The sequence below is a fragment of the Entelurus aequoreus genome, linkage group LG25 (assembly GCF_033978785.1).
Source record: "Entelurus aequoreus isolate RoL-2023_Sb linkage group LG25, RoL_Eaeq_v1.1, whole genome shotgun sequence".
NCBI classification, from domain to species: Eukaryota; Metazoa; Chordata; class Actinopteri; order Syngnathiformes; family Syngnathidae; genus Entelurus; species Entelurus aequoreus.
Genome location: NC_084755.1, coordinates 38,538,970 through 38,596,469, shown reverse-complemented (window position 1 = coordinate 38,596,469; position 57,500 = coordinate 38,538,970). Strand labels below are relative to the sequence as shown.

The following is a 57,500-nucleotide window of genomic DNA, read 5'->3' as shown; positions in this document are numbered from 1 at the left end:
TGGGTCTCGCGTGAGAGGAAGGCGGTGTCGTTCATTTTGCAATGCAGTCTGCTGAAAATAATGGGAAGCGCCGTGGCCAAAGTTGGAATTGCCACAAAAAACATTTTAGGATATTTGAAACTCTACTGCTGTCTGGCAGCTAAAGTGGATAGTGTATGTGTTAGGTTTCATGTGTCAGGTAAACGTGACGAATGGGCACATATCAATCCCCTTCCTACTGTAAATTTCCTCCAATAAGCACACGAGGTTGGTCTTTTCTCGTATTTTAGTCAAGTCAGTTACAAAATGTAAACATGCGAGGAAATAGACTATCTGAAGCCAGCAGCTACACAACAGCTAAGCACACAAGCTAGGCGTACATGTCCTTAATTGAACAATATCGCAGCACATGTGTCAATATAAACAAGTATCAAATAACTATATTTGCATATTACTTACATATTGGAGTCTCCAACACAGAAGCGTATTAGAAAGTACACAGTAACAAACGTGTCCGCATCATTCAACTTACTGCATCATAAGAAAGTACCGAAAAGTAAACGAGTCAACTTACTTTAGGCCTTCCTAAGGCCTGCAGATGATCGCAGGATGCAACAACGCCCTGTGGACCACGGGACTTGTGGAATGGTCCCTGTTTTCCAGACGGGGGTCACGTGTCACGGCACAGGTGTGTCAAACTCAAAACACGGAAATTTGCGTCAAGAAGGCAGGGATATTCAACTCAATTATTTTGGGGGCCGCATTTCCAAAAAGCTAAGAACTGGGGGGCTGGAACCTTGAGGAAAACACCACTTGTCTAATTAAAGAAGTTGAACAAATTATGACAAAAAGAGGACCTAAGATGGAACCTTGAGGAACACCACTAGTCTACCTATAGAAGTTGAACAATTGATGACAAAGAGAGGACCTAAGATGGAACCTCGAGGAACACCACTAGTCTAACTAAAGAAGTTGAACAAACGATGTCAAAGAGAGGACCTAAGATGGAACCTTGAGGAACACCACTAGTCTAACTAAAGAAGTTGAACAAACGATGTCAAAGAGAGGACCTAAGATGGAACCTTGAGGAGCACCACTAGTCTAACTAAAGAAGTTGAACAAACAATGACAAAGAGAGGACCTAAGATGGAACCTTGAGGAACACCACTAGTCTAACTAAAGAAGTTGAATTGATGACAAAGAGAGGACCTAAGATGGAACCTTGAGGAACACCACTAGTCTAACTAAAGAAGTTGAACAATTGATGACAAAAAGAGGACCTGAGATGGAACCTTGAGGAACGCCACTAGTCTAACTAAAAAAGTTGAACAAATGATGACAAAGAGAGGACCTAAGGTGGAAACTTGAGGAACACCACTAGTCTAACTAAAGAAGTTGAACAAATGATGACAAAGAGAGGACCTAAGATGGAACCTTGAGGAACACCACTAGTCTAACTAAAGAAGTTGAACAAATGACAAACAGAAGACCTGAGATGGAACCTTGAGGAACACCACTAGTCTATCTAAAGAAGTTGAACAAACACTGTCAAAGAGAGCACCTGAGATGGAACCTTGAGGAACACCACTAGTCTAACTAAAGAAGTTAACAATTGATGACAAAGAGAGGACCTAAGATGGAACCTTGAGGAACACCACTAGTCTAGCTAAAGAAGTTGAACAAATGACAAAAAGAGGAACTAAGATGGAACCTTGAGGAACACCACTTGTCTATCTAAAGAAGTTGAACAAACACTGTCAAAGAGAGCACCTGAGATGGAACCTTGAGGAACACCACTAGTCTAAGTAAAGAAGTTGAACAAATGATGACAAAGAGAGGACCTAAGATGGAAACTTGAGGAACACCACTAGTCTAACTAAAGAAGTTGAACAAATGACAAAAAGAGGACCTAAGATGGAACCTTGAGGAACACCACTAGTCTAACCAAAGAAGTTGAACAAATGACAAAAAGAGGACCTAAGATGGAACCTTGAGGAACACCACTAGTCTAACTAAAGAAGTTGAACAAACAATGACAAAGAGAGGACCTGAGATGGAACCTTGAGGGACACCACTAGTCTAACTAAAGAAGTTGAACAAATGACAAAAAGAGGACCTAAGGTGGAACCTTGAGGAACACCACTAGTCTAACTAAAGAAGTTGAACAATTGATGACAACGAGAGGACCTAAGGTGGAACCTTGAGGAACACCACTAGTCTAACTAAAGAAGTTGAACAATTGATGACAACGAGAGGACCTAAGATGGAACCTTGAGGAACACCACTAGTCTAACTAAAGAAGTTGAACAATTGATGACAACGAGAGGACCTAAGATGGAACCTTGAGGAACATCACTAGTCTAACTAAAGAAGTAGAACGAATGACAAAGAGAGGACCTAAGATGGAACCTTGAGGAACACCACTAGTCTAAGAAGTTGAACAATTGATGACAAAGAGAGGACCTAAGAAGGAACCTTGAGGAACACCACTAGTCTAACTAAAGAAGTAGAACAAATGACAAAAAGAGGACCTAAGATGGAACCTTGAGGAACACCACTAGTCTAACTAAAGAAGTAGAACAAATGACAAAAAGAGGACCTAAGATGGAACCTTGAGGAACACCACTAGTCTAACTAAAGAAGTAAAACAATTGATGACAAAGAGAGGACCTAAGAAGGAACCTTGAGGAACACCACTAGTCGACTAAAGTAGAACACATGACTACTGACTGAATCAAAAGAACACCTTAGTTACAGAAAGCACATTACAAAAAATAACTTCCAAAAAAGAGAGGACTTAAAAGGGTGCCTTGAGGAACGCCTCAGATCAAATCACGAGTTTGGACCCCAGTGTTCCGTGTTTGCTAGCCAGAGTAAAATGCCGATGTGTTTCTAGAGGTCCCAGTTCCTCTTTACAACAGCGGATTTGGCCGCCAGTTGAATAGCCGTGCAAGAAGGCATTTTGTCACCTTCGCTAAGTGTGTTTTAATAATAACAGTAAGAATGTTTTACCGCATGTAAGTGCAGTTCTTAAAAGCTAAACCAATCTTTTTTTTTTTGGTCTTTGAAACTTTTTTTTGAAGTGAATAGCTTAGCTTGAGTGCTTTATGATCGTAAAGCAATTTTCCCATCAGAATCAAACGAAAGAGGCAATTATGTAATCAAGAGACCATGACACAGTGATATGGTTTCACAGTCGCTGTCCTGTTAGGCCGCTGGGGCCTGCAACCCGCGGCTCTTTAGCGCCGGCCTAGTGGATCCCTGGAGCTTTTTCAAAAATGTATGAAAAACGAAAAAGATGGGTGGGGGGAAAAATATATATTTTTTGTTTTAATATGGTTTCTGTAGAAGACAAACATGACACAAACCTTCCTAATTGTTACAAATCCCACTGTTTATATTAAACATGCTTCACTGACGAGAGTACTTGGAGAGTGTCGTCATGTTCTACTAATTTTGCCGGTCCTTGAACTCACCGTAGTTTGTTTACATGTACAACTTTCTCTGACGCTGCCACTTTTGTCCACCAAACGTTTTATACTGAGCATGAATGCACACAGGGGAGCTTTGTTGATGTTATTGACTTCTGTGGAGCGCTAATCAGGCATATTTGGCTAATCGATGCAAACATGCTATTTAGGCTAGCTGTATGTACATATTGCATCATTACGCCTCGTTTGTAGGTATATTTAAGTTCATTTAATTTCCTTTACTTATGTCCTGTGTGTTTAATTTATATTTACATTATCTGTATGCATACTTGCCAACCCTCCCGTTTTTAGCGGGAGAATCCCGGTATTCAGTGCCTCTCCCGACAACCTCCCGGCAGAGATTTTCTCCCGACAAACTCCCGGTATTCAGCCGGAGCTGGAGGCCACGCCCCCTCCAGCTCAATGCGGACCTGAGACTGAGTGGGGACAGCCTGTTCTCACGTCCGCTCTCCCACAATATAAACAGCTTGCCTGCCCAATGAACGGAGAAGTTAAACAGGACAATACTGCCATCTAATGGATAGCCAACGGAACACTGAAATTCAAGTATTTTTTATTTTTTTTCTATGTAAATAAAATAAATATATATATATATATATATATATATATATATATATATATATATATATATATATATATATATATATATATTGCTAGAATTCACTGAAAGTCAAGTATTTCATACATATACATATATATATAATATATGAAATACTCGAGTTGGTGAATTCTAGCTGTAAATAACCACGCCCCCAACCCCCACCTCCCGATATTGGAGGTCTCAAGGTTGGCAAGTATGTCTGTATGTAATATTGGCTGCATTTATGATAGTTGTTTGTGTACCATGTTGTTCCAGACCACAGCAAACATTGCCCAGCTTGCAAAGATTGTAAAATCTTGATGAATAACAGCGTACTTCATATGAAATTTAACTGCAAATGTATTCTGAGTCCCTTCCTGCTCAGTCACTGATAAGAATGGCAATTTCCCCTAGTTATTCTTTCTGTCCCCTGTGACGCGCAGCATTAGTGCCGATATTTGACTGTAAAAACACGGGCTCTTACATCGAACTGGTGCAATTTGCTTGTACGGTAACTGGGTTCAATCCTTCGTTGGAGTTGTGTTCGGAAAGTTTTCAAATGTATGTTTTAATTTTAATTAAGAGAATGAAAAACAATTGGTCATTGTTGCCCAGTAAATGTAAGTAGTGAGAAAAAAACCCCAGCAAAGCATGGTTGAAGCTTTTGAAGTGTATTGATAATTCATATACATATTGACAGGTTGTGTGATACAGCATGGTTCGGGTAGTGTAACTGCCGTCTTTTAGCTCGATTTTTTTATTTTTTACAAGAATAACAATAAAAAATGGTCAAGACAACACCGTGTACGAGTCACAATAAAATTGGATGGCACGGCCTCTTTTGAATGGATTCCCCATCTCCCCGACAGTACTTGCTGGAGCTTGGTCCCTACAGGCCCCCGTCGGGCCAACCGCGTCAAGTCACCTGACGCCTGCACAGCCGAGTTTCCCGAAACGAAAAAATACGACCGTGCCCATCTGCATTTTCAGGGTTACTTGCTGTACCGTAAAAAGCTCACTGATGAAAAATAAGAACACTTTTCAAAAAGGACCAGCATGGTATAGCACTTTCTCTTTTGCGCACACACACACACACACGTGCACACACACACACGCACACACACACACACACACTCTATTGAAAGGCAACAGATGTCCATTCTCCAAGGCAATAAATGTCTTTGTGGCAAACTCAACCCTGACGTTCCAGACGTGAATCTGGCTCTCTTCCCTCCGGGAAAATAAGATTAAAAAGTCAAAAACAAAAAACCCCAAAACAAAACAAATAAGCAGCCAATTAAGGTTGAGACTGAATATAAAGTGAGATACATCCATTTCATCATTTTAGGTAAATACTGATGAGGATAGAAAAATAATAATGGAGGGCTAGGATATGAATTCTGATATCATGAGATAAAACGCTCTCAACAGGTGTCCTTAAAAGAAAATAGATTCCGGATAAACAAAATGATAAAACAGGTGATAAACGAGAGTTTAACACTTCGAGAAAATCAAAGTCAGCCCAGAAAGGAATTTATCTCCCTTTGTTCTTCATGGAAAAAAGTTATTTTGTTCCTCCGTCTGGTTTGACATCTCTTTCCATCTCAGTTAGTGTTTTCTTTCTTTGTTTTTTTTTCTTTGTTTTTTTTAAAGTCTTTCCTTCAGCTTTGCTCCTTTATGCGGCGTGGTTTTGTCTTTTTTTCTGCTTTGAAGTTAAAGCGCAATAAGAGTTCTCCGAGACAAAAAAAAGCATCTCTTTTGGGTAATGTCTTGAGTGTGAATGATGCGGATCGGTGTTGAAATTCTACATTCCCTTGTGTTGCTCTGCCTGGGTCCTGCGCAACTCTTCTTCACAACAAGTGTCATCCCTTAGTCCCTTGTCCAAACCTACCCACAAAAAGAAAACACACATTACAGACACTGTGTAGTATGGAAATACAGTATTTTTCTATTCATTCGGTTAACAGTAACAAGGTAGAAATGAAAAAGCTGTACGCTGAGCTCATTCCCTAGTAGCACCGGTGTAGTATGGAAATGCAGAATTGTAGTATTTTCTATTCATTTGGTAAACAGTAACAAGGTAGAACCCAAAAAGCTGTACGCTTAGCTCATTCCCTACTAGCACCGGTGCTACTAAATAATTTTTTTTTCTTAGTAGCAATATGAAATGTCCTATATATATCACAATTTCATTATTAATAAACAAACAAAGAAACAAGTTAAACATGTAAAAACGCCCAAAAGCAGTGAAGTTGTCACGTTGTGTAAATGGTGAATAAAAACAGAATACAATGTTTTGAGAATCCTTTTCAACTTATATTCAATTGAATAGGCTGCAAAGACAAGATATTTAACGCTTGAACTGGTAAACTTTGTTATTTTTTGCAAATAGTAGCTCATGTGGAATTTGATGCCTGCAACATGTTTCAAAAAAGCTGGCACAAGTAGCAAAAAAGTCAAAGACTTATTTGGAACAACTCACAGGTGAACAGGCGAATTGGGAACAGGTGGGTGCCCTGATTGGGTATAAAAGCAGCTTCCATGAAATGCTCAGTCATTCACAAACAAGGACGGGCGAGGCTCACCACTTTGTCAACAAATGCCTGAGCAAATTGTCCAACAGTTTATGAACAACATTTCTCAACAAGCTATTGCAAGGAATTTAGGGATTTCACCATCTACGCTCCGTGATAGCATCAAAAGGTTCAGAGAATCTGAAGAAATCACTGCATGTAAGCGATGATATTACGCACCTTTGATCCCTCAGGCGGTACTGCATCAAAAAGCGACATCAGTGTGTAAAGGATATCACCACATGGGTTTATGAACACTTCAGAAGACCATTGTCAGTAACTACAGTTCGTGGCTACATCTGTAAGTGCAAGTTAAACTCTACTATGCAAAGCGAAATACATCTATCAACAACACCCAGAAACGCTGCCGGCTTTGCTGGGCCCGAGCTCATCTAAGATGGACTGATGCAAAGTGGAAAAGTGTTCTGTAGACTGACGAGTCCACGTTTCAAATAGTTTTTGGAAACCGTTTTTATTTACGAATTACACAAAAGTGCCAACTTCACTGGTTTTGGGTTTTGTATATACATGTAAACACAAAGCCTTATTAACTATACTATATTACTGTAACGCTCAAATAAACAGAACATCCCTAAATTGTGCTAGCACTGTCGCCAACACCAGTGTAGGGCTGGGCCATATGGATCAAAACTCATATCCCATTATAGTTCAACCCATGAATTAAACCGTGAATAAAAAATATCCATTGACATAACTAAATACCTCCACCAGGCCTTGACTTAGACTTTTCGGGACTATTATAGGACATACCCACTATAAACATTATTATAGGACATACACACTATAAACATTATTATAGGACATACACACAATAAACATTATTATAAGACATACACACTATAAACATTATTATAGGACATACACACAAAAAAGGCAAATGTGAGCAAAACTTAAGAGAGTTAAGGTTTTACTAACGGCAGCGATCATAAATGAATCTTTCAGCACATACACAATGTTGACATCTATAGATATTGTGATAAACAATCATAAATTAATCTTTCAGTACATACAAAATGTTGACATCTATAGTTATATTTTGATAAACAATCATAAATGAATCTTTCAGCACATACACAATGTTGACATCTATAGTTATATTTTGATAAAGAATCATAAATGAACCTCTCAGCACATACACAATGTTGACAAATATCGTTACATTTTGTTTAACAATCATAAATGAATCTTTCAGCACATACACAATGTTGACATCTATCGTTAAATTTTGATAAACAATCATAAATGAATCTTTCAGCACATACACAATGTTGACATCTATAGTTATATTTAGATAAACAATCATAAAATAATCGTTCAGCGGATGCACAATGTTGACATCTAGTTATATTTTGATAAACAATCATAAATGAATCTTTCAGTACATACACAATGTTGACATCTATAGTTATATTTAGATAAACAATCATAAAATAATCGTTCAGCAGATGCACAATGTTGACATCTATAGTTATATTTTGATAAACAATCATAAATGAATCTTTCAGCACATACACAATGTTGACATCTATAGTTATATTTAGATAAACAATCATAAAATAATCGTTCAGCAGATGCACAATGTTGACATCTAGTTAAATTTTGATAAACAATCATAAATGAATCTTTCAGCACATACACAATGTTGACATCTATAGTTATATTTAGATAAACAATCATAAAATAATCGTTCAGCAGATGCACAATGTTGACATCTATAGTTATATTTTGATAAACAATCATAAATGAATCTTTCAGCACATACACAATGTTGACATCTATAGTTATATTTAGATAAACAATCATAAAATAATCGTTCAGCAGATGCACAATGTTGACATCTATAGTTATATTTTGATAAACAATCATAAATGAATCTTTCAGCACATACACAATGTTGACATCTATAGTTATATTTAGATAAACAATCATAAAATAATCGTTCAGCAGATGCACAATGTTGACATCTAGTTATATTTTGACAAACAATCATAAATGAATCTTTCAGTACATACACAATGTTGACATCTATAGTTATATTTAGATAAACAATCATAAAATAATCGTTCAGCAGATGCACAATGTTGACATCTAGTTAAATTTTGATAAACAATCATAAATGAATCTTTCAGCACATACACAATGTTGACATCTATAGTTATATTTAGATAAACAATCATAAAATAATCGTTCAGCAGATGCACAATGTTGACATCTATAGTTATATTTTGATAAACAATCATAAATGAATCTTTCAGCACATACACAATGTTGACATCTATAGTTATATTTAGATAAACAATCATAAAATAATCGTTCAGCAGATGCACAATGTTGACATCTAGTTATATTTTGATAAACAATCATAAATGAATCTTTCAGTACATACACAATGTTGACATCTATAGTTATAATTTGATAATCATAAATGAACCTTTCAGCACATACACAATGTTGACATCTATAGTTGTTTTGATAAACAATCATAAATGAATCTTTCAGCACGTACACAATGTTGACATCTAGAGTTATAGGCATTTGATAAAGACAGGGAAAAACATGCGTACTCGTAAACGGCGTGTGTAACAACAACAAACATGGCAGTAGACGCAAAGTTAATTCATGAAATACAACCTTACTCGAGAAAAACGATGCATTTTTATCCGGGAGAGTCTTGATACCAATATCCTTGACCCAGCCACACACAAAGAAGTTGTAGACCTCCATGCTTTTCCAAGTTTCATCTGTTTTGTCGCGTAGAATGATGTCTGGAGCAGCAGACCGACGGATAATCCTTAACATCACTCGACAAATCTTTTTTTGATAACGCATATGGATCTATGCCATTGTTATTAAAAAATGGATAGATGTTGATAGTCCGACTCATAATGACTGGTACTGATTTTTATTCATGGCTGTGATGGCCATGGAAATGATGAGTTATACTAACAGTGATTAGTTTGTTTGTGGTTTAATGTTTTTAATCATTATGTTGATATTCGTATTATTATTGATCATGTTATTAATATTATTCTTTTTTCTTACTGTATTTTTTTAACTATAAGGCGCACTTAAAAACCTTTCATTTTCTCAAAAATCGACAGTGCGCCTTATAACGCGGTGCGCCTTATGTATGGAATAATTCTGGTTGTGCTTACCGACCTTGAAGCAATTTTATTTGGTACATGGTGTAATGATATGTAGATGGCAGTCACACATAAGAGATTTGTGTAGACTGCAATATGACGCTAGTAAACAACAACAAAACTTTATATGTTCCATTGAAAATAAAGAACATTACACATGGCGCTCAAAAATCTTTCAAAATGTTTTAGTACGACTTTGAAGCCTCACCGCTTGATCTACAGAAGTACAAGTATTATTATAGCGTGTGTATAAGGACCGCAAAACGGCACCCATTAGCGGACACATAATCTGGTGTTTTGTTTTGCAGTATCATGCAAAACCAACTTTTCTTACCTTCTGGTACTTGCTGATCTGTTTTTGGGATCTGCATAAGTCCTGAAAATGTGCGCACGTCCGCTATCGTAGTTTGTGCCGACAACGTAGTCGATAAGCTTCTTCTTTTTCTCTATCTTCTTGTTATGGGGCAATTGTAACATAAAGTAGTGTAAAGTTCTAACCTATATCTGTCAGTAGACTGGCTATGAAAGCGCTAAAAACTACCGGTATAGTGGGTATATATAATTCACCCAAGGAACTTTAGTTATTAGAGAGTTCCAGTCGTATGTTTTTTCATGGGACACAATGCGTTGTTGTTGCAGTAAAGTCTGAATGAAATTTAAACAGTTAGCGCCATCTTTTGACATTCCTTCCACTCCCGTCCTTGCACGCTACACCGCTACAACAAAGATGACAAAGAGAAGACGCTGTCAAAGGTGAGTCACGTAAATAAGACCGCCCACAAAACGGCGCATCCTGAAGTGACTGTTAGAAAGCGACTTGAAGATGATCTGTAAAACAATCTATGCAACATTTTGACCAAAGAACCACCATCACATGTTATGTAGACCACAAGGAAGTCTTTTACATTTACAAAAAAATCCTAACAACATCCCTTTAATACGCCTAATAATCCGCTGCGCCTTATTTATGAAAATAGACCTGAATATACCCACTCATCAGCATTGTGCCCTGTAATCTGGTGCGCCCTATGGTCCGGAAAATACGGTACTTTTTAGTTTTTCCTTGTGTTTTTGTGTCTTCTCAATTGCTATGTGAATTGCTATTGGGAGTGTTGCGGGGCTGGGATTGGTTTGTAATCGTATTAATACGTATTACCTTTTTGGACTGACTGACATTCTGTGGGATGTTTGTAAATAAAATAGAAGAAAAAAAAATAAGTAGTATTATCACTGGAGGACGAGTACTACACGCCACTAAGCTCGAGGTCTTGAATGTAGACAATGGTGGGCGGATCAATTCAAATATTGGATAAAGATACACTGCGGTAAAGTAATACTGTTTAGATTTGTAATGACCCAAAAAACGTCATTTACTACACAGACTTTGCTACGGCGATTTCCTTCCTTACTTCGTTTCACTCGCCTTACTACTGTGGAGTCACGGCGTGCGTTTTAGAGTGCGCTTCTGTTATTAGATGGCAACAGGTGTGGACAATATTAGAGACAGACGCATTTGTCCCGCACATAACGTACACAGCAAAGGTGAAACGTATTTGGAGTTGCTTTCATTTTTTATTATTTTTTTCAACACAGCGTCCTTCACTCAGCTGCTGTGACAGAGTTACCTTGCAGCAGGCGATGTGCCGGGAACGTTGCCACAACTTGTTTATAAAGTCTTTGGTTTATTTACTGGGATGCTCACTCGTCTATTTATTTAACTGCTAACTTTGTTAGTGTTCCAACAACATCAACTCTAGCCAAAATGTTTTGTCATCTCATCGAACTGAACGCAGGCTGTGAAGTATCAACACGCTGAGTTGTAAGAGGCACAAAGATTGTGTATTTGATGTGCGAGGTATCACTCCGTTTATTTTTGTTAGCCAAACTGTTGCACTGAACCACTTGGTGTGGTTGGAGAAGAACACAACTTGATTATTAGACTTTATATTCATTAGCCAAACTGCTTTGTGTTTTATATTGATCCCAAAAAGTAAACACCATGTTTTAAAAAATATTAAGTCGTCAAGTTTTCCAGCGTCGATAAATCGATCATCGGGTTCAGCAGCTGAGCGTCTTTGTGCCCTAGCGGAATTAAAAGAAGCGGGTGAATCATCTCGTCCTTCATCAAGTGTCTTTAAATCTATGTGAGGCGAGGCGGGGCCGTGGCTCTTACGTTGATGATAAAGTTTGCGTTTTTAATGCGCGTGTTCGGCGAGCGAGACGGTCTGCAGGCATTTGTACCACAAATAAACGGTAGTAATGATAACCTCTTTAAACTCCCAACGGTTAGTATTGCTGTATTAGAATACAATTATCAAAAGCGCCGTTATTCATAACTGCATTTGGATACCAACGAACTGACTAGCGCTAACTAGCATAAATGCTAACATGTAAACAGACATTAAGGACTTTCCCCATTACGAAGCGTCATTCCCCAATCTAAACTTGTACAAACACACTACTGTCTAAACAATTGAGCTACAGTACTTTACATTATCCTTCATACCGACAGCCATCAGATTGTATACTGCATATGTTCCTTTTTGACTGTACTTAAATGTATAATGTATTTATATTATTCACATGTGAATAATGCTGTATAATAGACTGTATTTATGTTATTCACATGTGAATAATGCTGTATAATAGACTGTATTTATGTTATTCACATGTGAATAATGCTGTATAATAGACTGTATTTATATTATTCACACGTGAATAATGCTGTATAGTAGACTGTATTTATATTATTCACACGTGAATAATGCTGTATAGTAGACTGTATTTATTTTATTCACATGTAAAAAATACCCAAGTGTTTATTGTCTATTGTGAGCGAACTGTGGTGCTGAATTTCCCTATGTGTAAGACTAGATCTCATATATGAACACTATTTTTATCTATAAGGACAAAAAGTTGGGACAATTTTCACATGTATTTTTGTTATTATTTTGTTTCTGCCATATTACTTTGTTTATAATGCTTGTGTTGCTTTCATATGCACATTAAATTTCTACTTGTGGTACAAGAAACAGAGTTCTTATCTACAATAAGGTTTCATCTTCAAAAAGAAATAATTTTGAATGTGTCGCTTCTTCCGCTTCTGTTTTATTTGATCAGCCGTTTTACTGCTGTGTTACAGACACCGTTTGGAAACAATTAAGGTATGTAAATAAACATTTACAAAATATTTCTGTGTAAATAACTAATTTTGCCACATATATATACCTGCGGCTTATATCCCGTTGCGGCTAATATAGGGAACATATTTTTTCTCTCTAAAATGTCGTGGGTGCGGCTTATATATCGGCACGCTCTTTAGTACGATACAGTAGTATCACAGGTCAGTGAATTTATCGTAGTGTTTTTACCATTTACGGTTTTACGATAATTAATGACGTTAATCGTTACAGCCCTAATATTGATTTTTCTACTGCAATGGTAAATATTTATGTGTTCTACTTCTTCTTAACACAGGGGTCACCAACCTTTTTGAAACCAAGAGCTACTTCTTGGGTACTGATTAATGCGAAGGGCTACCAGTTTGATACACATTTAAATAAATAATTTATTTAAATACATTTATTTAAATTGGATATTTTATAGAAATAGCCAATTTGCTCAATTTACCTTTAACTCTATGTTATTATTAATAATTAATGATATTTACACTTAATTGAACAGTTTAAAAGAGGAGAAAACACGAAAAAAATGACAATTACATTTTAAAACATAGTTTATCTTCAATTTCGACTCTTTAAAATTCAAAATTCAACCGAAAAAAAGAAGAGAAAAACTTAAAAAAAGAATTTATGGAACATCATTAGTAATTTTTCCTGATTAAGATTAATTTTAGAATTTTGATGACATGTTTTAAATAGGTTAAAATCCAATCTACACTTTGTTAGAATATATAACAAATTGGACCAAGCTATATTTCTAACAAAGACAAATCATTATTTCTTCTAGATTTTCCAGAACAAAAAATTTAAAAGAAATTCAAAAGACCTTGAAATAAGATTTAAATTTGATTCTACAGATTTTCTAGATTTGCCAGAATAATTTTTTTGAATTTTAATCATAATAAGTTTGAAGAAATATTTCACAAATATTCTTCGTCGAAAAAACAGAAGCTAAAATGAAGAATTCAATTAAAATGTATTTATTATTCTTTACAATAAAAAAAATAAATTTACTTGAACATTGATTTAAATTGTCAGGAAAGAAGAGGAAGGAATTCAAAAGGTAAAAAGGTATATGTGTTTAAAAAATCCTAAAATAATTTTTAAGGTTTTTTTTCTCTCTAAAATTGTCTTTCTGAAAGTTATAGGAAGCAAAGTAAAAAAAATAATGAATTTATTTAAACAAGTGAAGACCAAGTCTTTAAAATATTTTCTTGGATTTTCAAATTCTATTTGAGTTTTGTCTCTCTTAGAATTAAAAATGTCGGGCAAAGCGAGACCAGCTTGCTAGTAAATAAATAAAATTTACAAAATAGAGGCAGCTCACTGGTAAGTGCTGCTATTTGAGCTATTTTTAGAACAGGCCGGCGGGCTACTCATCTGGTCCTTACGGGCTACCTGGTGCCCGCGGGCACCGCGTTGGTGACCCCTGTCTTAACATATTGTATCTACTTGAGAGACATGACATGTGGTGTTTCCAGTCAATGAGTTTAAAATAGTCAGTTTGTCAGAAACCTAAAAAAAACACCTGCTTACAGGTTTGTTACACTTAAACAGTGTTTGTTCTCTGGGTAAGTCATGCTCCAAAATTATATGTATTTTTTTGTTTGACACCAATAAATACACATCATAGGTTATAAAGATCAATATATCAATCGAGTATTGCAATATTGGTATGCCGCAGCAATAAAAGAATGCAAGATGATGAGCTAAAATAAGTCCCTGGTAGTCTGTGCAGTCAGTCCAGACATGGTTGTATTCATTAAATCAAATCAAATGGAAAATGGAAGAGGCAATAGCAGCCGGGAAAATGGAAGAGGCAATAGCAACCTTGGGGGCCAAAAAATTGAATGTGCTCGATTAAATGGCTCCTAATGAAAAGCCACACTTCGATCAGGAAATAAAAGCATGTTTCCTGCAGATACATGACAACACAGAAAGCAAATCCAGATGGGAAGAAAACAACCCATGAAGATTTCTGCTGCTATGTAATTTGTTTTTTGATCGCTAACATAACAACAAATGGTTTGTAAAAGTAGATACCAATGAGATAGACACAAAAACTACAATAACAGCTACAAGGTTCTGGCTGTAATAAGCACTGTAAAAGTTGTTTGTGTTTGTGAAATATTACGTAATTTAGTATAGTGATTCTCAACTGGTCGGTCCATTTTTTATAGAACATTTCAAAACAAAAATAACGTATGTCCGTAAATGCACCTCGCGTTCTTTAATGTGCCATTTGCGAGCTATGCCGCCACGAGGTGGGTGCTAAGTTTTGAGGCAATTTTGTCAAACTTGAATTTGACAAAATTAGCCAAAAACAAGATAAAGGTGACTTCCATTGCTCAGAAAATAGCAGGGTGCCGCTATTGGAGAGCGACATGGCTGCGGTAGAAGAAGAGTGCGCCATGAAGACAGACAGCGTCTCACCGATGCTGCTCACGTTGTGGTGCGTGGGGGAAGTCCGCCCACTATGAAGACTCCTAGCTATGGCGGGAACGTAGACCGACGGGTGTTTCATGCCTATTGGAACTATTGGCTCAGGCTGGGAGATGGTCTACAGAAAAAATGGCCCTGCTGTTATTATTAAACTCACCTACTGAGTTAATCAAAAAATAAGCTGAATGTATATATTTTTATCTTATTGAATTGCACTTGCTGTTTATCTAAATATTTGAATCAGGGCAACTCGATTCGCTTCATTTCATTGAAGAGGTTGTCCCTTTCGTCTAGCTCCAAGTCCAGTTTCTCGGATTCAACTCCCAGATATACCATGTACTAAAAAAACTTTCCAGACACTTTTTGTTAAAATCATTGTTGAGTTTGTGTGTAAAACTTCTTGTTACTCATGATCATTAAAACGACTTATTTTGCACTACCTCAAATTCAAACTGCACCATAAATGTATTTTAATAGATCCAACATCTATACTTACTGCATCCAGACTCCTGCAGTTGTCTCACCCTCTCTCTGACTGCTCCGAGTACGTTGGTTTGGCCGGCCCGACGCCCTGCGTAACCTGCTTGAGGTAGAGTTGACCAAAGAAGTTGATCAGTAATAACCTGAAACGCGGAACAAAAGTGTTAAATCTATGCTCTAAATTTGCTGCTTCTGCTTTTTACCTTGTGCTTCGGACATCGCAGTGAGAAGTTGTCTTCGTTAAGAGAACAATCTAGAAGGGAGACAGAACATTTCAGTAGATGATCAGAACATTTGCAACGTAACCTTTTTACCGTAACGGAACCAGTGTTGAAGGCGGTCGCTTACCTGCTTCAATGGCACACAGATAGTGGTATCGAAGTGTACAGCCTTTAGTGTAGCAGCCCAGGGTAGAGCCAATCATCTCACAGTATGAACAACTCTGAGAAATAAAGGCCCTTGTGTCATCATACCATTACAACCACTACTGTTCTCAGGAATAGTCTTAAAAATAACACGTACCGTTTCTCTGGCACCATCCAGTGCCTCCTGCAGGCCATATAATCTCCCATTGACAAGGTAGACTCCACTTGTCCACACGATACACCCTTCATGAACCCACAACTCCTCTGGGTCCATGGGCATCTGAGGCAACTGGGCAAGTTGTGCCAACGGTCCCAGGGAGTCCAAGGCTGGCGGTGGAGGCTGGAAGGGCAACGAGGCCTTACTGTTGGAAGGTACCATTCTAGGAGAGTTGTCACTAGATTTGTGCCTCCGTTTAAAACGAGGATGTGAGGTCAGCTTCCGGTGTTGTGGTCGTTGTTGAGGTTCATCCGCTGGATGTGGTTGCTGCTGTGTAGGAAACTGTTGCTGTTCAACCTCAAAGTCCGGCTCTCTCTTTAGCTCTGGGATAGGTCTGATATCAAGGTTCATGTCCCAGGTTAGAGATGTGTTATTACTGTAGCTGGAGGTGTAAGATAAATCAGTGGCACTGGGCTCACCAGTTATATCCTCATTACTAGCTAAGAAGTTAGCAGTTCTTACTGCAGTGGAAAGAGATTTTAGATTTGAATCTAAGCTAACCGTACAGTTACTCATCACTGTGGGTCTGGTCATCTGAGGATATTGTGTTTGTGGGGGTTGGAAAGTACTCAAAGTATTTAAGTCGATGTCTGAGTTTGGTCCAGTTTTGATTGTGCCTGTGGTTGTTTGACATTGTCTAACTTGGGGCTGATTCTTGGGAAGCTTTGCAGCATATTCGGCAGGATAGTAAGGCCCATAAAGATCTCCAAGGTGTTTGTAATTAGCCCATTTTTGACATAAACAGCAAAGCTGGCGGCCAGAGTGTTTTGTTTCTGTATGAACAGGCCCTGAAACAAGATAGCCAGATGAAGGGAGTGCTTTTCCTGACTGAAGTGTCGTTTCCACTTCGTCCGCCTCTCTCCTTTCTGATTCTCTCTTGGATACATGGGAGGAAAGAGTTGAAGCTGGTATGGAATCATTTCCACTTCCACCTGTTTTCCCTCCAACTGCATTACGCTCTCCTTTCAACTTGTCATCCTCAGCATTTACAATTGTGCAGACTGCCCCAATCTCTGGTACTTTGTTCTCTACATGTATGTGTGGTATAAACAGGCCTTTCTGATTTGGATGTAAGAATGCTCTATTTGCGCTGTTATCCCCTTTTGCCTCTACATGTGTATCTGTGTCCTCTGTAGTGGCTGATTGTGATGCTGCAGGCCCTCCTCTTCTAACCCTTTGACGCACTCTTCTTTCTGGTGATCCATTTTCATCTTTCAAACCCTTGCGCCGCCGTCTCACAGGCTTGACTTCCAGCTCTGGCTGGATCATTTCACTCTCAACATCCACTTTTACGACCTGGGTTAAAATGGGTGGGGTCAGAGGGGGAGAAGTTTTGCTTTCCAAGATAGAAGCTGTGACGGAGACTTCTGGGCTGCTTAGAATTGACATTGTTTCTGAAATTATGGGGGCTGCTGGTATGGGAGTTAGTGGAGGTTGAGAAGAATTCAGATTTGCGTTTTGAGCTTCAGGTTGGATCAAACCTTGTGTTTGGCCTTGGTTTTGAGTGCGTTTTTGTTTGTTCACACTCCCTACTGGCCTGCCCTTCTTTTTGCCGGATGGGAAATAGCCTTTAGGCACAGAATTGTCCAGAGACTTAGAGTCTTGGGCAGACAGATTGCACCGAGCCGAGGACATCGGATGTCTGCTCAGACCATGTCCTTCAGATTGGCTATGATGTGGTGAGGTAGCTCTATAGTAGTCACTGCCGGTACAATCATCAAATTCCATTCCAGATTCTTGAAGTTTTTGTCGAAGAAGGTTAGTGGCAGATTGCTCTCCTCTTCTTGTCTCAAGCTGCTGGTAAGTGTTGGTGAAATGTTGAATGTCTGACAAGGCAGATGACGATGGGGGTGGAGAACCCTGGACTGGACGAGGAAGGGGTGGCGGTGGTGGTAAAGGACCTAGCAAAGCAAAGTCTTCCTTGTCACCAGACGCTGACACCACAGAAGTTCCTAATCCAAAGTCAAAGTCTTTTTGTTTGAGGGTTTGGGTCGTTTGGTGAGGTTCACATGAGTAGATAGAGAGAGGCAATGGGGCCGTCTCATCAACTCCTCTGAAGGGCATCATGTCATTTAATGAGCGACTGTCTTCCATAAAAGCATCATCCCCTCCTGAAACTCTGGGAAATTGGGTTATGTCATTGTCTTGTGAATCACTAAAACTTGGGATAGCTGTGTGAGTAAAGCCCGGGTAATGATTGGTTCCATCATCAACATTGCTTGCAGGCCTAGTAACACTTGGTGATATTTTCTGAACAATAGCCTCTAGTTTCAAACCTCGTCCTTTCTTTGGAGGCAAGGCCTTCGTATTACCACTCGACGGGGATAGAGATTTGGGAAAGGTATTATCACTATGCAAAGGGGAACATAGCCGTGGAACGTCAGAACACGATGATTCATCTTCATTGTGATGGTTTGACTCAGAGTGCGGCCCAGGGGACTGATGCGAATTTGCGGCAGCCCTGAGCTGAGATGCATCTTGAAGTAGCCTTTTGGCAGGAATGGGAGAAATAAAAGAACGAACTCTCCTCCTCAATATAAGAGGATTTGTCTCTGCAGGTCCCCCAGACTTAGTTTGACGCAGCACCTGTGGCTGAGTAGAGGTTATGTCAGTTTGAGGTTTAGAAGAGTTGCATGGAGGAGGGCAGGGGTGTTTAGTTTCCTCAGGCTCAGCTGTATTTGGGACATGCGTCTTTTGATGAGGGAAAATGCCCTGGGAACATACAGGGACAGATGATGGAGGAGGCGGTTGCGTCCTGTAGCAAGAGTCAGTCTCAATCACTCTAGGACCTTCTTTTCCAGGGTGTGTTGACTCCCACATTTTCATGTCATAGAATCCGCTTTGCTGATGAAGCAAATTTTTGGTCCCATGTTGTTCACTGTGCACGTCTGATTGAGTAGCCACCCTTTGTCTGTGCTCTGACTGGCTGACTTTAGGTCTTACTGGGGAGGAAACAGGCATCATCATCATGTCCTTAGCAGACCTGTTCATTGCTTTCACCCAATCACTTATTTCGTGCGAATGCTGAAGGGGTCCACGAGGGTGAGGATACATTTGAATCTTATTTGCTTGGCTCTGGAGTGATAAGTTGTGGTAGGGATGATGGGAAGGAAAATGAGGGTTGCCGTGTGCCATAATACTGCTTTCTCTCGAATCTGCAAACCGATAAGCAGCAAAACTGTTGGCATCACCTGTTGATAAATCGACACCCTGAAGATATGACTGATGTCTTGATGGTGATGACAACGGATTGGAGCTTAGAGGATGGGGCATCTGCCTATACGGTTCCGAATTTAACAAAATTGACTTTGAATGATATTCCATATCAGTATCATTAGTTCGACCACTACCACGAAAATCGGTGTTGGGACCAGTATCAGTTGACGCGGCTTCAATCTTTACCACTTTTTTTCTTAAAATGTCATTTTTATTCAGATCATTGACAGATGTTGTAGAAGAAAATGGATGCTGAATTACAGAGGCGGATATCTGATTTTTCTCTCGCTCTTTGTTACTTTCCCGGTCCCTTTCAGGTGTGCTACGTCGATTTGGTGACACATCACAGATGACTGAGCGTCGCTCTGATTTTTGAGATCCTGCTTGACCAGTACAGCCTTTTAGTGGCTCAGGTTCTTGCAGAAGGAGCTCCTGCACAGCAGAGGGCAAAGTCGATGCATTTGACACTTTTCTTTGTGGAAGAGAATAGTCTGCTAAATTGATATGCTTTGGTTGGATTAGCTGTGCCTCCAATGTTTGTGGTAAATTATCTTCTGAGAAATCCCCTTCCTTTTTTGCCGTCTTTTGCAATATTTTGGAGATGGAAGGCTCTGACTTCAGAGAGGATTGAGGATGCATTGCAAAACTGGGTTTACTTTCCAGTCTGTGGTTTGGATGTTGTGGTTTTCCAACTTGTGTCATAGTGTCATTGGCTCCTCCATCTACCATTCTTAGATTTTCTACCAGTCCATATGGGTATCTTGTCTGAAATTGTTGTTGAACTTGAAGATGTGCAGGAAATGGCTGTTCTGGTCTACCGTAACGTCTGTCTAAATTATACCCTTGAAGAACTTCTTGTAAAAGGCTAGGAAACTGTTGCAATTGCGAATTGTCCTCTTGACCTTTAGTTCCTGCAGCTTGTCCTTTCCTCCCAAAAGCCTCTGCTAAAGAACTCAGATCTTTTGAATGCTCAGGGCCATAGCCAGTGTGAGATTGCTGATAGCCTCTGGAACTTGATTCCATTACACCTGCTGGGCCAGTCCTTCCTTTGTTCATCACAGACAAATCTGAGCCATACGTTGACTCTCCAAAACTATATTTATGTGGTCCATACTGGGCAAGATTTTGGGGCTGTTCGATATTGGATTTTGAGTGACGAGATGAATACCGACTCAGATCAATACCTTCCTCTCCGTTATGACTAGACTCCTTTAAATAAGACTGTGACTGCTTTTCTTTCAGCGAGAGATCCTGCGGTTGTTTGCCTTTCTCAAAATGACTTCCCTCAGAACGAACTGAAACAATCACACCAACATTTTGCTGTTCTTCAGAAGCTGTTTTTTGTTCACCGTCATTGTGTGCAGTGGATGCAGTGTGCAATCTATTTTCTTTGCCATGGCCATATTTTGTGTTGATTTCTCCAGTACATAACATTGGGTTATTTCCTTTCTCCATCTTCTCAACCTCATCTTCATTTTCAGTTTTGATGCGTTCATTCGTTATTTCTGTACTCCTATCACCTTTTGGGGTATTATTTACCAAACGAGGATGTGAGACATAGTTTGGCTGGGACAGGGGAATATTAGACGACCTGGATGAAGAAACAGTCAGTTTTGAATGTGATTTTAGCACAGTCTCTGTTAACTGACACTCAGAAGTGGGAGATGCTGATAAAGCAGTGGGAACTTCATTTGTTTTTGAAATCATTTCTTTTGCTGATGACTTGCAAGTGGACGTTTTGGCATTTGCTGATGTTTGTGCCTGGGTTTGACTTGGAGTATGATAAAAATATGGTTCAGATCCACTGCTTGCACCACTCATTTGCCTCCGTCTTGTATGTTCAGCCTCTATTAAATGATCCTCTTGCTCGGTCTTGGTCTCTGATGAGGACCCAACTGACATATAAGAAGAACCTTCAACAGCAACCGTGTCTAAACTGGCACCATCACCAACTCCCACTACATCTTTAACTGTGCTTGTGCTTGAGGCCGCGCTTGCATTTCTACTCCTTGGTTGTGATGGTGGAACACCATGTGTTGCTTGTTGCACGTGTCCGCCATCTTTCCCTTTCTTCTGTGAGAGCACATTGTCATTAAGCGTCACATGTTGAATTGTGTTTGGTAAATTGGCTACTTGGGAGCTCAAAGCATTAAGGCTATTCAGTCCTGCATCTTGCATCTTCACAACTGGAGATGAATAAACAGATGAACCTTCCTCTCTTGACACAAGTCCTGAACTTACACCTATTTTGTTGCAGTTTGTTTGTGGGATACTGTTTACTCCAACAGTGCTCATGCTGTGACCTTTGTGACTGCCACAACTACTGACGCTACTATTTGAATTGGGTGTAGGACTTAACTGTGACACAGCCTGCATCAGTCTATGACTGTGACTGCTATGGACTTTAGATGTGGGAGGGTGGGAAGGACCAGAGGGGTTTACATAGGTCTCTGAAACACCCATTAATGGGGAAGGTGTGGAGCTACAACTCGGGGAATGTACTGCAGAGGCAGTCGGGGAAGGGTTGGATATTGGGCTGAGGTTTTGGTTCAACTGGTTTTGTTGGGAATTAGCATGCATTGGGGATTTGGCTAGTTCTTCAGATGCTGCAATGGGTATATTAGGGTTGGACCCTTGGTGATGTTTACCATATACAGAACCTGGAGATGGACCCTGGTGCTGCATTTTAAGAGGGTTGTCATAACCCACACCTAAATTGTGCTGCGAGTTGCGGTGCTGTAGTGTGACTTGTTTGTGAAGGGGGTGTGTATGTGGAGAATATCCAGCATAATTTGAGGCATGGTAACGCTGTTGAACATTCTCTACTGGCCCCATATTGTTACCAGCAACTGAACCAGAGGCAGAGTTTGCATTCGAGTTGACACTGTGAGAACTGTTTACTTTGGAATCAAAACTGGTGTTCGCAGTTCCATCAAGATATCTCTGTGGAGGGGGGCTGTACATTCCTGATGACCCCGTGGATGCTCCAGCCTGCGGAGAGTACTGTGGGTACTGAGGGGTCATTCTGTGCCCAGATGTTGGATACGTCCTATGCTGTTGCCCATGGTGCACTGAAGAAAAGGTTTGTCCATGTTGGCGACTCTGAGAAGCCGGTATAGTCTGCAATGCAGGATTCTGACTGATATTAAACTGACGAGGAGAGAATGCTCCAGATCCTCCACCTGACCCAGTGCTGGGTCCGTAGTCCACTGAATATTGTGACATTATTCCAGGAGACAATACAGATGCAGAGCCAGAATGTCTGTACTGGGGCGGTATGTGTCCATCGATGTTAGGATATCCAAATCCTGCCCCGTAGACCAGACCTCCTCTCCTGTTCCGGTCCTTCCCACCCACTGAAAAATAATAATCCATTGTGTCCTTCCTGTAAAGGTTGTTGCCGTTGCCACTATGAAGGTTACCCTGTGTTGGCAGTGGCTCTACAGTCCCTCTGTTCAGAGCATTGTAAGCAAGCATCGGGCTGACTTGACTGGAGTGTGGAAGGCCTCTGTGCAGGCTCTGCTGTTGCATCCCTGCATAATCATCCGTCATCCTTGGGGAGATCTGGGGGTCCGCTGGTTGAGTAGAATATGGAGGTCCTCCTCCACCCCTCCCGCTAGAGCCGAAGGGGAGACAATGGGGGGCAGGGCTATTAGAAAAATTCTGCATGTTTTTTTGTACTTACAAAATCACAACAGTGAGTAATATCAGTAACGGGTACCACCATTGATATGTTAATGACAGGCTGATGGCAGTCACCATGGATGCAGAAGAGAACAAAACGTATTTACAAAATAAATGCTTCATGAAATCTACAAGGGTGTTGAAGGGGAATATGCATGTGGAATTTTATCATTAACATTGGTTAATAATATTAAATGTGAAAATGAGATATGGTGGTTTACACTTCAAAAAAGATTCACTTAACGGTTTGTTCAAAATGTGAGGTCATTCCTCTGCAGCCGAAGTATTTTGGCATTAGGAATGAAATATCATGGATGAAGCCGTTTTCAACTTCAAATGTCTCACATGTAGATGTTCTAGTACAACAGCCCCAGTAAACATAGCCTTCCTGGGACAACAATTATGTCACGATCCAAAAGCAATTATGCAAAAAACGTAGAATCCCTTGAGACAGAATTCTGTCAAGACAATTTTCAAATTGTCCATTAATACGTGCAATCTTGACAGGATAGGACATGCACTTATATGGGATGATGACTTCAATCAAAATGTCCGAAAATGCCATTGACTCTCATCCACTCCTAAATGCAGTGTAATACTCTTGCTCTTGTTGTCTTTCTTAGTGAATGCATTTTATATTAGTCTTTGTTAGTATTTTTTTGGTCCCTACGTGTATTTTTCTGTTGTTAAAAGCTCTTATTGGTTTGATTCTGCAAATATTTTCCTCTTCATGCACTCTGGTAACTTCAGCATTGAAGCCATCTTACCTGGGCTATTGTCTGTCAACCATCATTTAATTCCTCCTAGTTCCATCGCAACAATTTGCTAAAAGGGGGGTAAATCCATGTATGCGACTTCAGGCTCAGTCCATTCAAACTCCAGTTGTTTGTTTGTCTTCAGTAATTCCATGCAGAAGAAATCATTTTTCAGCAGCTGCTGACCAGAAGCCTTAGAAACACTGTAGAGACAAGAGATAAACAAAGTTAGCATGTAAAAGTCAACACTAATGTACCATATTTAGTACAATATTTAGGTCATGTTAAAATGATTACTGTGGTAACAAATGTTTTCATACCTAATTAATCAAATACATCAGTAAAATATACATGAGTATTTTTTTGTTTTCTATTTTTATTTGCAGTTTCCAAAAATAAAACACCTTTCGAAGCTCAACTATTTTCACAAGTTATTTTAGTAAATATAAAACTATTTAGATTTAAATACCTATTGTATTAAGTAGGGTAAGTAAAATACTTGATTTGATAGACATCTTTTAAATATTGATTCACAAAGCATAATATCAGTTATCTTCTCATGCCCGCCCACTGGTAGCTGCAACAGCAGTGTCACTCTGACTGTGCTAACGCTATCTGCAAACGACAAGACGTCTGGGGCAAAAGAAAATAGAGTGAGAGATTTACTAGCATTATTTTTCCACCCGAGTCACCGCGGCTCATAAAGATATACAGTAATATAAGCCATTGCAATTATTGTTAGCAAAGATTTATAGCAAAACCCGCGACCCCCACTATCTTATGATCATGCTACGTAAACGTTTGTAAACTGTTATTATTAATGACTGTATTTGTAACTGAGTATTATAAGATTCGTTCATACAATATATTACTTACATTTGTTTTCATGCAAAAAAAACAACAACTCATTTTAAGGTGTGGTGGCTTTTATTTTGCCATGGGCAAGTGACATGATCAATTACATGTAAGTGAAACCCTGCCTTAATGTAATTTGTAATAATGGAATGTGGCAATACAAATACACTTTCACTTGCAATTACTTGCTCATTTCAAAAATGCCCTTTTGAAACTTTTAAGAAAGTTTAAACTGTCCAAAGAGAAAAACTTAAGTACATTTGTATTTTGTAACAGATTGAGACATTTTCATCCATTTCTTTTTATCCATGTTTAACTGTGTTTTATATATAGAGTGTTCTGTATTTATTGTGATTATTATTATTATGCCTTAGAAACATTAGGTTTCAGTGCAAGGCACTTGGCGGTCCGATCCTCGGCTACATAAGCCAGCTTTTGGGACGTGGAGCGTCACCTTGCTGGGGGGGGAGGAGCCTGAGCTAGTGCGCGAGGTGGAGAAGTTCTGGCTAGATATAGTCGGACTTACTTCGACGCACAGCAAGGGCTCTGGAACCAGTTCTCTCGAGAGGGGCTGGACTCTTTTCAACTCTGGATTGGCCAGCAGTGAGAGGCGACGGGCTGGGGTGGCAATTCTTGTTGCCCCCCGGCTCAAAGCCTGCACGTTGGAGTTCAACCCAGTGGATGAGAGTGTAGCTTCCCTCCGCCTCTTACGCGCCAAACGGCAGCTCAGAGTACCCAACCTTTTTGGATTCACTCGAGGGAGTACTGGAGAGTGCTCCCCCGGGTGATTCACTCATTCTACTAGGGGGACTTCAACGCTAATGTTGGCAACGACAGTGAAACCTGGAGAGGTGTGATTGGGAAGAATGGCCGCGCGGATCTGAACCCGAGTGGTGTTTTAGTTATTGGACTTTTGTGCTCGTCACAGATTGTCCATAACAAACACCATGTTCAAACATAAGGGTGTCCATATGTGCACTTGGCACCAGGACACCCTAGGCCGCAGTTCCATGATCGACTTTGTAGTTGTGTCATCAGATTTGCGGTCTCATGTTTTGAACAGTCGGGTGAAGAGAGGGGCGGAGCATTCTACCGCTCCCTGTATGATCAGTGTCAGAGCTTGGTCCGCATTGCCGGCAGTAAGTCGGACCCGTTTCCAGTGAGGGTTGGACTCCGCCAAGGCTGCCCTTTGTCACCAATTCTGTTCATAACTTTTATGGACAGAATTTCTAGGCGCAGTCAGGGCGTTGAGGGTATCTGGTTTGGTGGCTGCAGGATTAGGTCTCTGCGATCCGTTGTGGTGAAGAAGGAGCTGAGCCGGAAGGCAAAGCTCTCAATTTACCGGTCGATCTACGTTCCCATCCTCACCTATGGTCATGAACTTTGGGTTATGACCGAAAGGACAAGATCACGGGTACATGCGGCCAAAATGAGTTTCCTCCGCCGGGTGGCGGGTCTCTCCCTTAGAGATAGGGTGAGAAACTCTGTCATCCAGGAGGAGATCAAAGTAAAGCTGCTGCTCCTCCACATGGAGAGGAGCCAGATGAGGTGGTTCGGGTATCTGGTCAGGATGCCACCCGAACGCCTCCCTAGAAAGGTGTTTCAGGCACGTACGATCGGTAGGAGGCCACGGGGAAGACCAAGGACACGTTGGGACGACTATCTTTCCCGGCTGGCCTGGGAACGCCTCGGGATCCCTCGGGAGGAGCTGGACGAAGTGGCTGGGGAGAGGGAAGTGGGGCTTACCTGCTTAGGCTGCTGCCCCCGCGACCCGGCCTCGGATAAGCGGAAGAAGATGGATGGATGGATATTATTATTTATAACCTTTTACGCTTTTGTTTTTTTTGCACTATTTCTATCCATTTTAACTGCGTTTTGTATATAGAATGTTTTGTCCTTATTGTGATTTTGATTATTATTTCTAATATTTTACCTTTCTGTTTTCTTTTGTACAGCACTTTGGGGCAGTAATCTGTTTTAGAAATGTGCTATATGAATAAATCTACCTCAACCTTAAATTGTGATTAATCGATTTAAGACCTTATGAATAGTAATCTAATCAATTTAGGATATTAGTACACAGCACAACAAACAGGTACGTAAGAATTAGGGGTATATACAGTAGGTAGGGCATCCTCACGGTTTGGTTCATTTTCAGACAGTAATAGTACAAAACACAAACTGGAAACCTTAGCCAAAAAAATAGCATTCTTGGAAAAAAAAACATTATTATGATATACCATATCACATACTTCCTCCAAACGTGCCGAATTTGTGACCTTTTTCCAATTGGTGACATCATTGTAGGGTTGTACGGTATACCGGTACGAGTATCGCACCGCGATACTAATGAATCATATTCGGTACTATACTGCCTCTAAAAAGTACTGGTCGTATTATGTTTATAAACTCAGGAAATACGTCCCTGGACACATGAGGACCTAAATTATGACCAATGTATGATCCTGTAACTACTTGGTATCGGATCGATACCTAAATTTGTGGTATCATCCAAAACTAATGTAAAGTATCAAAGAAGAGAAGAATAAGTGATTATTACATTTTAACAGAAGTGTAGATACAACATGTCAAAAGAGAAAGCAACCAGATATTAACAGTAAATGAACAAGTACAATAATTATTATTTTTTTACCACTTGTCCCTCATTATTTTGACAAAATAATAGGTAGATAAATGAAGATGGTCTGCAAAACGTAAGACTACAACAGACCTGGGCAAATAAGGCCTCGGGGGCCACATGCGGCCCGTTAAACTTTTCAATCTGGCCCGCCGAACATTCCCAAATATTTTTTTTTAGATCTTGAAGATGTAAACTGTAGCTGCCATTATGATGTGCAGTGATGTTTTCAAATTATTGTAAGTCTTGAACTATACAAAATATTTCAATGGTTGGAATCTGCGCTTTTGCATGATATACTAGTTACTATGGTAATCTAATTTGTTACTATGGTAATCTAAGTCCCAGCAGCTCAGACGAGGCACCAAGCAGTGTGGGTGAGGAGCGTTTCCAGAGCGGACAGCCTGAAATGCGGGTGTCAGGGACAGACGCGGAAGAAGATTTTTACAACAAAGTTCTAAAGCTTAGTGATATATCAGATTGTAGGTGTTATTTTTTTTTTTACCCTTCGCGTTCATATTTCATTGTGTTTGTTGCATTTTTGTTGCGTTTTGCTTGATTGTAAAATATGTCGATCGAGAGGGTGTGTGACGTTCATATGCTGTCAATATTCCATGTTTTATCGTTCATACTTAGCAGTGTTTCGCACACATTCATTTATTTGTGGCGGCCCGCCACGAAAGAATTACGTCCGCCACAAATAAAAAAATAAAATATATATAAAAAAAAAAATTTTGTCCTGTCCAGCTTCTCAGGCAAATCATATAGTTGATGTAGATGCCCATATAGGCTGTTCAGATTTACTTTACAAAAGAGAAATGTAGGATACTTCTCTTGTTGCCTTATTTGTATTTGACCACTACTGTTGTCTGTTTATTTGTTACTGACTGTGGCAGGACACCTCTGCCTCTGTTTCACTTTATGTTGCTGGTAAATAATATGGTTGTAGTAGTAGGCTAAAGTTACATTATTTAATATGCACTAATTAAAGGGGCAGAGCTTTAAGAGACATTTTAGCTTTTATATTTTATAAGAACCACAATTAATAAATATATTTCAGTGAATAACTTATTGTTCAAATCTGTATATAAATATGTACATAAAGTGTTGTAACTATATTGTAAAATGGATGGATGGACGTTTAAAACAAAACTGTTATTATTAATTAGTAAGTATACATTTTTTGAGCCTTTTTAGAGAAAATCATATCATTGTAGTAAATTATGCAAATTACTTGATGTCATGGTGACCACGCCCATAGCCACGCCCCCACCGCCACAGGTATCTTGGCAGTTTATGGGAAACACTGCTTAGTATTGTAAAGCCCACGTACTTTTGTTTCATGTACATTCTGGGGGTTTCGTTCAGTAAAAATGTTTTTAATTCCATTCTGTTTTTTAAGGGGGTCTGTCATAACATGTTTAGCTTTCAATCAAACATTATTGTTTTATAGGTATTATAGGTTTTCTATTAGTGTTCCTAAAAACCAAATATACCGGCTCCCAGACACATTTTTTTCTCTAAATTTGGCCCCCCGAGTTAAAATAATTGCCCAGGCCTGGACAACAAGGAAATGTTTAAATGTAGTAAAAAAAAATCATAATATAACCCTGTAGTTTATATTATTACTTTGAACTGTTTTATATTTTAATTTTTTATCCTGTAAAGCGTCTTTGAGTACTCTGAAAAGCGCTACACCAAATAAAATGTATTATTATTATTTTAAGTAATATCAAGAACACATGCTTAAGCCTCCTTCTTGGCTGATGAACATGTCAACTTGTAGATGCGACCACACAAATAAAACAACTTCATGAATCCAAGACTCCTTATAGTGACACTAAAAGTCATTAACTTTATCTGTTAACTTATTTTAATAGACTTTATTACGCTTGACTGTATGGGGGAGCGCACCTCTTTTATGGGGCCAGGGTCCATAATTGCCGTGTGGGACACAGGCTAGCATTGTCTCCCTTTTACCCCCAAAGACTGGTTAATTACACTTCAACACATTTGGGTGATTTCCTAAACTTCCTCACAAAGTGACTCATCATAATTAAACTTTTATAGTAACGAGCGTCATTTGTGTGTGTGAGTTATTATCTTTAGTGACCGCTGTGAAGAGGTACACAAAGACAAGCCCGTATCAAGCAGACAACGTGGCATTGAAGTCTTAGAGGGGCTAAAGTCGGAATAAAAATATGTGGCTTGATCTGCAACAGAGTGATTACCAAGTAATTGCGGTTTCAAAATCCTCACAATCCTGTGACCAGCAAGGTGGGGGCGTGTAACGCCATGAACGGGAGGAAAATAAGAAGCGTATACGTAGGATTAGTGGTTTTCGGACATTTCATCAAAATCTGTCCATAACTTTTTGAGTTATGTTGCTAGACCGGGGGTCTGCAACCTGCGGCTCTTTAGTGGCTCCTTGGAGCTTTTTTTTAAAAATGTATGAAAATAGAAAAAGATGAGGGAAAAAATATATTTGTGTTTTAATATGGTTTCTGTAGTAGAACAGACGTGACACAAACCTTCCTAATTGTTAGAAAGCCCACAGTTTATATTAAACATGCTTCACTGATGAGAGTATTTGGCGAGCGTCGTTTTGTCGTACTAATTTTTGCCGGCCCTTGAACTCACCGTAGTTTGTTTACATGTATAACTTTATTCAACGATGCCACAGAAAGACGTGTTTTATGCCACTCATTAGTCTCATTTTGTCCACCAAACGTTTTATGCTGTGCGTGAATGCACAAAGGTGAGCTTTGTTGATGTTATTAATGGAGTGTTAATCAGGCATGACTGCAAGCTAATCGATGCTAACATGCTATTTAGGCTAGCTGTATGTACATATTGCATCATTATGCCTCATTTGTAGGTATTTTTGAGCTCATTTAATTTCCTTTACTTATGTCCTCTGTGTATTTAATTTATATTTGCATGTCTCATGACATTATCTGTATGTAATATTGGCTGCATTTCTCATAGTTGTGTGCCATTATAGACCACAGCAAACGTCACCATGTTCCAGACCACAGCGAATGTTACCCAGCTTGCATAGATTGTTATAAACCCATTAGAAGAAGATAGCCTGCCGTTTCCTTTAATTTGGACACATACATCTATACTTTTGGCCATTTAAGCCAGTCATTTAGAGGTAGTTATCTCAGCCTCTGAGAAGCCTCCATTTTATTAACGTTTTCCACTGTAGTAAAAATGTGTAGAATAAATATTACATTTCAACATTTCTGTCAACAAAGATTTGTGTCAGCCTGCGACACAGTCATTTTGATAGTAGGCTGATATAGCTAATATAGACACTCACATCATGTGTTGCCTTCATTATAACACTATTATAAGACTTTTAAAGTAATTTTGATAGTAGGCTAATATAGCTAATATAGACACTTACAGCATGTGTTGTCTTCATTATAACACTTATATAAGACTTTTAAAGTCATTTTTATAGTAGGCTAATATAGTTAATATAGACACTTACATCATGTGTTGCCTTCATTATAACACTATTATAAGACTTTTAAAGTAATTTTGATAGTAGGCTAATATAGCTAATATAGACACTTACAGCATGTGTTGTCTTCATTATAACACTTATATAAGACTTTTAAAGTCATTTTTATAGTAGGCTAATATAGCTAATATAGACACTTACATCATGTGTTGCCTTCATTATAACACTTATATAAGACTTTTAAAGTCATTTTTATAGTAGGCTAATATAGTTAATATAGACACTTACATCATGTGTTGCCTTCATTATAACACTTATATAAGACTTTTAAAGTAATTTGGATAATAGGCTAATATAGTTATTATAGACACAATGTGTTGCCTTCATTGTAACACTTATATAAGACTTTTAAAGTCATTTTGATAGTAGGCTAAATAACTAATATAGACACATCATATGTTGCCTTCATTATAGCACGTATATAAGAATTTAAAGTAATTTTGATAGTAGGCTAATATAACACATCATGTGTTGTCTTCATTATAACACTTATATAAGACTTTTAAAGTCATTTTGATAGTAGGCTAATATAGCTAATATAAATAAATAAATGATAAATGGGTTATACTTGTATAGCGCTTTTCTACCTTCAAGGTACTCAAAGCGCTTTGACAGTATTTCCACATTCACCCATTCACACACACATTCACACACTGATGGCGGGAGCTGCCATGCAAGGCGCTTAACCAGCACCCATCAGGAGCAAGGGTGAAGTGTCTTGCCCAAGGACACAACGGACGTGACTAGGATGGTAGAAGGTGGGGATTGAACCCCAGTAACCAGCAACCCTCCGATTGCTGGCACGGCCACTCTACCAACTTCGCCACGCCGTCCATCATGTGTTGTCTTCATTATAAGACTTATATAATATCTTTAAAGTCATTTTGATAGTAGGCTAATATAGCTAATATAGACACATCATGTGTTGTCTTCATTAAAAGACTTATACAAGACTTTTAAAGTCATTTTGATAGTAGGCTAATATAGCTAATATAGACACATCATGTGTTGTCTTCATTATAACATTTATATAAGATGTTTAAAGTCATTTTGATAGTAGGCTAATATAGACACTTCATGTGTTGTCTTCATTATAACATTTATATAAGACTTTTAAAGTCGTTTTGATAGTAGGCTAATATAGACACTTCATGTGTTGTCTTCATTATAACATTTATATAAGACTTTTAAAGTCGTTTTGATAGTAGGCTTGTATAAATATTTACATCATGTGTTGTCTTCATTATAACACTTATATAAGACCTTTAAAGTCATTTGATAATAGGCTAATATAACTAATATAGACACTTACATCATGTGTGGACTTCATTATATCACCTATAGAAGTCTTTTAATTTTTTATATTTATGGTCCGATATGGTTATTTCAACATTTTGGGTTGCCCACCCCTGTGCTAGACAAACGAACCCTGGCGAATTGATAACCTCTTTGGCGGACATAATAAAGTCTGCGTAATGCCAAGCCAAGCGTTCGTCTCGAGCGTTTCCAAGTCGACATAGAGACGGTCACTGCGCGCCGCCACGGGGGAAAAAGAAACGGGAGAAGCTACTCGATATAGAAACCACTCGGGAAATATATTTGAAACGAGCGACACTATATACAAAATCAACTTGTGAGTATATACATTATTGAGAGTAACTTTTCTGACAGTCAGCATTTTCCAAGGTGATATAAAAAAACAAAGGTCCACTGTAGAGCAGTGGTCCCCAACCTTTTTGTAGCTGCGGACCGGTCAACGCTTGAAAATTTGTCCCACGGACCGGTGGGGGGAGAGGGGGGGTATTTAAAAAAAAAACAATTTAATAAATACAATCATGTGTGCTTACGGACTGTATCCCTGCAGACTGTATTGATCTATATATAATGTATATATTGTGTTTTTTATGTTGATTTCATAAAAAAAAAGAAAAGAAAACATTTTTATTTATTTTTTTTTTTTAATTTCTTGTGCGGCCCGGTACCAATCGGTGGTTGGGGACCACTGCTGTAGAGGACAAAGCTGAAAGACACTAAAACTGAAAATTATTGTTTTACAATGGACTTTTACCTTGTCACTTTAAAACACTTTTTGTACATATTTGCTTGAAACGGTGGCTTCTTTGCACTTAAAACACGCGTTAACATAGTACAAATATATTAGAAGAACATTATGTTTATGTACAATTACATTAAGTGTGCTTACCCTTAACATCCCTGCCTATTGCTTTCACACACTGCATCGTACTGTGGCCTTAACACCGTGACAATATCGTACCGTGAGAATTCGATATGCCACATCTAGGGTTGGGTATCGAGTGGAACCGGGACTAACTTTCCGATTCTCCCGGAATCGTTCAAAAGTTTACATTTCGATTCCTATTTTCGATACCCAGTCCGCCGACCGGAAAAAAATATGTCCGCCGAACCGGAAGAAGAAGCCGCTGAGCACCAACGAAGAAGCGCCCACCGCCGGAAGTGTTAGCGCAGCCGAGCGAGTCAGTCAAGCTCAAGCATGGATAGCGGGCGTCGGCGGTCGAAAGTGTGGCTTTACTTTACAAAAAAAAACGAAATAACCGCGAAATAACAGAGCTCCATGTCCATCAAGAAACGAGTGGAGGGAGAGCTGCAGATGTACCAGGACGTTCCACCGATACTTATGTCTGACGACCCTGCTGCATGGTAGTGGTCCGGTGGAACCAACAAAAGACTTATCCTTTGCTGTCAGATCGCGCTTTCTCCTATTTATGCGTTCAAGCTTCTTCCACACCCAGCGAACGTGTATTTTCCACAGCAGGAGACACTATCTGTCCAGAACGCTCACACATCCTGCCTGAGAAGGCGGATATGGTCATTTTCCTAAACAAGAACTGTCTCTGATTTTATACTGTACCTGCTGCTAATCTGGGGCCGTACTTATCAAGCTTCTTAGAGTGCCATTTTACACTTAAGTCCTGAGAATTTGCGAAATTTAGTCCTACTCTCAAACTTAAGAATAAAAGCTTTTTATCAACGTTCTTAAGTCTAAGAATCACTCCTACTCTCCACGATATTTAAGAGACCTTCAGAGGTGTCTTAAGTGGTTAGGAGTTGCCAGCAGGGGATGGCACTGAGGCGAGAGAGACGTGTGCGAACGTTCAGGGAACGGAACAATGTTTTTTTTTTTTTTGATGACGAGTAGCTGATCAAACGGTATCGTTTAGACAGAGCGGATATTATTTTTGTCACAGATTTAATACTTTTCGATTCCTTGTTGATTTCTGCATGTGTCTGCAGTGGGCTAGTATATATAGAGCCACCCACACCAGTTTCAAATTAGTTGCCTAATTAATGAATTGGAAAGAAAATGTTATGACAGTAGCGTATGTGTGTGGCCGTGAGGTGAGTGACGTCAGTGAGTGTGTGGGCGATAGAAGAGAGGGAGCGGTAGCGTGAGTGCCGGCGGGGACTAGTTTGTTTTGTATTATTTTGTAGTTTATTGTCAAAATATACACTCCCATTGTCCACTTAAATATTTCCAAGATATTTCTTTATTCTTAGACAACGGATTCCTTTCCGTGATGGGTCATTTCTATGGACAAAGAAATTACGTCACCTAAAATTCCGTTTACGGCACATAGTAATGTCGTAATTCAGCTCTGAGTGTGACACTTAAGATTCAGTCCTACACTTCGCTGAAAGTGTGAGTAAGACGCTTGATAACTAACTTTTAAGTGCAGCTTTCAGCGAATAATTTATCTACTCTTAAGTCAACTCTTAGCAGACTTCTTAGTAGTAATTCTAAGAAGCTTGATAAGTACGGCCCCTGGACCGGGTTTTGCAAGTTGTTTCTTATTGTTTATTTGCTTTTCTGCACCAGGTTAGCCCATCAGTGGGAGCACGGTAACATTTTTAAGTACCTGCAGCATCATACACTTGTGTGTGTAAATGTGTTTTCATAAGGTTTCCTGCAGCATCATACACTTATGTGTAAATGTGTTTTCATGAGGTTTCCTGCAGCATCATACACTTATGTGTAAATGTGTTTTCATGAGGTTTCCTGCAGCATCATACACTTGTGTGTAAATGTGTTTTCATGAGGTTTTCAAAAATAAAGCTCTCTTGAGGAAAGTGTACCCCTGGGAAAATGTATTCATAATTTATAATATTTATATTCAAGTTCATAGATTTGATACTTATATTCTAGTTGAAAACAGCCCTGTGAGGAATTTATAGTAAAGTTCATAAAAAGTTAATAGAATTAAAATTGATGGAGAATGTCAGACTATTTCATTCAGAAAGACTGTAGGTTAGCTAGCTCATTTAAAATATCCTAAACTTTTTTTTTGACCCTGCCTCTTAAAAGAATCGGAACCGAGAATCGTCAGGAATCGGAATCGAAACAAAGAATCGGAATCGTTCGAATTCAAACGATACCCAACCCTAGCCACATCCCTAGGTCATAACGCAGGTCAGCTAATTTGGGTTTATTGCGACATTTCACGTCGTTTTAGAGCGTACACACAATAGCCGCGTAAGGCTAAAGGCTGCGTTAAGATGTAAAAAAGCGGGGTAATTAGGCATAGATGTCTTCATTATAACACTTATAAAAGACTTTTAAAGCCATTTTGATAGTAGGCTAATATAGACACTTACATCATGTGTTGTCTTCATTATAAGAGTTATACAAGACTTTTAAAGTCATTTTGATAGTAGTCTAATATAACTAATATAGACACTTACATCATGTGTTGTCTTCATTATAACACTTATATAGGACTTTTAAAGTAATTTTGATTGTAGGCTAATATAGACACTTACATCATGTGTTGTCTTCATTATACGACTTATATAAGACTTTTAAAGTCATTTTGATAGTAGGCTAATGTAGCCAATATAGCTAATATAGACACTAATATAGGTGGGAGCGCGGACACTGCACACCGCGAGAAACGGGAGAAGATAGTCGACAAAAGAAACCACCCGGGAAATATATTTGAAACGAGCGACGCTATATACCGTATTTTTCGGAGTATAAGTCGCTCCGGAGTATAAGTCGCCCCGGCCGAAAATGCATAATAAAGAAGGAAAAAAACATATATAAGTCGCACTGGAGTATAAGTCGCATTTTGGGGGAAATTTATTTGATAAAAGTAAGGCTGCAGCTAACGATTATTTTTCTATCGATTAATCTATAGATTATTTTTTTCGATTAATCGGTTAATCTATAGATTATTTTTTCGATTAATCTATAGATTATTTTTCCTTTTACCGATTATTTTTTTATTCAAAATGAAGATGAAAAAATAAATGTAGGCCCGTTTTTTCAAAAGGCATGGCTTTTATTTACAAAAAAAAAGAAGTATGGCCACTCAGTCAACATTGACAACAACATGACTAAATATTCTGTAACAATGTAAACATTTAAAACTTTTAACATTTAACAAAATTAAAAGTAGCTTATTTGCTTTTTAATGTGCAAATATAAAAGTCAACATCCAGTGCAAATCTTAATATTCTGCAATAGTATAAGCATTTCAAAATTAAAAGTATTGCTTATTTTGCTTTAAAATGTGCAAAAATAAAGATAAACATCCAATACAAAAAAGTGCAAAACGAAATATTCTGTAACAACAGTGTAAACATTTCAACAAAAGTGAAAGTATTGCTTATTTGCTAAAATGTGCAAAAATAAAGATAAACATCCAATACAAAAAAGTGCCAATCTAAATATTCTGGAGCACTGTAAACATTAAGTATTGCTTTTAAAATGTGCAAAATAAACATCCAGTCCAACACAGTACACAATAACCAATTCTACTCATTCCAGTGAGTGTCTAACAGTTGTAATGAAGAAAGGTTAGCATGTCTACTTGCTTTGGTTCTTTTCTTGTTTACAATATTCCCAGCAGCTGAAAATAGGCGCTCAGAAGGGGTCGATGTGGCTGGAACTGAGAGCTAATTAGCCTTCACCTCAAGCCAGGATTGCGAGTGAGCTGAGCTGCAGTTTAAGTTTCTAGAAGGTCAACGGGCTCATAGTGATGTTACTAGTAGTTGACTGGGTGGTGTTTATTATCATTTGGGGAGAGTCTGCTGCCTGATGCTCACCTGCTAAACACCTATCTGCTCCACGCTGAAGCGCTGACTACGTGCGCTCTGAATACGCACTGCTGATTGGCTGATAATGCTTCGTGTGTACCAATCAGATGGTTGTGTGGGTGGGACAATGCTGCGTGTGTACCAATCAGATGGTTGTGTGGGTGGGACAATGCTGCGTGCTGAGACAGAGGCAGACGGAGCAAAGCAGCTTGTTAAGACTTTAGTTTTAGCTTAGAAACTCGTTCGGTACACCCCCGTACCGAACCGAAAGCCCCGTACCGAAACGGTTCAATACAAAACACGTACCGTTACACCCCTAGCAGATACAAATGACACATTCATGTTTTTGTGTAATGATGACAACGTATGCTCGCGCGGACGATTGACTAGTTGATGGTTTTCTTTTCAAATGTTCGTTCATAGCCGTTGTGCTGCTATGATAGGCCATTTCCGCTCGACACAGTGTGCATACAACATTATTAGGCCGTTTATTGAAATACTCCCACACTTTTGACCACTTTTGGCATGCTTTTCCCCCCTCGCTCGCACCGCTCGCATCGTCTTCTTTGATCGTCTGCTTTGCGCTTCGCCATGACGGTAGTGTGACGTCATTATGCGACGCGTCGACGCACAAAAACGGCGTCGACGTATTTACGTAACCGATGACGTCGACTACGTCGACGCGTCGTTTCAGCCTTAGATAAAAGCCAACACCAAGAATAGACATTTGAAAGGCAATTTAAAATAAATAAAGAATAGTGAACAACAGGCTGAATAAGTGTACGTTATATGAGGCATAAATAACCAACTGAGAACGTGCCTGGTATGTTAACGTAACATATTATGGTAAGAGTCATTCAAATAACTATAACATATAGAACATGCTATACGTTTACCAAACAATCTGTCACTCCTAATCGCTAAATCCCATGAAATCTTATACGTCTAGTCTCTTACGTGAATGAGATCAATAATATTATTTGATATTTTACGCTAATGTGTTAATCATTTCACACATAAGTCGCTCCCGAGTATAAGTCGCACCCCCGGCCAAACTATGAAAAAAACTGCGATTTATAGTCCGAAAAATACGGTACAAAAAAAAATCAACTTGTGAGGTATTTACATTATTGAGAGTAAAATCGCCAGTTAACTTTTCGGAGTGTCAGCATTTTCCAAAGTGATATAAAAAAAGGTTATAAAGCTGAAAGACACTAAAACCGAGAATTATTGTTTTACAATTGACTTTTACATTGTCACTTTAAGACACTTTTTGTACATATTTGCTTGAAACGGTGGCTTCTTTGCACTTAAAACATGTGTTAGCATAGTACAAATATAGCAGAAGAACATTATGTTTTTGTACAATTACATTAAGTGTGCTTATCTTTAACATTTTAGCTTTCACACACTGCATACCGTGATAATATCGTACCGTTGCCTTAACACGTGACGATAATGTACCGTGAGAATTCGATATGCCACATCCCTAGGTCATAACGCACAACAGTGGAGCATCATTGCAAAAGTATATCTCTTTGCGCACTGACAGCACCGTCACATTTTAGCCGCCATAACATTAGCAGCTACGTTAGCCGCCATAACATTAGCAGCTACGTTAGCCGCCATAACATTAGCAGCTATGTTGGCCGCCATAACATTAACAGCTACGTTAGCCCAACACTGCACATAACAATTTAGCTTAGCAATGCTAACGCTAGTGTTAGCTCGCACACTGCAATCCGGGTGCTAGCATCGATGCAGGTCAGCTTGGGTTTATTGCGACATTTCACCTCATTTTAAGAGCGGACACACAATAGCCGCGTTAGGCTAAAGGCTGCGTTAAGACGTAAAAAAGAGGGGTGATTAGGCACAGATGTCTTCATTATAACACTTATACAAGACTTGTAAAGAGATTTTGATAGTAGGCTAATATAGACACTTACATCATGTGTTGTTTTCGTTATAATACTTATATAAGACTTTTAAAGTAATTTTGATAGTAGGCTTATATAGACACTTACATTATGTGTTGTCTTCATTAAAAGACTTATATAACACTTTTAAAGTCATTTTGATAGTAGGCTAATATAGCTAATATAGACACTAATATAGGTGGGAGCGCGGACACTGCACACCGCGATAAACACGAGAAGATAGTCGACAAAAGAAACCACCCGGGAAATATATTTATATTTACGCTATATACAAAAAAAATTAATTTGTGAGGTATTTACATTATTGAGAGTAAAATTGCCAGTTAACTTTTCGGACTGTCAGCATTTTCCAAAGTGATATAAAAAAAGGTTATAAAGCTGAAAGACACCTAAACTGAAAATTATTGTTTTACAATGGACTTTTACATTGTCACTTTAAGACACTTTCTGTACATATTTGCTTGAAACGGTGGCTTCTTTGCACTTAAAACACGTGTTAGCACAGTACAAATAAATCAGAAGAACATAATGTTTATGTAGAAATACATTAAGTGTGCTTATCCTTAACATTTCAGCTTTGATACACTGCATACCGCGATAACATCGTACCGTGGCCTTAACACCGTGACGATATCGTACCGTGAGAATTCGATATGCCACATCCCTAGGTCATAACGCACAACAGTGGAGCATTGTTGCAAAAGTATATCTCAGCACTGTCACATTTATGAGCGCATAAACGCCGCCATAACATTAGCAGCAACGTTAGCCACCATAACATTAGCAGCTACGTTAGCCCAACACTGCGCATACCAATTTAGCTTAGCAATGCTAACGCTAGTGTTAGCTTGCACACTGCAATCCGGGTGCTAGCATTGATGCAGGTCAGCTAATTTGGGTTTATTGCGACATTTCACCTCATTTTAAGAGCGGACACACAATAGCCGCGTAAGGTTAAAGGCTGCGTTAAGACGTAAAAAAGAGGGGTAATTAGGCACAGATGTCTTCATTATAACACTTATACAAGACTTGTAAAGAGATTTTGATAGTAGGCTAATATAGACACTTACATCATGTGTTGTTTTCATTATAATACTTATATAAGACTTTTAAAGTAATTTTGATAGTAGGCTTATATAGACACTTACATTATGTGTTGTCTTCATTAAAAGACTTATATAACACTTTTAAAGTCATTTTGATAGTAGGCTAATATAGCTAATATAGACACTAATATAGGTGGGAGCACGGACACTGCACACCGCGATAAACACGAGAAGATAGTCGACAAAAGAAACCACCGGGAAATATATTTATATTTACGCTATATACAAAAAAAATACATTTGTGAGGTATTTACATTATTGAGAGTAAAATTGCCAGTTAACTTTTCTGAATGTCAGCATTTTCCAAGGTGATATAAAAAAAGGTTATTAAGCTGAAAGACACCAAAACTGAAAATTATTGTTTTACAATGGACTTTTACATTGTCACTTTAAGACACTTTCTATACATATTTGCTTGAAACGGTGGCTTCTTTGCACTTAAAACATGTGTTAGCATAGCAGAAGAACATGATGTTTATGTACAATTACATTAAGTGTGCTTATCCTTAACATTTTAGCTTTCACACACTGCATACCGTGATAATATCGTACCGTGGCCTTAACACCGTGACGATATCGTACCGTGAGAATTCGATATGCCACATCCCTAGGTCATAACGCACAACAGTGGAGCATTGTTGCAAAAGTATATCTCAGCACTGTCACATTTATGAGCGCATAAACGCCGCCATAACATTAGCAGCTACGTTAGCCACCATAACATTAGCAGCTACGTTAGCCCAACACTGCGCATAACAATTTAGCTTAGCAATGCTAACGCTAGCGTTAGCTCGCACACTGCAATCCGGGAGCTAGCATCGAAGCAGGTCAGCTAATTTGGGTTTATTGCGACATTTCACCTCAATTTAAGAGCGGACACACAATAGCCGCGTAAGGCTTAAAGGCTAAAAAAAAGCGAAGTAATTAGGCACAGATGTTCCCCTCTCAGTATGTAAGCACATAGGTTAGCTAAGTATTTGATGTCAGATAATTAGCGGTGGATTGTTCCAGAACGTCGTGCTAGCTAACCTGAGACATATAAGATATATGATATCATATATAAGATATATTATACAAACATACCTGCCGATGTAGCGATGCAAGAAGGCCCCTGCTTGAGGGGGAGGATGTTCCTTTTTGACAATCCCGCTGTTGTGGCAGGAAAACCCCTTCAGTCTGGAGCCGAACGCCCCGTCGCCCTCCCGGGGTACACGCAGCCCCGAGTACCGCGCGTTAGGTTGGATCCTCGGAGCCTCTATTCCGATGTCAACCTCCCCCCTTTTTTTGTCTTTTGTCCTCCCCCGGCAGGAATGATGCGAGCAGGGCACAATCAGGGCGCCTGTGGGTCCCGTCAGCCGTGAGGTCCACGCACACACACGCCCGCCCCCTCTTCTCGCTTCCCCCCTCGCCTCTCTTTCACACACCGCTGAGGTGATTACTCTTATATTCTCCTAAAATCAGACACAAGGGCGCCTTAACGTCACTTTCGGTGCTAAAAATGTATTTCTATGTCTACATTGGCGCACACACACAAACATATCCCCGCACCCTCCCTCATGTCTCCATCTCTCTGACGCTTTTGTTATTCCATAGTTGTCTTTTGCAATAAAAAAAAAGAAGCTACAATTAGACTTATTTTCCAAATGCATTTTGTGGCCTTGAATGTTTTAGAGCACTGCAAGCTCCTTTGTTCCTAAGTGAAAGTGAATTAGCGTCTAACAATGGCAGGAGACCAGACTGAATAGAACATGCAAGCCTGCAGACCGAATCATCAAATTATTGATGTCATTGTGTTTTTATTACACGTTTATTCCAGCCGCAGTTGCATTGGATGTTTGCGTTAAACCTATCAATCGATCAATCAGTGTTTACTTATATAGCCCTAAATCACGAGTGTCTCAAAGGGCTGCACAAGCCACAACGACATCCCCGGCTCAGATCCCACATCAGGGCAAGGAAAAACTCAACCCAATGGGATAACAATGAGAAACCATGGAGGGGACCGCAGATGTGGGGACCCCCCCGATCCCCTTGGGCGACCGGTGCAATGGACGTCGAGTGGATCTAGCATAATATTGTGAGAGTCTAGTCCATAGTCATCAAGATCCCCCTCTCGGCCATGTCGATGTGGCCCAGAGGGGATGATGATTATTTGACCCATAGGTGGGGCAGTGGTTGGCGGATGCCAGGGCGTGTCCACACTGATGGACGGATGCATATATATAGTCCATAGTGGATCTAACATAATAGTGAGAGTCCAGTCCATAGTCGATCTAACATAATAGTGTGAGAGTCCAGTCCATAGTGGATCTAACATAATAGTGTGAGAGTCCAGTCCATAGTGGATCTAACATAATAGTGTGAGAGTCCAGTCCATAGTGGATCTAACATAATAGTGTGAGAGTCCAGTCCACAGTGGATCTAACATAATAGTGTGAGAGTCCAGTCCATAGTGGATCTAACATAATAGTGAGAGTCCAGTCCATAGTGGATCTAACATAATAATGAGAGTCCAGTCCTCAGTGGATCTAACATAATAGTGTGAGAGTCCAGTCCATAGTGGATCTAACATAATAGTGTGAGAGTCCAGTCCATAGTGGATCTAACATAATAGTGTGAGAGTCCAGTCCATAGTGGATCTAACATAATAGTGTGAGAGTCCAGTCCATAGTGGATCTAACATAATATTGTGAGAGTCCAGTCCATAGTGGATCTAACATAATAGTGTGAGAGTCCAGTCCATAGTGGATCTAACATAATAGTGTGAGAGTCCAGTCCATAGTGGATCTAACATAATAGTGTGAGAGTCCAGTCCATAGTGGATCTAACATAATAGTGTGAGAGTCCAGTCCATAGTGGAGCTAACATAATAGTGATGTTACATCTCACATTCTATATTGTGTTTTGGAAACAGGTTGTCATAAACGGTAAAGGATATTCTCGTAAAATATGCAGAGATGAGATTTGTCAGTATCAAAATATTACTTGAAATCAATTTTTGGCCGTTTAGGTAGATTTTAGCTTTGTAAAGGGTATTTCAACAAGTAAACAGTACATTAGGTATGTGCTTTGGATATATGTACCGTATTTTCCGATGAATGGTCTATTTTTTAATCTATTTTCTTATATAAGGCGCACCGGATTATAGGGTGCATTAAAGGAGTCATCCATCCATCCATTTTCTACCGCTTGTCCCTTATGGGGTGCTGTCATATTATTTATTTATTTTTCTAAATAGAAAACACTTCCTTGTGGTCCACATAACATGTAATGGTGGTTCTTTGGTCAAAATGTTGCATAGATGATGTTTTACAGATCATCTTCAAGCCGCTTTCTGACAGTCGCTTCCGGATGCGAGGTCCACGCACACACACGCCCGTCCCCTCTTCTCGTTTCCCCTCACCTCTCTTTCACACACCACTGAGGTGATTACTCTTATACTCTCCTAAAATCAGACATAAGGGCGCCTTAAAAAGGCCTACTGAAATGAGATTTTCTTTTTTAAACGGGGATAGCAGATCCATTCTATGTGTCATACTTGATCATTTCGCGATATTGCCATATTTTTGCTGAAAGGATTTAGTAGAGAACATCGACGATAAAGTTCGCAACTTTTGGTCGCTGATAAAAAAAAAGCCTTGCCTGTACCGGAAGTAGCGTGATGTCACAGGTTGTGGAGCGCCTCACATCTGCACATTGTTTTCAATCATGGACGCCAGCAGCGTGAGCGATTCGGACCGAGAAAGCGACGATTATCCCATTAATTTGAGCGAGGATGAAAGATTTGTGGATGAGGAAAGTGAAAGTGAAGGATTAGAGGGCAGTGGAAGATGCTGTGAGAGGCGGATGGGACCTGATATTCAGCTGGGAATGACTAAAACAGTAAATAAACACAAGACATATATATACTCTATTAGCCACAACACAACCAGGCTTATATTTAATATGCCACAAATTAATCCGCATAACAAGCACCTCCCCCCTCCCGTCCATATAACCCGCCAATACAAATCAAACACCCGCACAACACACTCAATCTCACAGCCCAAAGTACCGTTCACTTTCGCAAAGTTCATACAGCACATATATTTCCCCAAAGTTACGTACGTGACATGCACATAGCGGCATGCACGGACGGGCAAGCGATGAAATGTTTGGAAGAAAGCTGCGTACTCACGGTAGCACGTCTGCTATCCAACTCAAAGTCCTCCTGGTCGTGTTGCTGCAGCCAGCCGCTAATACACCGACCCCACCTACAGCTTTCTTCTTTGCTGTCTTCATTGTCCATTAAACAAATCGCAAAAGATTCACCAACACAGATGTCCAGAATACTGTGGAATTTTGCGATGGAAACAGACGCTGTTTGTATTGGGACACAATGGTGTCCCAATACTTCCGCTCAATCCGTGACGTCACGCGCAAACGTCATCATACCGAGACGTTTTCAGCCGGATATTTCCCGGGAAATTTAAAATGTCACTTTATAAGTTAACCCGGCCGTATTGGCATGTGTTGCAATGTTAAGATTTCATCATTGATATATAAACTATCAGACTGCGTGGTCGGTAGTAGTGGCTTTCAGTAGGCCTCTAACATCACTTTCAGTCCTAAAAATGTATCTCTATGTCTACATTGGTGCACACACACACAACACACACAAACATATCCCTGCACCCTCCCTCATGTCTCCATCTCTCTGACACTTTTGTTATTACATAGTTGTCTTTTGCAATAACAAAAAAAAAAAGAAGCTACAATTAGACTTATTTTCCAAATGCATTTTGTGGACCTGAATGTTTTAGAGCACTGCAAGCTCCTTTGTTCCTAAGTGAAAGTGAATTAGCGTCTAACAATGGCAGGAGACCAGACTGAATAGAACATGCAAGCCTGCAGACGAAATCATCAAATTATTGATGTTATTGTGTTTTTATTACACGTTTATTCCAGCCGCAGTTGCATTGGATGTTTGCGTTAAACCTATCAATCGATCAATCAGTGTTTACTAGTGATGGGTTGATGAGGCGTCATGAAGCGTTTCGACACATTGCAAAACTGTATTGATACTGTGTCGATACCGTGTCACTAAATACTGACATCTGCTGGACATTAAAAATCCCTACAGGCAACCTATGGACCGACTCAGCTGACACTGATTCTATGACCTAGTATATACAATAACATGAACCAAGTCATTGTATTTCATTTAGGATTATTTCTTATCTTAATTTAAATACAAATATATTTTTGTCTTTTTTAGATACAGTCAATAAATAATGTGAACATGTATCATAACATGGAAATCTAAGAGAACGTGTTGTGAATGAGCATGCTTGTGGACTGGGAATTTTTAAAACATTTTTTTTGCACATTTTTATTTAAAGGCCTACTGAAATGAAATTGTTTTATTCAAACGGGGATAGCAGATCCATTCTGTGTCATACTTGATCATTTCGCAATATTGCCTGATTTTTGCTGAAAGGATTTAGTAGAGAACATCGACGATAAAGTTCACAACTTTTGGTCACTGATAAGAAAAGCCTTGCCTGTACCGGAAGTAGCGTGACGTCACAGGTTGAAAGGCTCCTCGCATGTGCACATTGTTTACACCAGCAGCGAGAGCGATTCGGACCGAGAAAGCGACGATTACCCCATTAATTTGAGCCAGGATGAAAGATTCGTGGATGAGGGACGTGAGAGTGAAGGACTAGAGTGCAGTGCAGGACGCATCTTTTTTCGCCCTGACCGTAACTTAGGTACAAGCTGGCTCATTGGATTCCACTCTCTCCTTTTTCTATTGTGGATCACGGATTTGTATTTTAAACCACCTCGGATACTATATCCTCTTGAAAATGAGAGTCGAGAACGCGAAATGGACATTCACAGTGACTTTTATCTCCACGACAATACATCGGTGAAGCACGGAGCTAACGTGATAGCATCGGGCTTAACTGCAGAAAGAAACTAAATAACTAAACCCCTGACTGTAAGGATAGACAGAAAATCAACAATACTATTAAACCATGGACATGTAACTACACGGTTAATGCTTTCCAGCCTGGCAAAGCTTAACAATGCTGTTGCTAACGACGCCATTGAAGCTAACTTAGCTACGGGACCTCACGGAGCTAACGTGATAGCATCGGGCTTAAATGCAGATAGAAACAAAAGAAATAAACCCCTGACTGGAAGGATAGACAGAAAATCAACAATACTATTAAACCATGGACATGTAACTACACGGTTAATGCTTTCCAGCCTGGCGAAGATTAACAATGCTGTAGCTAACGACACCATTGAAGCTAACTTAGCTACGGGACCTCATCAGAGCTATGATAAAAACATTGGCGCTCCACCTACGCCAGCCCTCATTTGCTCATCAACACCCGTGCTCACCTGGGTTCCAGCGATCGACGGAGCGACGAAGGACTTCACCCGATCATAGATGCGGTCGGCGGCTAGCATCGGATAGCGCGTCTGCTATCCATCTCAAAGTCCTCCTGGTTGTGTTGCTGTAGTCCGCCGCTAATACACCGATCCCACCTACAGCTTTCTTCTTTGCAGTCTTCATTGTTCATTAAACAAATTGCAAAAGATTCACCAACACAGATGTCCAGAATAATGTGGAATTTTGCGATGAAAACAGAGCTTTTTGTATTGGATACAATGTATCCGAATACTTCCGTTTCAACCATTGACGTCACGCGCATACGTCATCATACATAGACCTTTTCAACCGGAAGTTTCGCGGGAAATTCAAAATTGCAATTTACAAGTTAACCCGGCCGTATTGGCATGTGTTGCAATGTTAAGATTTCATCATTGATATATAAACTATCAGACTGCGTGGTCGCTAGTAGTGGCTTTCAGTAGGCCTTTAAAGAAAAACTGTTTTTCCAACGTATTACATTTTAGACGAATTCTCTTCTTAGTTATTATTTCTCCGGCTGTAGAAAAGACCCGCTCACAGGGCACAGAGGAGGCGTCAGTGCGACACAGTTCGCGTATCGGTCACGTGACCGAAACAGCTCATGATCGGTCACGTGACTTTCTAAAAGCAGTACGCGCACCGACACAGGGTTTTGCTCGATGAGCTCGACGCATGTGCCGATGCATCTGTGTTGCCGGACCCATCACTAGTGTTTACTTACCGTAATTTCCGGACTATAAGCCGCACCTGACTATAAGCCGCACCAGCTAAATTTAGGGGGAAATACAGATTGCTCCATATATAAGCCGCACCCGACTATAAGCCGCAGGGTTTTGATGTGTAATTACCGTAGTATATAGGGGTTCCTGCTACCACGGAGGGGATTGTCGGGACAGAGATGACTGTTTGGGAACGCAAAGCGTCCCATTTATTAACAATAAATCTTTCATACAAGGGTGCAAAGTAATACAAAGTGCTCGCCTGTACGTTATCAAAATAACCAGCCTACCGGTATATGAAAAGTCAGTCTTTAATCATTGTGTCATCGTCTTCCTCCTGCGTACTAAAACCACCGAAATCCTCTTCGTCGGTGTCGGAGAAGAACAGGCCGCAAATAAGCCGCACCGTTGTATAAGCCGAAGGGACCAGAACGAGGGGAAAAAGTAGCAGCTTATAGTCCAGAAATTACGGTATATAGCCCTGAATCACGAGTGTCTCAAAGGGCTGCACAAGCCACAACGACATCCTCGGCTCAGATCCCACATCAGGGCAAGGAAAAACTCAACCCAATGGGATGACAATGAGAAACCTTGGAGGGGACCGCAGATGCTGTCGTCCAGCATTCTGTTTTTGTTTACTTTCTATCCAGTTCAGTTTTAGTTTTGTTCTGCATAGCCATCCGTAAGCTTCAATGCCTTTTCTCAGGGGCACTCACTTTTTGTTTATTTTATGGTTTAAGCGTTAGATACCTTTTTACCTGCACGCTGCCTCCCGCTGTTGCCTGCATATTGTGATCCCGACAAACCATCGTCGTCTCACACGACTTGTTCCCGACATCTACAAAGCAATTAGCTACCAGCTGCCACCTACTGATATGGAAGAGAATACCATGGTTACTCTGCCGAGCTCTAGACAGCACCGACACTCAACAACGGCACACTATTTGCGGATTATAATTACTGGTTTGCAAAAAATATTTTTAACCCAAATAGGTGAAACTACATAATCTCCCACGGCACACCAGACTGTATCTCACGGCGCAGTGGTTGAAAAACACTGTTTTAGAGCACTGCAAGCTCTGTTGTTCCTAAGTGAAAGTGAATTAGCGTCTAACAATGGCAGGAGACCAGACTGAATAGAACATGCAAGCCTCCAGACCGAATCATCAAATAATTGATGTTATTGTGTTTTTGTTGATGTCGGAACACAGCCGGAGTTGCATTGGATTTGCGTTGAACCTAATCAACGTTATAACTATAGGGCTCAGTGTTTTCAAAATGGGGTGCCAGGGACCCCATCAAGTCGTAAAAGTGGGGTCCCACTTGTGTTGTCCCGATACCGGTACCAAAATGTTTTTCGATACTTTTCGGTACTTTGATACTTTTCTAAATAAAGGGGACCACAAAAAATTGCAGAATTGACTTTATTTTAACAAAAAGTCTTAAATATACACTACCGTTCAAAAGTTTGGGGTCACCCAAACAATTTAGTGGAATAGCCTTCATTTCTAAGAACAAGAATAGACTGTCGAGTTTCAGATGAAAGTTCTCTTTTTCTGGCCATTTTGAGCGTTTAATTGACCCCACAAATGTGATGCTCCAGAAACTCAATCTGCTCAAAGGAAGGTCAGTTTTGTAGCTTCTGTAACGAGCTAAACTGTTTTCAGATGTGTGAACATGATTGCACAAGGGTTTTCTAATCATCAATTAGCCTTCTGAGCCAATGAGCAAACACATTGTACCATTAGAACACTGGAGTGATAGTTGCTGGAAATGGGCCTCAATACACCTATGTAGATATTGCACCAAAAAGCAGACATTTGCAGCTAGAATAGTCATTTACCACATTAGCAATGTATAGAGTGTATTTCTTTAAAGTTAAGACTAGTTTAAAGTTATCTTCATTGAAAAGTACAGTGCTTTTCCTTCAAAAATAAGGACATTTCAATGTGACCCCAAACTTTTGAACGGTAGTGTATATATATATATATATATATATATATATATATATATATATATATATATATATATATATATATATATATATATATATATATATATATATATGAAATACTCGAGTTGGTGAATTCTAGCTGTAAATATACTCCTCCCCTCTTAGCCACGCCCCCAAACACGCCCCGCCCCCAACCACACCCCCGCCCCACCCCCGACCACACCGCACCCCAACCCCCCACCTCCCGGAATCGGAGGTCTCAAGGTTGGCAAGTATCATTACAGTAGATGTCGGGTGTAGTTCCAACCATGGCGTTTGTTTGCACTCAGGAACGGCGTCATTAGCGGTGACACCGGTGAGCTATAGTATCCTCCTACGGTGTGTAGTGAAGCATGTTTAGCTGTTCCTCGTCCTGCAGTGATAATAATACTTGTAAGAAACTTACTTTATTTGTCGCCATGGAGGCCAGGATTAGTGATTTAGAAGTAGCTAAAACGCTGCCGACTGCAGATGGACGTTAGCTGCGAGCTAGCTAGCCATTTCTTAGAGCACCTCTTATTGAGGGTGTTTCAGTGTTATAACTTCACCTTTATCTTTACTTTTTACACCAAAATGCGTCCATTCTCCCTTTTCTGTCTACACACTGTGGCTGCTTGTAAGTACTCTGTGTGTGTGCGCTGCCCAACATGCTCCTCTGCTCGTAAAACCAGCAATGTCACCACGTGACGACGGCGCGCCGTCATGCCCATACAAAACAAAAGGAGAACCGGTATTTTTCAGAAGCAGTATAGTACCGTTTTTGATACATTAGTACCACGGTACATTATTAGTACTGGTATACCGTACACTGGACACTGGCAATTTGGGGGATTTTCTTCAAGGGACCTTTGTCAGACCAAAGTGGTCTCTAAATGATGCAAGGCGTTCGTCCCCACCAAGACCCTTTAGAGCGGTGTTTTTCAACCTTTTTTGAGCCAAGGCACATTTTTTGCGTTGAAAAAATGCGGAGGCACACCACCAGCAGAAATCATTAAAAAACGAAACTCAGTTGACAGTAAAAAGTAATTGTCGCAATTGTTGGATATGACTTTAAAGCATAACCAAGCATGCATCACTATAGCTCTTGTCTCAAAGTAGGTGTACTGTCACCACCTGTCACATCACGCCGTGACTTATTTTTAGTTTTTTGCTGTTTTCCTGTGTGTAGTGTTTTAGTTCTTGTCTTGCGCTCCTTATTTTGGTGGCTTTTTCTCTTTTTTTGGTATTTTCCTGTAGCAGTTTCATGTCTTCCTTTGAGCGATATTCCCCGCATCTACTTTGTTTTAGCAATCAAGAATATTTCAGTTGTTTTTATCCTGCTTTGTGGGAACATTGTTGATTGTCATGTCATGTTCGGATGTACATTGTGGACGCCGTCTTTGCTCCACAGTAAGTCTTTGCTGTTGTCCAGCATTCTGTTTTTGTTTTCTTTGTAGCCAGTTCAGTTTTAGTTTCGTTCTGCATAGCCTTCCCTAAGCTCCAATGCCTTTTTTTAGGGGCACTCACCTTTTGTGTATTTTTGGTTTAAGCATTAGACACCTTTTTACCTGCACCCTGCTTCCCGCTGTTTCTGACCTCTACAAAGCAATTAGCTACCTGCTGCCACCTACTGATAGGGAAGAGTATTACACGGTTACTCTGCCGAGCTCTAGACAGCACCGACACTCAACAACAACACATCATTTGCAGACTATAATTACTGCTTTGCAAAAAATATTTTTAACCCAAATAGGTGAAAATACATAATCTCCCACGGCACACCAGACTGTATCTCATACTCACAGTGGTTGAAAAACACGGCTTTAGAGCACAGCTGGCACTAAACCTGCAGAAAATAGTTCTTCTCTGGTTTCTTTATGTTTACATTTTCACACATTGCACTATTTTTATTAAGCATTTCCTTGATAGCCATCAGTGTGTGAATGTGTGAATGGGTGAATGTGGAAATAGTGTCAAAGCGCTTTGAGTTCCTTAAAAGGTAGAAAAGCGCTATACAAGTACAACCCATTTACCATTTACCATTTACCATTATAATCAGATGAAGGCTACATTTTAAATACAAATCTTTACATTCAATATATTTTTTTAACGGTCCTTATTTTGGCTAGGTCATAAAAAATATAAATGATTATTGATATCGACCGATTCAACACACTTATATCATGATACAGTTATCAGCCCTACATTTTACTTATTCATGAAAAATAGGCACCCCTGTGGTGGCTAATCATGCAGCCGTAACTGTGTGAGTTATCAAAGAACTACAGAGTCAACCAGTGATGATGTCATCCAGGGGCGACATAGGTCGGGGAGAAAAAGCACTTTTTGTAATAAAAACTCATCATGATGAACACATTGGGACTCATGCTGTGTATTATATTAATAACACGACAAGACTGAGTCACCAACGCGTGGCATTCTAAAAATCAAGTCTGGCCTAATCATACTCTGTAGGCTAGACTACTTTGTTACCTGCAATGTTGGCCTGGACAATAACCTAGACCAGGGGAGTCCAACATTTTTGACTTGGGAGCCGCATTGGGCTAAAAATAAATTGGCCGGGGGTTGAAAGCCGACTGCATGTAAAGTAAACTATATATCACATGGACAAAGATAAGACCTTCTGGAGGAAAGTTCTGTGGTCAGACGAAACAAAAATGGAGCTGTTTGGCCACAATACCCAGCAATATGTTTGGAGGAGAAAAGGTGAGGCCTTTAATCCCAGGAACACCAAACCTACCGTCATGCATGGTGGTGGTAGTATTATGCTCTGGGCCTGTTTTGCTGCCAATGGAACTGGTGCTTTACAGAGAGTAAATGGGACAATGAAAAAGGAGGATTACCTCCAAATTCTTCAGGACAAGCTAAAATCATCAGCCCGGAGGTTGGATCTTGGCGCCGTCCATCAGGGGGCGTCACGCCAGTGCCATAAATGTTGGAGGAAAAAAAAAAAAAGTTGGCACTATTATTTCTAAATACATAAAATAATCCCACGTTAATTAAAATGCAAAGTAAAGCCTATTTAGTAGAAATATTATTTGTTACAACATTACGCCCCCCCCCCCCTCCCCCCGCACGGTGCGCCCCCTCCCTTCCCGTATCATGACTCTTTTTGGACGTCACCACATCAAAAAATCAACACAAGATGTCAAAACGGCCAAAACTGTCAGGTGCCCAGGGAAGAAAAAAGAGAAAAGAAGAGGAGAAACGAGAAAAAGACAGAGGTAGCAGGTAGGTAATGTTAGCCTACATGAAATTATTTGTCTGTTACAGAATGTGATAGTGACCTGGCTTTTTAGCATTAAGCTAATGTTACATGATTCGGCAATTGGTCATCAATAAATAGCTAGTTCTGTTTTAACGTCGGGTTAATATTGTGGAGGGGGCTAAATTGTTATGGAAAATAATAATGTAACGTTAGGTAATTACAGTACTCCCTGGTGTACAGTCATTTGTAAGTCATTCTAGTTAATGCAATATTAAAAAGCACAAATAGAGAACTCTGTAGGATCCCCTTTTTTTGTAATATAGTTGTTAAAGTCATACTGGTTTGATATCTTGTTTTGTGCAGTGCCTTATTTATATTGTATTTTTAATGTATTTAATGCAACTTGTTGACACGTTTTATTTTGTGTTTATGTATGTAAAAAATATTATATTTCATATATTCATTTTTTATTTTTTGTATTCATTTATTCATCCATATTTTTTTTAATCTTGTTAACTATTCTGATTGTTAATTTGCTTTCTTTAAGTAAAAAAAAAGGTCAAAACAAAGCTATTCGGTTTCTTGTGAGTATATACACTTCACTGCCGATGTGGGGGGGCGCCACCTAAAATCTTGCCTAGGGCGCCAGATTGGTTAGGGCCGGGCCTGCGCAGTTGGGTGGTCCAACAGGACAATGACCCCAAACACACTTCAAAAGTGGTAAAGGATTGGCTAAATCAGGCTAGAATGAAGGTTTTAGAATGGCCTTCCCAAAGTCCTGACTTAAACGTGTGGATAATGCTGAAGAAACAAGTCCATGTCAGAAAAACCAACACATTTAGCTGAACTGCACCAATTTTGTCAAGAGGAGTGGTCAAAAATTCAAGCAGAAGCTTGTGGATGGCTACCAAAAGCGCCTTATTGCAGGGAAACTTGCCAAGGCACATGTAACCAAATAATAATAATAATAATAATAATACATTTTACTTATAAGGCGCCTTTCTGGGCACTCAAGGACACCATACAAAATCAAAACAAAAAAAAATAACAACAACAACAACAACAAAGATAGATGAGATAAGATGATTACAATGAATAAGCAGTCAGGAATAGGTGTGTTTTATATATAATATTAATATAAAAACATTGCTGTATGTATACTTTTAGATTTGCTCACATTTTTTGTGAGCAACAAGTATGTGCTCCAATCACTATCACAAAAAAATAAGAGTTGTAGAAATGATTGGAAACTCAAGACAGCCATGACATCATGTTCTTTACAAGTGTATGTACACTTTTGACCACGACTCTATATATACATATATATATATATATATATATACATATATACACTACCGTTCAAAAGTTTGGGGTCACCCAAACAATTTTGTGGAATATCCTTCATTTCTAAGAACAAGAATAGACTGTGGAGTTTCAGATGAAAGTTCTCTTTTTCTGGCCATTTTGAGCGTTTAATTGACCCCACAAATGTGATGCTCCAGAAACTCAATCTGCTCAAAGGAAGGTCAGTTTTGTAGCTTCTGTAACGAGCTAAACTGTTTTCAGATGTGTGAACATGATTGCGCAAGGGTTTTCTAATCATCAATTAGCCTTCTGAGCCAATGAGCAAACACATTGTACCATTAGAACACTGGAGTGATAGTTGCTGGAAATGGGCCTCTATACACCTATGTAGATATTGCACCAAAAACCAGACATTTGCAGCTAGAATAGTCATTTACCACATTAGCAATGTATAGAGTGTATTTCTTTAAAGTTAAGACTAGTTTAAAGTTATCTTCATTGAAAAATACAGTGCTTTTCCTTCAAAAATAAGGACATTTCAATGTCCAAACTTTTGAACGGTAGTGTATATTGGGGGTGTAACAGTACGTGTATTTGTATTGAACCGTTTCGGTACGGGGGTTCCGGTTTGTTTCGGTTCGGAGGTGTACCGAACGAGTTTCCACACAGACATATTAAGTAGCGTAACGCACGTTGTGTAAACAATGCACACCGAGGCACAACACACGGCATGCTAGCAGCTAACGGGCTACGATAGGCCGACCATACGTCCTCTTTTCACCGGACATGTCCTCTTTTGCGGGGCTGTCAGGGCGGAGTTTCTTAAATGCCTCAAATGTCCGGCATTTTGAGTTAGGATTGCGTGTATTTTCAATGTACGTCCAGGGTTAAGAAGGGGTTAAAACAAAACAAATTGTGCGCGCAGCAGCATTGGTGAGGGAGGGGCAGAGACAGAGAGAGAGAGAGAGTTATGATAAACGCGCATGCGTCGCCATGCTCTGCTTTTTATCCATAGATTTATCACATTACATTTTTTATTATCTATAGCAGGGGTGTCAAAAGCTAATGTTTTAAAGGCCCACGGCACATTCTAAAAATACCATTAAAATAAACAAAAACATAACAAAAGTGAAATAAAAAAGCTTAAAGGTGAAATGTAATTTAGAAAAAGTTGCAATGTTGACTAATAAAACAAAGCTGTTTTTTTTTCTTTCAAACTGTCATTGCTCAAAACATAATATTGAATCAAAATCAATGTTATTATGAATTATTGACCAATCCAAGGTTCTCATTACTTCACATCAAATATTCCACTAAGAAAAATATTTTTGGCGGAAGATTTTGCAAATTTGGTAAATAAATAACCCAAAAATGTATTTTATTTTGTTGTTTTCTTACTGTACCGAAAATGAACCGAACCGTGACCTCTAAACCGAGGTACGTACCGAACCAAAATTTTTGTGTACCGTTACACCCCTAATATATATATATATATATATATATATATATATATATATATATATATATATTAGGGATGTCCGATAATGGCTTTTTGCCGATATCCGATATTCCGATATTGTCCAACTCTTTAATTACAGATACCGATATCAACCGATACCGATATCAACCGATATATACAGTCGTGGAATTAATACATTATGTCTAATTTGGACAACCAGGTATGGTGAAGATAAGGTACTTTTAAAAAAAAAAAAAAAAAAAAATAAGATAAATAAATTAAAAACATTTTCTTGAATAAAAAAGAAAGTAAAACAATATAAAAACAGTTACATAGAAACTAGTAATGAATGAAAATGAGTAAAATTAAGTGTTAAAGGTTAGTACTATTAGTGGAGCAGCAGCACGCACAATCATGTGTGCTTACGGACTGTATCCCTTGCAGACTGTATTGATATATATTGATATATAATGTAGGAACCAGAATATTAATAACAGAAAGAAACAACCCTTTTGTGTGAATGGGGAGGGAGGTATTTTGGGTTGGTGCATTAATTGTAAGTGTATCTTGTGTTTTTTATGTTGATTTAATTAAAAAAAAAAAAAAAAAAAAAAAAAAAAAAGATACCGATATAAAAAAAAACAATACCGATAATTTCCGATATTACATTTTAACGCATTTATCGGCCGATAATATCGGCAGGCCGATATTATTGGACATCCCTAATATATATATATACAGTATATGTATATATCAGTGGCGTGCCGTCACGGAAAGAAAAAAAATGTAAAAAGAAAAAAATAATAATTAAATTGTTATATGTATCCAGTGATTATACTAAAGTTATTTTCCATTTAACTTCACCAGTTTTAGATTATTTTTACTTTTATTTTCACATTTGCCGTTCAAATACTGAGAAGAGACGGTGCGGTGATCAGCAGCCAGTTGAGGCACGTCACTGATTTGTGCCTCAACATGGATTGTGCACAATGACTCGGCTAACTGCTGAGCTGCTGTGCAGTGAGACTGTATTGCTATAGGAATTATATCAGCTAACTAAACTATGGCATAGTTTAGTTAGCTGAGGTATATAATGTACAGTGTTTTTTGTCAAAAACTGTATGTGTGTAAGGTATTTCTTGTGCTGAGCATTCATAAAACTGCTGCAAAAGACGTACTGTCTGAGGCTCACAGTAATCCGGCCTCCTGGTGGTAGAGGGCGGTAGTGATCCCAGAGATCATTCCTCAGCCGCAGAAGAAAAAAAAAAAGAAAAAAAGTTTGCAAGCGATTGTTTATTTCCTCTAGCCTGGACTTTTATTAAAAACATGGAGAATTACATATGTAAAATAAAACAGTTTTCTAAACTGGACTTTCAATGGAAGCAGGAGGTAATAATTAAAGGTATACCAACGCCGGAGCTAAAAGGTTTGCTTTTGACTTCGGGACAGAAGACCCGTTCTTTTCAAACGGCGTGGTACACACGCAAAGGCTGTCCAGCAAGAAAAGTAAGACCATAATAATGTTTTTTTTAATTAAATGTGCTTTTTTGTGTGCTACAGTTGTGTAAAGAATGCTGGTATGAGCTTTTAAACATAACCCGTTAACTGCTGCCAATCACATGGTGAATAAGATACTCTTTAGGGTTCATATGTTTGTAAATCTGACTGTGATGATGCAGTGCCTCACCAGACATTAACCTCACCGCACGCCACTGGTATATATATATATATAAATATATATATATTTATTTTTATTTTATTTATTTATTTATTTTTTGCGCAATGACTATGGAAGGTTGTTTGGATTGTGTCATATAAGTAAATGCTGTGCTACTATTCCAAGGTACTTTCGAAGGTTATTGATCTGACTTACTCACACTGTCCACAAGATGGCAGTATATACTGTGCATAGCTTTCGGAGACCACCTGGCATTTAAGATTAATTTGACAGCACTCTGCGGAGTGATGTTGTGTTGAATTTGTGACGTCCGGCGGACCAAATTGAGGTAGTTTTGCCACCGGTGACCTAGACGGTGTACATCCCTCATGCATTAAAACTGCATTATTACCACAGCAGCAATGTTGTTGTTTTTCTCCGTTAAAAGTATCAAGTCATTT

General features: G+C 39.3%; 1 protein-coding gene across 3 annotated transcripts; it reads right to left on the bottom strand.

Moving 5' to 3' along the window:
* Positions 1-4,700: 4,700 nt before the first annotated feature.
* Positions 4,701-23,358, bottom strand: LOC133642763 (transcription factor 20-like). Of its 3 annotated transcripts, none has more exons than XM_062037136.1 (5): positions 16,414-23,358; positions 16,240-16,333; positions 16,095-16,144; positions 15,908-16,034; positions 4,701-5,937 (listed from the first exon to the last, which is right to left on the bottom strand). In XM_062037136.1, exons 1-5 carry the CDS (start codon positions 23,356-23,358, stop codon positions 5,855-5,857), a joined length of 7,299 nt encoding a protein of 2,432 aa, XP_061893120.1. In that variant the 3' UTR covers positions 4,701-5,854. The 3 variants fall into 3 exon arrangements, with proteins under 3 accessions (XP_061893120.1, XP_061893121.1, XP_061893122.1); XM_062037137.1 differs by having other exon boundaries at positions 15,908-15,994; XM_062037138.1 differs by having other exon boundaries at positions 15,908-15,991.
* Positions 23,359-57,500: the final 34,142 nt, after the last annotated feature.

Bases quoted from the DNA above. Each gene is read 5' to 3' on its own strand.
- LOC133642763 (XM_062037136.1), bottom strand. From the start codon at position 23,358: ATGCAGAATTTTTCTAATAGCCCTGCCCCCCATTGTCTCCCCTTCGGC. The intron at 16,035-16,094 runs GTAAAAAGCAGA...TCCGCGTTTCAG, and splicing joins TGCGATGTCCGAAGCACAAG to GTTATTACTGATCAACTTCT. The intron at 5,938-15,907 runs GTAAGTATAGAT...TTTTGTGGGTAG, and splicing joins ACTGCAGGAGTCTGGATGCA to GTTTGGACAAGGGACTAAGG.